Source organism: Astatotilapia calliptera, chromosome 10 (genome assembly GCF_900246225.1).
Source record: "Astatotilapia calliptera chromosome 10, fAstCal1.2, whole genome shotgun sequence".
NCBI classification, from domain to species: Eukaryota; Metazoa; Chordata; class Actinopteri; order Cichliformes; family Cichlidae; genus Astatotilapia; species Astatotilapia calliptera.
The window spans coordinates 23,565,329-23,637,417 of NC_039311.1; the positions used below are offsets into that span (position 1 = coordinate 23,565,329).

General features: G+C 39.7%; 2 protein-coding genes across 3 annotated transcripts; both read right to left on the minus strand.

The window, feature by feature from the left end:
* Positions 1 to 29,828: 29,828 nt before the first annotated feature.
* c10h5orf15 (chromosome 10 C5orf15 homolog) lies at positions 29,829 to 39,572 on the minus strand. Its single transcript, XM_026182609.1, has 3 exons — positions 39,385 to 39,572; positions 33,335 to 34,020; positions 29,829 to 31,627 (listed from the first exon to the last, which is right to left on the minus strand). The coding sequence occupies exons 1-3, from the start codon at positions 39,506 to 39,508 to the stop codon at positions 31,493 to 31,495; spliced, it is 945 nt and encodes a 314-aa protein (XP_026038394.1). The 5' UTR covers positions 39,509 to 39,572; the 3' UTR covers positions 29,829 to 31,492.
* A 1,916-nt stretch (positions 39,573 to 41,488) lies between these two features.
* Positions 41,489 to 51,875, minus strand: vdac1 (voltage-dependent anion channel 1). Of its 2 annotated transcripts, none has more exons than XM_026182346.1 (9): positions 51,803 to 51,875; positions 49,425 to 49,494; positions 47,822 to 47,871; positions 47,325 to 47,477; positions 47,065 to 47,117; positions 44,930 to 45,157; positions 43,950 to 44,100; positions 42,839 to 42,896; positions 41,489 to 42,605 (listed from the first exon to the last, which is right to left on the minus strand). In XM_026182346.1, exons 2-9 carry the CDS (start codon positions 49,489 to 49,491, stop codon positions 42,514 to 42,516), a joined length of 852 nt encoding a protein of 283 aa, XP_026038131.1. In that variant the 5' UTR covers positions 49,492 to 49,494; positions 51,803 to 51,875; the 3' UTR covers positions 41,489 to 42,513. The 2 variants fall into 2 exon arrangements, with proteins under 2 accessions (XP_026038131.1, XP_026038132.1); XM_026182347.1 differs by lacking the exon at positions 51,803 to 51,875 and adding an exon at positions 51,756 to 51,797.
* Positions 51,876 to 72,089: the final 20,214 nt, after the last annotated feature.

The window sequence follows — 72,089 nt, forward strand, 5'->3', positions numbered from 1 at the left end:
TCTCTCTCACTCACACTCACACACACACACACACACACACACACACACACACACACACGCACACACACACACACACACACACACACACACACACACACACACACACACACACACACACACACACACACACACAAACAACAGCAGCAGCAGCAGCAGCAGCAGCAGCATATAGTCACAGCTACAGCTGATATCCCATGCGTCTTTCACTGCAGCCCCAGCAGGGTTTGACAAAAGCAGACTGGAAAACAGAGACAGTTGCCTGGTGTTTCAAATACCACAGAGAGCTCACACACAACAGCACAGACTCACACACTTCATCTTCATCCAATATCTTGTTTTTTGTTTTTGTTTTTTTGCTTTTCTCTGCAGCTTTTTTCTCTCTTTCCCCCCCACTTGTCACACTTGATTATCTTAATCAGTTATTTAAGTTTACATTAACAAAAGTTTATTTTGTTCATCTGTACGTAGCATTTTTTTAGTGGGAGAAATGTTTCGTCACTCATCCAAGTAACTTTTTTAGTCTCAGCTGACTGCAGGTTTCCCCAACCTTATAAACAGTATATTTGCATAATGACTGAAACCAGCACCACTGACTAACAATGGGATTACAATCCTGTGATTGCAGCCATTCCCCAAATCTCAGTGAATGGTACTCATGACCATTGTCACTGAACAGTGGCTGTTAATCAATGGTCATGACAATTTGCATATTAATTTTTGAAAAACTGGCCTCACAGCCCATTGTTCCTTACCTGGATGATTGAGGATGCATCAGGACATCTTACATTAACAAATACTTGTAAAATACTTTGTCCATCTCACTTGGCTACTTCATATATCAAAAGTAGTATGTGGAACTACAGCATACTTTTGTAGGTCACTTTATTTCAAAGCCACAAACAACATACAGCAAAGCTGACGGATTCTGTGCCATAATCACTGCTAAATATAACCAGTTATCCAAATTAATTGGGCTAAACATTGAATCAGTTGGGGAACAGTCTGTGGAAGTACATATTTTCATATATTAAAGCGAAATAATTATTTGGAGAAAGTTCATTTTGGCTCATATAATGAGCAAATTAATGTAGCAAGGTGCCAAAAGCAGATCATTAATGTGTGTATATTTTAGCGTTTGTTGTGATATTATTATTATTGAGTTGTCTACAGTCAAGCAGCTATCAAACATGAAGGCATGCTTGATGTCATTATAACACATTGTTCTGTATGTAGTGAGGATAAAAACTACATTATATACAGAAAGGCAGCAACACATAACAGCAGGAAAAATGAAGGCGTTAGAGGGTGCTGGAAGATGGTCTGCAATTTAGAAAATTACTTCTAAATAGATGCTAAACATGGACATAGTTTTGTCTTTAGTTCTTATTTTACAACATGGTTAAATGCCAACATTTTGCTCTCCTTATTTTCTGGGCTGAGAAAAGAGAGGTGTTTTGCAGTTCAAGCAGCAAGTTTTTGTTCTTTCAACTTACTAAAATGTGTTTACCACACACTCGTGATTATGCAAAATTCATTCGTGTAATGTCATTGTTACCTTCAGACTCTGTGCCATGCTTTTGATGTCACTTTAATCCAGAAGCTTTGCTGTTTCTACAAATGTTATTTTGGGATGTAACAACGCCCATTCTGTTCTTGTGTTTAAATATCTATGAGAAATGCTTTGCGCAGGACATGACATGTATGACGAAGCAGAAGGAATTCAAAAAATAATTTGTAAAAGTACCATCAGGGCAAGTAAGGCAAGCAGTGCTTGTCCAAAACAATCTAGGTGTGCTTGTTAATTAAAACACACCAACGTGCAAGCAGTTTCTTGCATCTCAAAAGCATTCTGTCCCAGCCCTTCCTATTTCCTGTTTCCTTCCAGCCTTTAAATTACTCCCATCTAGGATCAGTTAGGTATTACTTCAAAAAGCAGGCTTTACTCTTCTTAACCCCAATTTCATTGGAATCTGGAATCTGATGATTTCATTGTGTGGGCATCCTGTTACCTGTAGACTGAGCTTGTCAAACTCAGAGGCCAGCAGGTTTTTCTGGTTGCAAATAACTCTGCTCTTTGAGAAGATTAAGTCAACAAACAAGCTGCTGCAGGCTCTGCTTTCAAAGCACTGAGATCATTGACAATCTCTACATTGTGTGAAAACAGAGCTAGAATTAGAACATAAATAAGCCCTACATGATTTATCATATTAACATTTTAGCCAACGTGATGTTAGAGGACTTAGAGTGCAGAGTGAGGAAACTTTTAGTAACTCTTTTAGACAATAAGAAAAGAAAGTCGTGATGCAAAGAGATCTCACATCCTGCCATGTCACATTTAATAAAACAGGCAAGGAACAGGTGCATATTCAGCCAGCAGAGCTCTTAGTTAGCCAAATGTTTAACCACCTGTTTTGTTAATATGCTGCCTTAATTGTCATTATTTTCTAATCTCCCAGTAGATATTGACAGTTAAAAATGTCATGTAGGCTTAAGCATTTTAATTCAGCTATGATTTTTCTTTTTGTCATTGTGTTATTGTATAAACATTTTAATCAGGTTTGTTAAAAGCTCATACATATGATTTTGGGTTTTTTTTTAGAATATAATACATCACTGAAGGTTAAACAGAAAATACAGTATTTAAAATGAGGACAGCAGTAAAATTAATTCACATAACACTGATGAGGACAATAATAACTTTTACTTCTAATACTTTATGTACAGTTTACCAGTAATACAGTTTTATAAGTAGTTAAGTGTTTTGACAGCATGGTATGGTTACTTGTGCTAAAGGAATTGCTCTAAAAACTTTCTTCAGCAATCATCATTGTCAGTTAATGCTAAACATTTCAATGATGACTACAGATGGAAGTACTACAACACTGAGGTGTAAAGGTCATAACATGGTACCAAGAGGAAGTTAAATAATCCTGTGTACATTAATCAATATTAATATTTTTTTTTCTTCAAAAGAAAAATAAAATTTAAGTCCTACTGCAATATCCTCTTCCCATTTCCTGTGTGAACCACCACTGTGCGATACCAAATTCTATGTGCAATAACCCATCTGTATATACATAACACTATTCATTACATATTACTTTTTTAAAACCAGCTTGTATATTTGTACATTTTATATATCTATATTTTCCCCCTCTGTTAATACTGTCCATATGTATATAGTGCTGCAGAACTGTGCGGCACTATATACTATATTTCTCTTACAATTACACTGTTATGATGTAAAAAGCCAACACTTGAAGTTCAATTAATCTAACATTCCATATCTTTATCTGTAATTGATTTAGTCGGCAGGGTTTTTGCTTAATTATTATGTCTGTCTATACAGCATCACTGTATAATCACTACATAAGTATTTTCTAGGCTCAGAGGGCTTAGATAAATCTTGCCATTGAACTGCGCCCACTAAGGTCACCTTTGCATGTAATCTGCCTTTCTAAATCAGCCCCATAATTATGTGCAGAAATGAAATGAAAGCCACAAATTTGCCTTACACTTTCCTGTACACACAAAATGAACAACAGAGTAGGTGGTGATGGTGAAGCTGAATCACAATAGGAGATTATTTTGAAGTTTTAAGTTAATTATCTACTACAATTGTCCTTCCTTTAGCTTTCTTAATCACCCAGGTGGGTGGGTTAACAAACTCTGGATTTTGTTTAACACGTTGTTTCTCGGAAAGCTGCTGATAGGTTTGTAGCTTGAACCTATTCGCTAGAACGTTGAAGACAATATAATTACACAGCAAGCAAGACACGAAGTAGGCAAAGTTCTTCATGTTTCTCGTACACGGGAGAGAACCGGACAAACGCCGTTCCTTCGCTTGACCCCAGTTGCTCTCGTTCGCTCCCCCGTAACACTGCTCTTTTATTGAGGTACATGAATATGCATAGGTTCATTAACATATGAGTCTACATACAAAAAAAGAGTACCTTGCCTGTGTGTGTGTGTGTGTGGTGGGGGGGGGGGGTCAGAGTGAACCCATAAATGACTTCCCTAAACCTGCTGGTCTGGAAGTCCAGCAGTTCATCAAACCAAAAGGCACTTAGACTAAAACAGATATAGCCACGATTATCCTACCATAAAACAATAAGAGAAGGTACGACCTCTCCCAGAGTGCTCTGGAATGCACAAAGTTTGCAGACTATCGAGGATCAAACCTCTACCAATCTACAACTAATTATAAAACTCTAAGCATATATAAGTAGATATTTCTAGGCATAAATGACAATCAACAATACAAAACCTAACAGCTGCTTTGATCAGAAGAAATTCAGAAAGTCATACAAGTTCTTCACAATGCCTACTCCTGACAGCCAGATCAAAATAGCTTGACAGAAAGAGAAATACTCAAAGTACTTCATAGCAAACATGTACAACTCTCCAAGCCCATAAAATACATAGTAATTTTGATTCCGCAGTCAACTAACAGGAATATTTTGGCTCATGAATGAACCCTTATATGAGTGTTACCTCCAGTTACTTTAGATCTCACACATTTATAGTAAAGTAGTTGACAGTGTACACAAAACCACGGGCTGTATATGAGCCCAAGCCCCTGAGGCTCAAACACATGGTGGCTCTAATAAGCAATATCGACTTTAACCCACTGTCTGAATACATTTACAGGCTGCCATTTTAGCTGGCTGCCTCTAATATACCTGTCCGTCCTTATGAAGCTAATGCCTGGCTCTGTTCCAGCTCCAAAAAATGTCAACCCCTCCCTCCAAATGTTTACTTCCCTTATGAGCATCTGTTGGTCACAAGTCAAAAGGGATACTGCAGAAGCACATGATGCCACCACAACAGCTGCCATGTTAAAGTGGAGACCAGAAGAAGTCAAAGTCGCAAAGGGACTGGCGTGCCCTCTACCTGACACTAACTTCTCCAGAGTGGCTTTTCAGAGGTGTCTCAGCTACAGCAGCTGGCACAGTGACGGCATCATCCTGTGAACCAAAGTTCAGTACTGTAGCAGTTAACTTCACAGAGATGCCGAAAAAAACATTGCAGTATAAGGGTGAAAGGTAGATTTCTCCTCCTGCTTTTTCATATGAGCAACAAAGTGGCAAGTTAAGAAGGAATTTGAAGGATGGTACACTTAACACTTTTTCTTTTCAATTTAAATGTGGTTTAAAAAGGGATTTCTTTGTCAAATTTCACTTTTGTTGTTTTTATGTTTAAAAGTTGCAATAAGAGGCAAACACAGCTATGTTTTAAAAGACTATAGAGCCTAATTTATCTGAGAGATCTAAACTCTTAATGCTTTAAAGTTTTCACTGTCGCAGCCATTTAGCTTTCATCACCACAACCACCATTATGAAATACTTTGTGCATGTTTACATTGTCACAATACTTACAAACTCAGTGCTGATACTCAGGAAAATACTAGAAAAAAGACAACAAAATAATTAATCATTTTTTATAAAGTCATAAGGAAACTGAGTATTGAAAGCGGAGGCATCTTGACAGGGTGTAAGGAGCCGGTTTAGCTCACTGGGATGAGCAGGCGACCACATGCCGTATAGCTGAGAGCCGCCAGAATAATAATATATATATGTATTATTATATAATAATAATATCTTACAATGCAGATGATACTTTGTTGGTTCTCAACAAAGCAACTATAAGGTTTCTCTGCCTGCAGCACAGCAATCTCCACGTTTCATCTGACATCTTTCAGACAGTATTAGTCAGTCCGTTGCCTAGCTCAGCCATGCCAGCATGAGTCATGAACGGATGGTCGTGTTTTGCTGCTGAGATTTCTAGATCCACCTGTTCATTAGTTTTTTCAAGTGCACAGGTTTGGTCTCAGCATAGCAAACAGGCTGCAAGCCTAATTAAAACTAGCAGGTTTTAATTAAAATCAACATAAATACTTGCTATTACTAAATAGGCGATAAACTACTTGTAATCTTTGGTTAAGTCACATTCTTGTTTTTCATGTTGTATGTTATAACAACCCTTATTGTATTATAGCACCACTAGGGGGGCTTGCCCTACTATTGTAGTAGTTGTGGGAGTCTCCTAGTGGTGTGTTAGCGGCAGCCATTCCATGCTGTTCATGCTCTGTTCTTAGGAGAAACCTTACCGTTGTAACGGGCTGGCGCCGGCAACTACCGGTCTCTGCGCAGGTATTTACGGACCGAGTAGAGCCGTGGAGACCTGGCCTATATGGTCTTATGGCGCTAACAATGAATAAAGGTCTGTTGTTTGATTTAGCTGACTGGCTTCGAGTTATCAGGCTAACCTCCACACGACTTGCCCGCTGGACCTGCTAGCCGCTTTTTCCTCACTGTTACAATGTCTCTAAAATCACTTTAACTTAACATGCATATGATTTCGCAGATACATCAATGTTATAATTTTGTGATGATATAACTGTGGAACTCAGAAAGAGCTGAACTGAAACTAAAGTGGAATTAAATGCAGCTTGTCCTGTGGTTTAGGGAGTGTAGACCAAGAAAGCCTACGTAATAACAAAACATGACAAAAAAAAAATACCATGGATTGTGACCTGTTTGAAATCTGAAAAAATACATGTAGAAATATTATTTTTAGATATACTGACCATCTCACTTGTTGTCACTCAAAGTTTGGTTAAATTGAGGCACTAAACTGAAATGCTTGGTTATGTTTAAGATCACAGTTTGTGTTAAAACAGACCCTGTTACAACAGCTGCATTAAAAAAGCATTATTGAATAAACAGTCTCATTTTTTTAAAAAAAATGAATAGTTTGCACATGCAATTGCAAGCATATTTTTTTAAATGGTGGTATGAGTTATTGGTATTGATAGAAAACTGGGAGCAGGGCACATGCACACACAGTTCTAGGAAAAGCTTTAGTGAGGCAGGTTAGTTTCTGACAATCATATAACTGTCTCAACTGAATGATGACCGTGAATAAATCACGTGAGACATTGTGACTTTTTTTTTCTCATATTGCCAGTGCAGCTGTGACACAGGTAGTAGAGATGAATGTTCACTAATCGCTGGGTTAGCAGTTCGAGTCCCTGTACCGTGCCAAAGTTATTCTCTATAGTCGGAAAACACCTTGGATGCTCTTGGCATGTATGAGAAATGTATTGCAGAGCACTTTGCTGAACCTAACTAAGGTTAAAAAGCACTATAAGTGGACACCATTCATCTTTCTTTATTCTAACATCTGTAGAGAAACATTCATGTTTATCCAGCTGCTCCTTTTGACTTATCAAGACCATCTAGTCATAAAAACTGAGCAGTGACTTCTGCTAGAAAACAAGTCGGTCTCTTATCTTTAAAGTATCATCAAAATGACTAAGTTTTTAAATTGATGACTCCTAATATGTAAAATGATGACAGGCAAGCCTTTACCCTGTGGGCTGTGGCTAAATTGAGAAAGCCGGACAGAATAATACCAGTGATGTTAGAGCCAGGTCAGGGAGTAAGTAATTACATGGTGAGAGAATAATCTCATTATTTAAAAAATCCTAGTCACTGCAAATCCTCAGTCAGGTCTTTTAAAAAAATAGATAATTACTTGTTAAATGCTGCAAAAGGTTAAAAGGAAAAAGATCAGAATGTAAGATTAGTGACAGTGATATAATGACAATAATAATTCAAAATTACAGTCTCTTTAATGCCTGGAAGGGCTGTCTGAGACTGGGAACAGATTATAGAAACATTAACTTCTTTCCAGAGGCAATTTATCTTGCAGCACAAGTTACGAACACGTTGTGATTAAGTCTGCAGTCGCATATACAATCAGTGCAGTCTGGGATGGCACAGAAGTAAATTGCCTCAACTCCATTCTGATATATATTCTGATATGGGCTAATTAAGGATACAGAGACAGATAGGATGTTCAGAGCCACAATAAATGTGCACCGTGGTAGAAACAAAAAAGATGGCTCTCTTCCTTGCAGCATCATCGTGTGCAGCTCTGTGTCATGACGCTGTGCTGCTTTGCTGAATATGTCGTGTATCTGTCTTTTATCAGCCACAGCGGGTCAGAAAGCGACTCCTCAAGTCTAATTCAGCGTGAACTCTTAGTGATCACGTTTTCTCGAGAGAGATCCTGAATTCCTCCAACCTGCTACCGTCTCAGGACGTCGACACACTGTGTTGACCTTCTCGTTGTGTCACCTTGCTGATGTAAAGAGAATCAGAAATATAGACTTAAAGAAGCAAAACCTTGCTCTAATCCACAGAAGCAAACCTCTTTTGAAGTCTTAGTTAGATTCTGAAGCAGTAGCAGATAAAGTGTTGTAATTAAAGTTACACTTTCTCTGTTCTGTGATTTGTTGCCAGGTTCGGTCACGTGTGCATGTTAATACATGTGAGTCCTTCACCTACAACTGTGGGTCCTTCCCATATTTATATAGAGGCAAGAATGAGAGTGAATGTAAATGAGAGTTAGCAGAGCAAAGTCCGGAGCAAGCCCCAACAAACCAGAGGAAGCATTGAATTTATGTGCGGTTTTATTTAAGCTCAGTGTGAGAGTCTATACTGCTGGGTCATTGCTCTCTTCACTATTCAATGCATGCATCTGTGAGTGTGGGAGACAAAACACAAGGCAAAGCAAAGAGCAGAAAACAGCAGCGGAGACTTTCATCAGTTGGTGTATTTTATATTACAGTCGTTTAGTGTATTTTACCTGTACCTGTTGGTTGTTGCAAGGTTTTGGAGGGGGTGGTTGTAAGTTTTCTGATTTTTAAATTGGACAACATTTCTGACTGTAAGTGGGTCACATGCGGTAGGACACATCTTTTTGATTTTACTTAACAACACCATGAGGAAACATTTAGCTATTTAGCTCTATTTTATGCTTATTCATGACACTTTTTAAAAACCGTTTAAAAAGGTGATGGTGCAAAAGGACACCCACAATCTATCCATCCATTGTGTGCCACTTAGCATACATAACACACATTAGCATATGATGGGCATATTTCAATGTTATACAGCGATCAAGCACAATATCATGACTACTGATAGGTGAAGTGAATAATACTGATTATCTCACCACCATGGCACCTGTTAGGTATATATATCGAGAGAAAAGTGAACATTTTGTCCTCAAAGTTGATGTGTTAGAAGCAGGATAAATGGGCAAGGATTAGGATTTGAGCAGGTTTGACAGGTTTGAGCTTGTGGGGTGTTCTCAGTCTGCAGTGGTAAGTGGCAGAGGCAGTTTGATGCCACCGTCAAGGCACAGGAAGCCGCTGCAGTATTCTCCAGAAGCCAAGACTCGGCACGATTGTACAATCAGCAGATCAAACATCAAAAACAGTACTGAAGCACGTCAAAAGCATTCAAGGAACCATCCCTGGCAATAAAGACTATTAGACCACAAGCCATGTGTCGGTTTAGCTGTGATTGTTCTCAGGCTTGTACCCTGTTTTTTTCAAACCCACCATTTGGGTCAGTTTTGTAACTGAACTTACACATGTTCGCATCTTTTGCAAATATTATACCACAGTAATAACGGTCACAAAAATCCACTATCAGTTGCTAAAGCAGTCCTCAATAGATCCTTCCTCAAGTCCAGCAAAGTACAATATACAAGTAACACTAGCTGATAAGTTGTCTTAATGTTAAACACATTCTGATACAATATTTCCCTCCCAAAAAACACAATGACTGCGATGGAAATGTCTTTGCTTTTTAACCACATTAGTATAATTGCTGTAGGGATTATAATGTCACTTAGGTAAGTCCACCACTTTTGTCCATACTGACATATCTCAACTGTTGGATGGATTGTCAGAAATTGTGGTATAGATATCCAAAGTCCACAGAGCATGAATCCTGATAATTTATGCTTCCTTCTATCATCGCTCCTCAATCTGCAGGCCTAGCAGGGAAACCAATCTTCCTCTGCTATCATCATGGATGTTCCAATTTCTTAAATTTGTCTGGGAACAGGAGAACAATCCCAAAGGAGCTCAGGGCAAAGATTCAGGTGTAGTGTGTAGTTTGCTGAAGATTTTCTTTGGTGGTAACAGCCCTGTGGTTATTCACTTAGTGCTACATTTTTTCCCCCTTTTCTAATTTTACAGTCGGAGTTTATCGGACTGCATTCAAAAAAGGAAATACAGAGCCCCACATCTGCAGCCGGAGTTATTTCCTGGTAATATCAGTGATTTTTACTCATGTCTCGTAATATTTTAAGCTCGTCCTTTTTCATGTGTGCCTGTTCTATGATTGTCCATTTTTGCTACATTCATGTGAAAAAGTCCTCCATCACCCCTCAGTTATTTGTATTTTGGCTCCAGGGAGCCAAATGTCCTTTTTTTAAAGTGATTGTGATCAATAGTTCTTCATTTTTTTCTTTGGACATTGACTACTTTTGTTTTTTACACATTTTCGGTCCAATTCCTGTATCTGACCTTTTTCAAAAGAAAAAGGTTTGTTTATTAAGCCACTTATCACTGATCAATGAATCATTCAAGCATAGAAAATATACCCAACTCAACTGTTGTGTATACACATAACAGACAACTTAACAAAGAACCAATTTTAAACTGTATCTTTGAGCACTTTGTTGTCGCTAAAGCACATTATTTGTTCCCATTTCTTTTGTTGAATCTATGAAAATGGAGGATAACACAGTTTGACAGGCATAAAATAGTATTTTTGCACCAAAAAGTTGATTCCCAAAGAGCTCATTCCTGAGTGTGTCTTTAAAATTTGAGTGAAGTGGGCAAAAACGTTAATTAGATTACCGTTACTTTCCCGTAGGAACACTGCGTTACTAAAACCGTGATTTTTTATTTTTTTTGCAAGAATGTCTCATGACAGTGACGTAAGCGAGTGCGACGTTCGTGACAACAGCTGTGTGCAGATCAACAATGGATAATATAAGGAGTGCGGGAGTATGAGCGTGCAGCATTTAAAGTGTGGAAGTACTGACCTTACTTTGAGTTTGATTCCATAAAAAGTGACAAAAACTTTAGCGTCCGTTGTGCGTGGGAAGAAAACTTCTTTTTACAGCGAAAAAAAACCCTAAACTTCCAAGCAAGCACCGGGAGTGCGCTACCACGTAATGGGAAACTCACAGAGAAACTCGTGGATTCTTCCACTGACCGCCGCGGCACACCTACACCAGGGTAAACCTCCGCCTACCCCACTCCTGCTTTACAGGTGAAAATAGAGCAACAGGACCGCTAGTCTTTGATTTTATTTATTTTCTGCTGTGTTTTACTTGCATCTATTTGAAAGACTGAGTGTAAACACAAAAAATATTTTATTTTATGTGCTGGAATGTGCAGAAAATAGGTTTAAATGTTAAACTAATTTCTTCCAGTCAGAGAATGTTGCATATAATTAAATTTTTTTGCTTGATGCATAAAGTTAAAAGATTAAAATGGATAAAACAAGTTTTAAAAAAAGAGACTTTTCCATTTGATTACATTTTGTATGATGGATTATGCTGAAAAAGTAGAATTGGGCTGAAAGATCTATCGCTTTATCACCTATTCAGGTTGTAAATCGTGTTTTTAAAAAGTAACTAAGTAATTAATTACTTTTGAAAATAAGTAATCAGTAAAGTAACGAGATTACTTTTGGGGGGAAGTAATAAGTAATTAGTTACTGATTACTTTTTCAAGTAACTTGACCAACACTGCTGAAGCCTCATCACAAATCGTCTCAGTGGAAGGACAGCAATCAAGAAAGGGAAATAAGGCGTGCCAAATTATGAACCTAAATTTATAATGTTTGGTACAAATCTTTGTCAACATGTATGGAGAAGGACGGAAGAGAGGCACAGTGGGTCTCTACAGCCACATGTAAAATGGGCTGGAGGCTACATCATGGTTTGAAGCTGCAATTCAGCCAATATTGGGAATCTTAAAATAAATGGAATTACAACTGCAGAAAGCTATTATCAGATTTTGATCCATAATGGAATACCATCTGGAAAGCTTTGATGGCTATTGGACATGGATTGATCTTCCCAGAGCCTGGACTTCAACATTATTTAAACAATGTGGGATCATCTTGACAAAGAGCACAACAGAAGGCAGCAAAACCCAAAAAAGACCTTTGCTTTAGAGACTTCAGGCTGTGTTGGAGAATAAAGGTAGTCATATAGTGCATGTATCTGAATATCCTCTAAGGTTAAGTGTCTTTTGGGGAAGTTTGTTTTGCTGTTGTACCTCCCAGTGAAACAAAGGCCAGGAATAAAAAAAGCAGGAGACAGAGGTTCATTAAGGTACAGACAACCAACTGGCCACACGATCATTTTTCCAATAGAGTTGGCTAACCACTGCTTTGGGTGATTATAGATTTATCTATCTCTGCTTCCTCTTCACACATCACAGACCTTTGCTAAATGTTTCCCTTTGGGAGCAAATTGGAGGAAGTTGATAAATTATGCTCATGCACAGGAGGCTATTAACTGATCTCTATGAACATCAGGCCACTGAGAGTCACTGGACCATGCCCAGTGGATTTCTTTCCATTATATTTACATCAATATTGTTATAGTCAATGCCTACATTTGTATGCACAGTGTAAACTAGCCAAGCCCAAGACATTAAATACCCATGAACCTGAGGTATAGCAGAGTTTAGCACAACCATAAAAGCTGCTGCCAAAAACATAAACACTGAACAAAATGGCAAATAAGCAGTAGCTTAAAGGCAGCTGCTAGGAAAAGAAGAAGAAGATATGTTCAAAGCTACTCTTTATATTAAGAAATGTGTGTTGTGAAATGTTACAAACCCTACGTGAATTTAATGAAGTTATTTTTCTGTCACAAATAGAATTTTGGTATCTTTTAATAATCGTTTTAGTTGTAGTTTATCTCATTTATAACAACAGCATGCAGATGTGTTTTTTTAAATCCCCGATAGACCCAAAGTATGCTGCCTGCCCAGACACAGAAAATTACAGATTGAATGGTGTAGACAGATCAATATGAGCTGAGCAGTGGAAATGTTGCTCCAAAGATTAGAAATAGAGGTAAACAGTAGGTATACTTCCATTAGGTGACTTGAAATATGACTCCAAAATAATACTTAACAACTTATATATTTATATTCTAATGCTGTCTTTATAACTTTCTCCACTATTAAGTTGGCTAAATAATGAGGGACTCAGTCTGCATGTTCATGTCCTCCAGCACACATACACACACACACGGAGAGAGAAAGCATAACCTAACCTTACCTTACAGGGGCGGGCCCTCGTGGATCTCCACCCTCCTGCCACACACCTGGAATAATCACCCACCTCTTGATCATGTGACAATCAGCTGGGTGCTTTAAAAGTTGTGGCTTTTCCTTCAGTTTTTGTCTGAGTGTTGAACTTGTTGTTTTAGTTATGCAACTCTGTAATGTAGATCTGTTTACCTATTTCTGTGTTTGACAACCTCTCACCCGTCATCTCCTCTGTCCAAAACCCCTGACCTGGAGTACTGGATATAAGAGACTGTGGATGAATCCCTTTTGAACGACTTTAGAAATAGCTTTGCTCTTTTTACTGTAAATAAAGTCCCGAGTTTGAGTCAGCCTGCAACCAAGATTATGACAATTCAAGAGTTCTTTGGCAAAATACTGAAGTGCTGTAATAACGTGTGTGTTTGTGTGAATATGCATTGTTTCAATAAACAATGTTCAAATGTAAAAAGGAGACACCAAGTCTGAGTCCTTTTTTGTTATCTTAAACAGCTGCACTTTAAAAATACGTGCTCTTGAAAATCAGAACTGATATAAGCTTATCAAGCCAAAAATAAGTAAATATGTGACTACACTTACTGCCGACTGTGCAATAGGCTTGCTAATACCAGGTTACGCCGTTTTACTTTCAGAGCTGCCTTAATTCTTCATGGCATAGATTTGATAAGATCCTAGAAACATTGCTCAGAGATACTGATCAATACTGACACGATAGCATCACACAGTTGTTGCAGATTTGTCGGCTGCTTGTCCATTATGCAAATTTCCCAATCCAGAACATCCCAAAGGTGCTCCATTGGATTAAGGTCTGGTAACTGTGGGAGGCCATTTGACTACAGTGAACTCATCGTGTTCAAGAAACCAGTTTGAGATAATAACTGCTTTGTGACATGGTATGATCATAAAGGGATGGCCACAGTCAGCAACATTACTGAGACAGGCTGTGGTGTTTAATCTATGCTCACATATCAGTGATTCCAATGTGTGTCAGGAATTCCATTACACCACCAGCAGCAGCATGAAGTATTGATCCGAGGCAGGATGGATCCATGCTTTCATCTTCATTATGCCAAATTCTGACCATACCATTCAAATGTTGCAGCTGAAATTTTCTGTTGTCTAACTTGAAGTTAGTAAGTCTTGATTTGTAGTCTCAGTTTCCTGTTCTTAGCCCGACTGGCACCTGCTTCTGCCGCCCATCTGCTTTAAGGTTCAGTGTGTTGCAAGAAGCTCTTCTGCATACCTTTGTTGTAACAAGTAGTTCTCAGTTTCAGCTCCAGCAAGTCGTCTTGACTTGCGTGCTTACATTCATGAAGATTAGGTATTTGCATTAACGAGCATGTGTAGTTAATATAGTGGTTGGTTAGTAAATGTTTTATATTAAGTCAAAAGTAACTTTAAATTAAATTCCAAATTCAAATCTAGTAAAGACTGTGTAAGGAGGAAGATCAGATTTTTTTATTTTTTTATTTTTTTTACTTGATCTTTCTGAGGCTTTTTTCTCCTTGCATTTTTATTGCACCAAGTAGACTCGACCCTCTTTCTGTGGGTTCACTCCATTATGAAAATTATGCCACCACTACCCCCCTACAACCCCACATTTCTCCCCCACTACTGGCTCCTCGCTCATAATTCCTTTGCTATATGGCGGCCGTCAAGTGATGAAATGGTTTCCTTGACCAGAGCAGGGCCTGGCAGTTGTTTTAGTGTTTGGGTTTTAGCAGAGCAATAAAGCATTGCTGGATAACCCCAGCTGACAGAGAGCTATTTCTAATAGGCCTGCCGCTCCTCTGCCAAATCGCTTGCTGCATTTCAATTAAGGGTTCCTGAGGAGTGAAAGGACAACGTGAAGTTGGTATTAATGCTTGCATGCACGCAGGCACACATCGATGATATGGTTCCCTGTAGAGTAAAGATAATGAAACTGATATCCACAGCAAAGTTTAAGCTGGTTTTGTTGCCTTTCATTGCATCACTGTGATTAATCTGGATTCATTATGACTATCAGCTGGTCCATCACCTTTTTGTGGAGTGAAATATCTCAATAGGCACTGTTATCTCATGAAAAGTGGTGAACTCATTGGCTGTCTTCATATGATGCTTTTGTGATACCCTGACTTCTTATTTAGTTATGACGCACAAATATGCAATGCGCATCAAGATGTTATCGCTATAAATAAACAACCATGACGGCACCTTCTTGGACTGACTGTTAACTGACAGCAAATCCTAAACTCAAAGCACTCGGTGACTGTACCCATGAAAATAATTGAAGGTAAATTATTGGAATTTCAGGAGCAGGACCATGCCTCCAAATACGCTCCTTCCAGTTCTTATCTATAAAGGTTCCCCCAGTTCTACAAGCTGCTCATTCTCGTTTACTTTCCCCTCCCTCCATCCCATTTTCAATTCTTTAACTTCTTCACTTCTAGTTAGTACATGAGGATCTGCTAGGCCTTCCCCAAACCGCAGCTCAATTCACGTCCAAGCCATTTACCTTTATCTACTAAAACACTGTCAAACCTAAAATGAGGATGTGAGCCCAGCTAGTGAAATGCTGGATAGCAAAGAACTTCCTGCAGCTAAATGAAGAATTGGCCCTGATGCACGCAGCCCACTGACTACTACACACCTGAGCTTCTAATACATAAAACTGGGCAGATTTGTAAAAGGAATTTCAGCTGAAATAAGCACGTCAATCCAGTTCAATAAGAATAGATCATTTGGAAGGGCTGAACATGATTTATTGAGATACAGAATTTAATTAAGCTATTGGGCGATTAGGCTCCAATGAGCTGTCATAGCAGAACAGAAGCCAATGGTGACAGGTAATAGGACAGGACACTGGTGGTGGTTAAGATAAAAATGGAGGCTTGGATGGCTACATTGACCAGGGTGAGATGGAGATGGGGAGTAGGTGGGTTGCTAGAATGAGAGTCCGAAAGAGCAAATGACAGAATTGCACTAAGATTTAAAGTAGCGCAGAGAAGGTGGGAAGATGATCGGACTAGAGCAATGATGTCGGCATTGAGTTTGACCACGTGGGAAATGGAAGCCATGCAATGAATAGACTAGCTGCCAAATACCCTGGAAGGCAGCTGGATGAGTGATTACAGCAGCATGAGCAGGCTGTGCCTCCACTTAGATTTGTTTTTGTTGTCCTTCATGATTGTTTATGATTCATCATCTTCTCCTGGCAATCATTTTTAATACATTTTCTTTTTTTTTAAATTTGCTTTAAGTTTACCCTCTTTTTTACTATAACTTATGTTGTTTCACTTTTTATTTTATTTTTAAATGTTTTATTTGTTTTGTAAATTTGTAACTTTGCATTGAAAGGTGCAGTATAAAGAAAGTTATTATTATTAAACTTGTGTTATATAAGGTTACATCATTTGAATGTTCACGCAGAGATGGACAGTAGAAAGCTTGTCTACTTCTGTCTTGGTCTTGGAAAGACCCCTTCCTTGAAATAAACTCTATGCTAGTGTTTCCTTGTATTTTCTCTTCCCTTTTCTCTCTGCTTTGTGCCTTCTTATCTCCCGTGTCCTCCTGTCTGTGACCCGGAAATCAATTTCAGCGCACCATCTTGTCTCAGTGCCTAAAATGCATCAGAAGAAGAGGAACAAGGAGAGAGCAGGCTTGTCTGAGGAGCTATGATTGGGCATACAAAGGTATATCTGCTGCAGAAGTGCTTTTAACTGTGATCTTGAAAAGAAAAGGAGAGATACATGCTCTGAATAATCAGATGGTGCAGCTGTGCCACACATCAGATGTTAATTGGCAATGCTTTAAAATCACAGTTTTAAAGGAATTTTGTGAAATGCCTTTTATCTCAGCTCCTCTTTTCTTTTACGTCTTCCTCATCCCCTCTATTTGCAGCAACATTACACAAGGAGAGGTTGGAAGGAAAATAACAGAAAGGAGAACAGAGGCTTGTTTCCACTGCTAACTTGGGTGTGGTCTCCATTCCTCCAACTTCTGGCGCTGGTAAGCTTGTCCACCTGCTTGTGATCAGCTAATCACCTTTGCCGTCCTGCTCGCCTGCACCTGTGTGCAGTATTATCCAACTTTTCCAGATTGTAGTTTCCACCCTTGGACTGTATAAAAGATGGATGTAGCCACCATGATATCTCTGGTTTTTGCAGGTGCCGTGTTGTGAAGTTGCCATGCTTGGATGAGATGGTGGATTGGTGAGTTAGTTATCAGCAAGCTTTATCACACAAGTACAGATATCAGACAATTATTAGCTAATTATTACTTGACTGTAAACTAATTTTTAAAGCTGTAAAGCTGAGCGTTTTAACGTGGCAATCTAGGGGAACTGGCTCAGTTAAGGAGCCAGCCTCAAGTGGAACCTAGAGGAACTGCGGGTTTGGGAGCATCTGTATTGGCTTCCCTTTTCAGGCCTGTTTGGCTAGGGCGCTGCTTGTTTCTACCATATTGATAAAAAGCTCAAGTTCAACTAGAGCAGGGTTTACATTTGTGCACAAGTCCACAAGGGTCTCGGTGATGAAATATTGTCATCAGGCCGTTAAACAAGAAGATCTACACACATGTATCAGCCTGTTTCTTTTGACCGCATGGACCATGTGGACTCATCCATGGGTCTTTAATATTACAATGCACCAATTGCACGTGCACCCCAGGCGGTAGACTTCAAGGAAATATAACAGGGACGTACAACCGCAACAGAAGATAATCGATGCCTTAAATATTACTTCAAGCCACCTCAGCCTTTTTTCAAGTGAGAGGAAAAAAAATGGAATTTACTGTTATTATGATACAGTTTGCAGTTTATACATAGAGAAGCTTTTAGCAGTGAGAAAGCACCAGTAATAAGATTCTTCATAGTCCTCCACCTGTTTGTTTTTTTTCTTCTTTCTAAATTTAGCTAGAGCAAACTCTAACATCCATCCATCCATCTTTCTGGACAGTTCACTAGTCTATCACACAGCTTACAAAGAGACAGACAACTATTCACACCAACAGCCAATTTGGAATCACGATCTAACTTAACCCCACTATCTGCATGTCTCTGGACTGAAGAGGGAAGCCAAAGTACCCAGAGAGAATCCAGAGACACAGGGAGAACATGGAAACTTCAAAATCCAGCCTATGGATCAATACATTGACCATCTATTATTTTAACACCACAAACATTGCAATACTGCCCCACTTTTCTTTTATTGCTCTCAGCCTAACACTCCAACACCCTTTTAAGTAGACGTCACCACTACTAAGGATCAAAAACAAAGACTGGACTGTACTTTGAACTTCCTTGCAATTTATTTACAAGAAGTAATACAGCCATTTTTTTTTTTTTCGGGTAAACAATTTTAAAGGCAGGGAAAATACTTGCACGGAGAACTTCTTTCTTCTTCTTCTACCCTCACTTTTCCTGTCTTCTCTTGCTCCAGTGAAGCTTTATCCTCTGTACCTTCTGTTGTATTGTGCGGTGACGGTACCCCCATCAAAGTGAAGCAAAAGGGCGTGGAGAAGGTTCAGCCTGCACTACAGAGAACAGACACTGCAACAATGTGTGTGTGTGTGTGTGTGTGTGTGTGTGTGTGTGTGTGTGTGTGTGTGTGTGTGTGTGTGTGTGTGTGTGTGTGTGTGTCTTTGACACCAACGAGGATGCCTGAATGAGACTCCCTTTGTTTTCCTTCATGCAGTTGGCCTCATTTATAATCACAATAAGCTTTGTGCACACAGCGCTGTGCTCGGAAAAGTTAAAAAGTGTTTCACATGGAAGGAAACCCCGCAACACAATCAATAGAAGCGGAGCAAAAACAAATAAAATAAAAACAAAACGACAACATAAAAATATGCAGAACTGGATCAGTGTGCTTCTGGTAATTGCATTGCTAGAATTGATGTGCCAATAATTTACAGACATTAAAATCCATTAAGGCAACTAATAGGTAAGTGAAGGATTAGATGCAAGCGTTATATGTAAGGCGCCATTGTGAGCCACACTCTTTGCAAGTTGTGGAAATTAAAAGACGTTTGTTATTTGCAGTTGTGTTCATTTAAAAATGAAGCGAGTTCCTGATATGTCAGTAGGTCACATTGCTGCAGCTTACAGTTTCAGTTTTAATAAGCTATAACTTTTGTGCCGCCTTCTTCTAATTAATTACCCTCGAACTTATCTCCCCTTTTCACATTCAGTGAAAGGTGTAAATAAACAGCATGGCCAGCCTGAATGACTGCAAGCCTCATAGTGGAAACTTAGCACCTAAGTGACAAGGTAATCTCGCCTTTCAGAAGCAATTAACTTCAGTAAAAGTAAACAGTGGGAATTTAAAAAAGAGAGAAAAAAACTCTCACTATAATAAAGCACCTTCTCCGTGAATGATGAATAGGTATTTTAATGTATCGTCATTGACTGATAAACAGAAAGGTCAGGCTCTCCTGTGTGTGACGGGCTTGGATGGATGGAAAAGGGCCAGTGAGGGGTTTTTTTCAGGTCTTTGCAGGTTTGCTTTATTATCTGGAATAAAAGAGGCCACAGGGCTAAAAGAACGCAGTCATTAATATCTGCTCACTTTTCTTCTTCTCATTTTACTACCTTGAGTCAATCACAGTCTATTTACAGAGAGCCGGCGTTTCCTTTCAGATTTTTCACCCCCACAGAGGGAGGGAGTATGTACATCTGTCTGTTTGTTAGCAGTCCAGTGTCAATATTTTCAGATTTTGTGTGACGGTAAACGCCAATACCAGGTCGTGCTGAATTAATTTTGGCGAAAATACGGTCAACGTGATTATTGTCATTTGTCAGTCAGTTGTATCACAGACTTTAGATTAAAAATTTCCTAAATGTGAATCTGCTATGGAAGCAATATGGAAACCCACTGGCTAATGTGCTGACTTAGCCTCCGAGTATTTTAGGGCATCAGATATGTAGGATATACAGAAAACCAGATGAATGTTATCCTGGTTACTTTCCAACATTCAGGGTTAATTTGTAGAATAGTGTATTTTAATCCAGGACGCCAAGAAACTTTTTTGGTGTCTTGGCTTTACCAGCAAGTAAAACTTGAATGAAAAAGTAGCAAGTCATTGAGCAAAAATCAAATGACATAAAATATAAAGCAGAAGTCTCTCAAAAAGAAGATGAAGCATTGCCTCCTGACTCTTGCAGTTCATTTTTAATTCAGAAGATCTCTGTTGTGATATAAGACAGTCGGCAGCCACTTCATTGGTTACATATTGTATGTTGAAGTGATAGCGTCACTCAGCTGTTACAGATTTGTCATCTCCACATCCATGATATCATTCTCTCGTTCAACCATGTCCCAAAGGTGTTCTATTGGATTGAGATCGGGTGACTGTGGTGGCCATTTGAGTACAGTCAGTGATTTACGCTTTGTGACATCAGAAGATGAATACACTGTGATCATAAAGGGAAGATCAGCAACAATACTCAAGTGGCCTGACTAATGCTCGGGTTGTCCCAGGAAGATATCTCCCACAACTTGCACCACCACCAACAGTCCTATTAGTACAAGGCAGGATGGACCCATCTGAATGTTACAGGGGAATCAAGACTCATTAGACCAGGCAATGTTTTTCCAGTCTTTTACTGTGTAACTTTGGTTAGTCCTGAGATTTGTAGCCTCAGTTTCCTGTTCTTTGCTGACAGGTATTGTGCCTGCTGAGCATCCACAGATGCTCTTCTGCATTCCTTGGTTGCAGTGAGTGGTCATTTCAGGTTCTGTTGCCTTCCGGTCAGCTCAAAACAGGCTGTCCATTGTTCTCTAACCTTTGGCATCAACAAGGCATTCTCACCTAGAGAACTGGCGCTCAGTGGATATTTTATCTTTTTTCGGACCATTCTCTGTAAACACTAGAGATGGAGACTCTTTCACATGGTCAGGAGAGTGCAACTGAACATAAAACATAAAAGCTATCTTCAACTGCAGAGCACCTCCAACCAGTGGCATCTGTAGATCGGTGCCATGCCGATCTACTCTCAGCAAAATACAAAATAAATTCCTGCTTTAATTAACATTTTCACAAACTTAACAGTTGACAATATTGTATGCAGTTAATTACAACAACAAAACTGCAAAACAAAGTCAAACCCTGAACTGAAAGATTTACCATGAACTAAGATCTCTCTTTAATGTCCTCGTCGTGGTTTGTTTACATTCTTGAAATGTCAGCTGATTACTGACAGCTGTGACATTATATTCATGCCACAATTAAGAGAAAAGGTTTGACTGTTGCTTCCAGGGAGCACAGATCAGGGTATTTTACCTGCACGCATTCAGCTAAATGTGTCAAAAAGATCACAAATAACCAGGTTTATTGTGTGTGTGTGGGGGGGGGGGAATCCACCTTAATATCCATCCTAATTAAAGCCTTGTTGGACAAAAACTTGGTTAATGTGCATAAATTACACTGAATTATGGCACCATTCTGCTAATTATCTCATAACAATATGTCAAATTTCCCACAGAACAACTTTATCTTCCCTCAGCTATGACTCAGCCGCCGACTCCTCTTCTGTCTGTCAAAAGACCGGGATCACTGTTATAGATGCCCGCAGGCAGAAATGCATTTGAGTCAGAGGATAACAGGATCAGAATGTCTCCTCCAAAGTCGAAATACTGTAGAGAGAGCAAGCCAAATACAGGAGGGCCAATTAATGCAAAGGAGACGTACCTAAAAATACACACACATGCACTTACAACCACCAAAAAGAGCTGCTTATCAGAGGCTGGGAGAGGAAGATCAAAGTAGCAACGGAAAAGCATTGAGAGGGAGTGTGTAAGATTGAGACAGAGCTGAGGAGTAAGACGCATGATGCAAAGGAGAGAGACAAAAAAAAGGATAAAGTATGGAGGAGAGATAAAATAACAAGATTGATAGAGAAAGGAGGAGGAGGGAGAGGTAAAATATGAGACTAAAACAAATGCTCAGATCCAAACAGTCCTGAGAGGAAGGCAATCGTAGTCAAATATTTAAAAGCAAGAGTTTTGGATCCTGGTTTGATGGATAGAAAAAAATCCCCTGGGTGGAGAAAAAAAGATGAAAAAAAAATACAAATGACAAGGGCTGATAAAATGCTTGGAGTGCAGAGGGAAGAAAATGGGGGTACGCTAGGCAAGCTAGACTGTGACAAGAAGTTTGAAGGGGACTTAAAAGAGCGAGCAAAATGAAGGATTTAATATGGAGGAAAATATTGAGACATCAATGCTTTAAACCTCAGGTTTGAGTTTACTGCTGGAAGGGACAGGCTCACATCAAACATTTGGTTTGAAGATATTTAGAACAATCTGAATGGCAAGTCAGAGATGGTGCTGATGTATTGGCTCATTCACCAGTTGCTCAACAATCAGTCTGCTGGGGAAATCATGACAGGATTCCACCACAAGGGAACGCTTGGAGGAAAATGCACTCAGACCACTTATTTAATAGACTCAGCCCTACTTCGAAGCCAAAGGACACCTTGCATTTAATGGGAGACGCAGACATTATATCATGCCTTTTAGCCAAGGTTGCATCAGGTTGCTGTGACATCCCAGAGCATCTTATCAGTCAAAAATGAGCGTGCCAGCTTTTTAAAGCAATAGCTCATCTGCAGCATGCAGCCTGCTAATGAAACATGCTGACTGCCACTGTCTCTTACAACAACATCTAATAGTAAAAATAGATAACTTTCGTACATTTTAAGAAAAGCAGTTCATCAATGTAACAGTTTGTGCATTTGCAACTTGGAGCTACTAAATTGCAAGATTTACCATTCCAGTTTGAACTGCACGGTGGCCCTGAGAGCTCAAACGCACTGTTTAAGAAAACACCAGCAAATAGAAAAATGCTGCAAAAAAAGACGAGTGTTAAATAAAGAACAATGGAAATGTCCATCCATCTTCCTCCACTTATCCAATTCACGGTTGATGGTTGGCTGGGCCCAGCTTCAATAGGGCAGGAGGCAGAGTACACCCTGGACAGGTCCCCAGTCTGTCGCTAGGCTAGCAACCAGTCACCTTCACATTCACACCTGTCTTTTGACTACCTGGAGAGAAGCCCCACAGAAAGGGGGAGAACATGCAAACTCCACACAGAAAGGTTGGATGGTGGGTTTCATCCAAGGACCTTCTTACTGTGAGGTAACGGTGGTAACCATCACACCACAGTACTGCCTCAACAGCAAACATGTATCTACAGTATTATATAAACAATGCCATTACAACAATCATTACCTTGCATCTTTTGCCCCCTCAAACACAGATGTAACCTCCTCTTCTTTTAAACGTGCCTCAGTACAATCCTTCACCTGTTTTTGTTTCTGTCACTTCCTCAGTTGTCTCCCCAGAAACACTTTCATTGTGTTGTGTGTGCTTTTACAGCATTTTCTCTACTTTCTTAGCTTGCAGTACATTTGACCTCTCAGGGCCACCATACAAACCCCTCCTAAGCAGAAAATATTGAAAAAGAATGACACGCTCATGCATATTGTGTGATAAATGCTGCACGCTGTCAGGCTTTTTTCTCACTCTCCTCCCAGCCAAAAGAGCGAGAGTCCCTGTGCACCTTGAGAAATTTATTTAAAGCAATTGTAATTTGTAAAACAAAACCGCATGCCAGACAACAATAGAACGGTGAAGTCAGCAGCATCAGGCAGTGCATAGCTGGGTGGGTATGGTGGTGTGCTGTTGACGTATTAAGGTGCAAAAGCAAAAGAAGATTGATAACAGGGTTGATGGATGGGAGAGGCAGAGTGAGCCGGCGAGCTTTTACAGCCTGGAGGCCCATGTGAACTACATCAGCTGGTGACCCTCATATGTCAGCCAATTACCTGCTAAGGTTAGTCAGGACAGTCTCTGAGACGGTGGGAGGGTGTTGCATATGTGCAGCACACTGTGTGTGTGTGTGTGTGTGTGTACGTGCGTGTGTTTTATTCTAATTAGTACCTCTGATAGAGCTTTCACGACCATCTCCATCCTCTCTGCCCTTCTTCGCCCCCTCACATGCCGCGAAGCCTCCCACTTTCTTAAAACATAAAGACGATGGCTTCTGTGTTTTTCTTATGAGCAGCGAGGGGAAAAAAAAAATCAAGAGGCTCCACTCTTAAAGCCAGCGAAGCAGAAGATAAAGAACAAGGATGGTTAAGCTTTGTCAACACGGAGACACAAGTCACTGGGAGATAAAATGGAATGGAGCAAACGTAAAGCCCGGACATAAACCTTAGAGGAGAAAGAAAGGAATTAAAAAAACGTAGCTGGGAAAGTGAGCCAACCTTTTCTTAGGTTCACAAAGGTAAACAACGAAGGGCTACAACTGCAAAAACATCTGAAAACGTGGATGAAGTCAGAACCCGTCTGAGCTATCCTGGATTTATAAACCTGTCATTTGGAGTACTCTTTGTCCTGAAGGGTTAATGGTGTTTTTTTGTGTGAGTGATGTGTGATTATTTCAGTCAGTGTCAACAATAAATGAGGCTTGACAATGAGTGCGGAGGTGTGCTGATTCTACACCCTCTGTCGAGCTGGAAGCTTCCACTTTGTTCTGAGAGAATTCAGGCTCGCCCACAAAAACACCTGTTAGCCCTGGGCTCATACCACACGTCGCACCGGGTGTTCTAACACAGGATATTACAGGATTTAAAACTCCAACAACACTTTCAGTAGTAGAGAAGAACTTACTAAACAGGTGGGGCTGAAAGAGTCGGTGTTAATTACAAAAAGCCAAGTTTCAAAATCGCTTCCACTTTTCAGGCAGCTTGCAAGTAGGTGAGGAAGAGCTCAGTCGCCATGCACATATTTTAGCAACATAATAGTAAGAGTGGTAAGGGGATTACAGGTTTTCCTTAAGTTTTTAAAATGTCAACTAATAAGAAGGATAAGACATATGAGTACTACCTGACAAAATCTAATTCATCTGAATGTAAGATTTAGGCCCCAACAGCATGAGCCCCACACCTGGACCACACACAAACAAACACACACTCACACCTGGCAGCTGTGCACTGAAACCTGTCTATTACTGGGTAAATGAGATCAGCGGGGGGTCAAGGGCATCTCAGTGTGAGCTGATGAGGGGAGTTACTAATTTACTTCCATGTCCTAAATATAATTTCCCAGAGTCCCTATAAAAATAAAAAAAATCTTCCTGTTGTATCCTGAACGTTCATCCAAAAATAACATTAGGCGCTCCAATATCTCATACAAGACCAGACACAATAAACCCTTTCATGGGTGTCCAGTTATTAAACTGACTTCTGCTCTTTGGCGGATACCTTTTCAGTTTTCCCTCTATTAAATCCCATCCCAGACAACACATGGAGTATAATCTGAGCACGGTGCTGACGCTGAAATGCAAAGGTATGGAAATCCTTTCCCAGGTGTTTCCTCTTCCAGTGTTTCCCTTGACCTTCCCCACTGAGGAAGCAGCTAATAGGCCGGACCACATGATCTGATGGCAGCAGCGTGTGCTTTGATAAGTTCTGGCCTTAACCCAACATTTTATCTGCTACACCTCCAGGTCTCCTGCCGCTCAATATTAGAGATGGACCGATCCGATATTACGTATCGGTATCGGTCCGATACTGACCTAAATTACTGGATCGGATATCGGAGAAAAATAAAAAATGTAATCCGATCCATTAAATATCACGAAAGCACCTCGCAAAACTTGCAACACGCCGTAACTCACCTCAGAACGTTAGCAGTCGGAGCAGTATGCATCACGTGATAGAGCAGCTGTGGCATGCCGGACCTGTCGGTGGTCTGGATAGCATGTGGAGCTTCGCTAGCAACCTGGCATTTCATCTCCGACAAAGTTATCCCCGAGAGAAGTAAAGCAAGTGTGTAAGTCCATCTCTGAATGTTTGTAAAGCATTCCCACGTTAAGCTTAACAAGCGACTGCCTCTCGCTCTCCGGCTGCTACTTCAATCGTGAAACTGCTTAAATGATCAGCTGATCGGCTTTTCTGTCGCGAGTCCGTGTCTCTTGTTTGTTTTTGGCCCACTTTGCACCAGAAAGAGGAAACCAGCGGCTGAACAACAGCAGAACGTTTAAGCTTGATCAGCTGTTGTTAGAATTTATTTAATATTACTTTCTACACCAGGATCTTTTTCTACGTAGCTGACGCTGGTAACTGTGCAGGGGCGGATCTAGCAAAGTTTAGCCAGGGGGGCCGATAGGGCATGAACAGGGAAAAGGGGGCACAAAGACATACTTTTCTTTCTTATTCTCATTTAAAATGTCGAGCTTTTAATAAATAATTATCTGACACCCAAAGTTTTAATTTGATGTAAAATGAATAGAAGTCAATTACTGTATATAGTGACTATTAAGTCTAATATATACCCTAGTAAGCTATAGTACTTTTTACTTTGGGAAGGTACCATCTGTGCAGTCTGCAATTTTGTTGAAGAAAGATGTTGAATCTATTTAATATTTCTTGAAAAATAATTGATTTCTGTGCATTTTTTTTCACACTGCATCAAATTAAGGTTGATTACGTCGATTAAGCATCATGAGGTGGCGCGTGAGGGGTGGTTCCTTATTTTTTATTTATTTCTTTTTGTTGTTGCTGGGAGTTGGAACCCTATTAGTTAGGTTGCTTAATATTTACGCTAAGTACTCTTTAAAATACCAGAATAGGGAGGATGGTGTAGGTCTAAGTTTATTAGATTGATCAGTATTGCTGAACTATGAAATATTTTTTTTGTATACAGGTATAACAGAATAGCTTTAGTGTAGTTGTTGTTTTAAACTTGAGTATGAACTTGCAGACTTGCAAAATGCAGCAAGATATTTTAAAAAACAGTTTTGTTGATTAAAAAACACTATATCGGATTCATATCGGTATCGGCAGATATCCAAATTTATGATATCGGTATCGGTATCGGACATAAAAAAGTGGTATCGTGCCATCTCTACTCAATATATTGACGTCTCTGTGAAAAACGGATACCTTCTAGAACGAAGTTATTAAAAGCAGGACCGACCTAATCCAACCAATGCTGAAAATACAGAAATTATTACAGAGAAGCCCGATCAGTCAATATCTGTCAGAACTGTCCTTGATGGATAGCTTCACACAGGCAATCCAATTTGGGCAAAGATGTATTCTAGCTGTGTGAATTATTGCCATAAAGCTAGCGACATGCTGGTTTGCTTTGATTGCTTTAACAGGTTTCTTTTTTGAAGAAAAAACATGGAAAGAAGCTAGCGAGCACTTTTAGACAACAAATATGCTTTTCCCTATCTCGTAAGAACATTACTTTCAAATGCTCTTTATCTGATGAGGACAGTTTGTAGGTCTGCCACTTCTTCTGTCCTGGTCTTGTGTAGTTTACTCACATTTCTTAAGGACGCACTGCACACCATGACAAGCCTTCAGCAACCAGCTCTTTGGAATCATCTTGTCGGTTTAAAAATGTTATGTTTGTGCTGTCTTTGGCATTTTTCATAGATTCAGACAAAGGAAATGGAAAAAAATGACATGTTTATGTGACATACTGCTGGTAAAAAAAACTGCCTACAGATACAAGTTAAAATAGTTTCTTTGCTAAGTTACATGTAGATAAAACACTGCTTCATCGCTGGAATTATGTACCTATGCTTGAATGAGTCACGGTCAGTGATAAGTGACAAAATAAAACAAAAAACGGTCTTGTGAAAGTGGTGAGGTACAAGGACTGGACTGAAATGAGCCAATAAGCAGTTGATGTCCAGAGAAAAGCCTTGGCCTTGGAAGCAAAATACAAAGAAATCGGGGTGGTTCAATACTTTGCACAATACTGTATCTTTAGACACTGGAACCAATCAAGGAAGCCACTCAATGTTTAATTTAAAAAAAAATCAGATTGAGTAATGTCACTTAAAAGCTTAAGGAACTCTTTTTTTATTATTATTATTATTTCTTATAACATTTCTGAAAAACTTTTTTAAAAGCCACTGCATAACCTTTGTCAAGATGTTCACTCTTCAGTGATCAAAAGTAGTTTTAGATTTTCTGGCTGGTGAATTTCATTTGCTGCTGTCTCTCAGATAAATACACCCAGCATAACATCAAACAAATATCCACAAAGCCTGGTTATCTTATCTGCTGATGACATGCAACCAGCAACCATCACTTCCTGCTTTTCTTTTTTTCCATCTTCAGGTTTTACATTTCAGGCACCTGAATGATGCTTTTATGCAGCAAAGGTTGCTATGATGCACGCATGAGTTCAGTGTCTTTAAAAAGGGAACAAAGGGCTCAAACATTAACTAATTAACTAACAGTATGATGTAACTATTCAACCCTATCATCATGCTAATTTAGAGATTAACCAAATTTTTCTTCACTTTTAATCCTGGATGATTCAGTTAAGAACAGCTGATTTATTCTACTGGCTTCTATCTCTCTGATATACATCTTCAAGCAGCTGACCAAGACTGGACTGGACACGCATCTCAGTGATCACAACTGCTTCTTCCGGATGCTGGAACACTGAAGCTACTAGTTGTTTTGCAGTTTGTCTTGATGTTGGTTGTCGAAGATTCCATAGGTCCCATCTATCTATCTATCTATCTATCTATCTATCTATCTATCTATCTATCTATCTATCTATCTATCTATCTATCTGACAGACAGATGGATAGGTAACTAAATAGGTTAACTGATGATTCCAGGCTGGAGGTTTAAGTCGTGTCTTTAAGGTGCAAACAAACCACAAAGGTACCTTAGACAGTACCACCCTAGTGACAAGACTTTTGCTCATTGTACTTTATTTTCTTAAGAGTGTTGTTTCCTTTGTGTAGTTCTGCCTTACAAACTACAGCTGGATGTTAAATTTGTTGTTTCTGACCAAGAAATATGTTTCAGTGCATGTCTGTAACACTTGAGGAGCATTACGACTGTGGGAACAGACTGTGGCAGACATTAATCAAATACATTCACTCAAAGACATGGACATCTAACTTTGCTCTCCATCTGTCCTGTCACTGTGCACCGTTTACAGACTTTAAAAAATAGACATGCCACAATAAATTCTTAATTTTTCCCCCTCTTAGTGGTATTTTCTGCACATTAGTGATGCAGATGCTCACTTTATCTCCTTTCTGCAAGAATCTGGGAACTTTTCTGCTCATGTTCTCTTTAGTGATATGAATAGGTTACCTGTGTCACAATGACAGGGAAATCAAATTATGAAATTGCACTTTTATTTGCTCAGGCACCAAAATTTAACTTGGTGAGGGAAAGAGCAGAAAATCTGACAAGTGAAGAACACATTTCCAGCATTGGTCTTCTTCAATTATTTGTGTGCATACTGCCTCCTTGTGGTCAAATTAGCAGCTGAGCTACAGAGTCTGCTTTTGTACACCAGTGCAGTGGTTTTTACGGTGTTTTCTTTTTGGTTATTTCTTTTATTAACACTTCCCTGTTTAGCAAAATAACTTTTTAACTGCAACAATATCAGCTCAGTCTATGACTTTTAATTATCAAAAGATACAACACGTAAGCCTATTAGGATCAAAAGAGATCAAAGTATCCTCTCCTCTTAGTGATCCCATCATAGTTAAAAAGGGCATTTGCCACATAAAAAGGCAGATCACCCAAGAATACTAAATTAAAACTTTTCCTTATCAAAAATATGTCAGAGTATGAACAGAGGATTAAATGAAACATGAGTCAGAAAAATTACAAAGATTTACGCAATTTGTGCTTTATTGACCAAAAAAAGCGAGAAAGATTGTACAGTTTCTACTGTTGATTGCGAGATCAGTGTTGATCCTTCGTCCCTTCATATTTTAACTAGCATACCTGAACGGCACAGTGCAAATCTATATATATCCACTGTCTCGCTTGTATATTCACAAAACCAGCTGAAAACAACTGACAGAAGGCGTTGCGAGACTGATACATTTGCAGACTCAAGTGGCAGTCGTGGCATTTCATTTGAAGGCATGAGACAACGACAGACAGAAAAATGTGGCTGCGACGCATAGGAAAGAGAAAAAATAAAAAGTTGTGTTTTTGCTTTTGTGAACAGGTCATAGAGAGGGTGCAGAATTTCTGATTAACTTAATTCCACCAAAATACCCTGACAGGAGGCAAGGAAAAGTGAAAAGTTCTGCATGGACATGAGGAAACATTGTTTTTACAACTGGCCACAGTGAAGATGGTTTTTTTGACAGAGACTTCACCGAAGTCATAAAACAAAGAGGGCCAGCACCAAGATTTCCACATAGCAAAATCTGGGCAGTAGGAGTAAATCAGGCATGTTATTAAGACAAGTTAAATATAAAGTGATCAAGAAAAAAGAAGATTTCTGGCAATAGACATTTCTTTCTTATACATTAGTACCTTATCATCTGCACGATACACACATCCATCCTCATTTAAATGGCTTAAACACATGGCATTATCTTTCACCTGAAGAGAAGCCCCGCCCACCGCTCCTTAACTTAATGCTTAATGTGTAGCCAAGATGGCCAAAAATGAATGAAAAGTAATAAAACTGCCACTACTTTTCATCTATAGTGTAAGCAGAAACATTGGCAATAAAGTGATTGTAAAAAGCTCATTTTCAGGGTCCAATGAAAATTGTATTTCTCTATCTATATGCGAGAAAATAACTAAACATGTTATGTGATTATTTCTATATCAAACAATACATATATTGGAATGGATATCTTTAATTCAGCAGTCCCATTATGTCAAACCGAGACAATTTAAGAGTAGAAGGGCTTTTCTGTTTTTGTTTTGTTTTTTAGGGAATAACTTAATATATAGGAACATTTGATTAACAGTTTCTGCTTCATTGCACTTTTTTGCATATTTTTGAAATATGAAAGGTAGTCATGCTTTCCACAGCAATTACTTAGGTGTTCATTCCTAATTTCAGAGTACATACTCAACTCTTCTATTAGTTCACGATCACATTACAGCCTAAAAGTTCAATTAACATGTAATTTTTGCAACTCTTAAGCAAAGTGTTAGAAATATTAAGACAATATGCAACAGAGAAAACAAAAAATAGGTATAAAGGAACTGTAAGGCTGAAACAATACTAAAAAAAAATTTAAAAATAAAATAAAGCCCCTAAGAAACCCAAAATTATTAACTTAATGGCAATGACAATTAAAAATATAACAAATAAGAATATATTAATAGGATTATCTCTTCAGACAACCAAAAAGGGCCATTAAAAAAAAATTCCCCCAACTACCATATCCCCTGATTTCTTATTGGCCTATAAAGCAAGACAAAGCATCAATCAAGCTCCATAACAACGCACAGCATCTTATCTATAAATGACCAGGAACTGGCTCTGCGTAAGCCTACTATATTGTTCCACTAGATTAAAAAATGTAGTCTCGGGTCATCTTGAGGGATGGCATGGCCTCATTGACATTCTGGTCCAAGCGGCGATACTCCACAGTGTTGCGGGAACACAGACCCTCCTTCCAGCGCCGGCTCTGTACCAGGAGGTAGATCTGAAAAGAGCAGGAGAAAAAGCAAATCAATTCAACTGTATTTATTTAGTGCCACGTGGCAACAGTAGTTGCCTCAGGGCACCTCAGTCACCATAAAAGTTTGCATAAAGACTGGATTGAAGCCTTTCAGAAATAAAATCTGACTTTATATGGGAGAAGATAAATCTGCTACTTATACCAGTCAGGCATAACATCATGACCACTGGCAAGTGACGTAAATAACACTGATTATCTCTTCACCATGGCTTCTGTTAGTGGGTGGGATCTATCAGGGAGTGAGCGAACATTTTGTCCTAATAGATGATGTGCTATATGCAGCGGGAAAAAATGGGCAAGCATAAAGATTTAAAGAGTTTGACAAGTGGCAAATTGTGATGGAAGAAAGCACCACCAAAGTGAGCGTCAGAACCAGGGAGCAATGGACGAAGGTGACCTGGTCTACGGATGGGAATCGAGAACCAGTTCCCAGTTCATTTCCTTTGAGTTGTTAGTCTGCTTGCCTATCAGTCCTGCTTATCGTGCTACAATCAGCTGATTTCAGTTTGAAGTTCAGTTCATATGCCAGAGGAGGAAAATAGTGACACAGTCTGCAATGTGAATACGAACATTACTTTTATTTTTGTTTGACAAAGGGCGAGAGTGCGATGGTTAAGCGCAAACTGGGTCTGGAAAAGAAACAACTATGTTATGCTGCTACTATATCTTTGGCTCTTTGCAAACGTGCCAACGCTAACCTAGCTAAGAACCCAGAGTGATATTAAAGCTCAGTGAATCCATTCAGGGATCTAGCAGAGATGGATCAGGGCTCTTTGGGCGGGAAAGGAGGGACCAACACAATATTAGGCAGGTGATCATACCGTTACGCCTGATCAGTGTATGATCATGGTATATTCTACAATACGAATAGCGAAATTAAGCTGATGTTGTTTTATTATCTCAAAGTAGTTTTACTTGGTTCATTTTAATTTATTTAACACTTTGCCACTTCTAATTATTGAGTCTAATTAACTGACAATGCAAATTAGTAGAAGTTAACAATCTCAGGTATTCATGCTTCCTTGGTTAACACAATAAGGCCTTCAAGCCACAGATCGTGTTAAATTTTACCTTTTAATTTCTATGGCTATGTTTCATTATTCCACTGATTCTCAATTATTCCACCTATAATAGTGTGGTGGGGCGTGGTCTGCGGTGCCGTGCAGGGAGGGCGGACGCACCTGCACGGCATCCTTAATCACGCCCGCCTAGTTAAAAACACGGGGACTCAGGGGTTTGGGGGTGTTGTGGTGTGGTGAGATGTAAATAAAGATGACTCTGAACGTTGCTCCGTGGTCCCGCCGTGTCTTATTCACGCCACAAATAGGTTAAAACATTAAAAACAGCTGGAGACGTCAAGTTTTTGGGTGACAAAATACATCAATTCAACTTGAGCAAGACCTAAGATGTTAACATAATTATTCAGTAAAAGCTAACTTCCTTATAGAAATACAAATTTTACTACATAAATAAGAAAAAAAATAACTACAAATTACACACAGACGTTTCTGCATCAAGTTAAATGTCTGCAGAACACATTTGGCTTTTCCTCAGCTATTTGATCTGGATGAAGAAGTGATTCCTGTGCTGTGCAGCCTGTATCAGAGACTCCTACGTCTGTTTGACCTCTACACCCTGCTGTCGGATAGCTTTTGTCGGGCCGACACTCACCTTCCTCTTGTTGTGGTATGTGATGTAGACAATGGCCACCAGGAAAGCCAGTATGACCAGATGAAAGAAGAAGTGGGAGTCTTCATCCTCTGTGTTGTAGCTGTCTTGTTCCTTATATTGAGTCACCCTGGTCTTATCTTGCTTTTCATTAAATTCAGTGTTTTCACCATATCTGTAGTCATCATCATCCTCATCTTCATCAATGTCATTAACATCAGTGTCCATGTGCAGGTCTTGATCACTGTCCTCGTCTGTAGTTGGGGTTGGTTTGTCTTGAGGTTTGAACTCATCCGGCTCGTCCGTTGCAGATTTTGTTGGTTCATTAGTTTCGATCGTGGCTTTGGCATTTTCTGGATCAGACTTAATGTCTGCTTCAGGAGCTGCTGCTGTTGCTTCAGCAGTAGCAGGTGTGTTCTTGGTGCCGTCATTTTGCTTATCAGAGCTATCGAACACAACAGTCTCACCTGTTTTTGGTTTTGGAACAGTCTGAGTTTTGATGTCGCTTTCTTCACGAACTTTTGGCTTTGCTGTGGTGGAGCTGTTGCCATCACTTTTTACAGGATCCTTGGAAACATCTGCAGCTGTTGGATTCTGATCAGTTGGTGCAGACTGTATCACCGTTGCTTCTTTTTTCACAGTGGTCAAAGTAAGATTTTGAGGTTGAGTTTCTGTGCTGTTTGTGGGCACTGTTGGATCAAAGGAAATAACAACGCAACACATTACATACATTACAATTGCATTACAACATATTTCTGACAAAGTGTTCTTTGAAACACTTAAACATAAAACATTTTCATTAACCAAAATATTTATTGCCCATCAAAAACCTAGAAAACTAGAACGTTGTTTTCTTAGCATTTGCCAACCAGTTTCACAACTACACTTTTTATCTCTTATTATGAAGACATATAAATGTCTCAATCACAAAATATTTAAAAAGGAAAAAAAATATTGAAAATGAACATTAAATTGTGACAGCTGGTGCTCCTACATGAATTTCAATCATGTCACACAACTAGAGCTGGGCGATAGAACGATAACGATATGTATCGCGATATAACTTTTACTCGATAGAGAAATTAAGCTATCGCGATAGACCTCGCCGCTCTTGTCCTCTTAAAAAAAAAAAAAAAAAAAAAAAAAAGGTCAGCCAATCCAAACTAAGTAGCGCAGAGCCGAACCAATCACAGCCGCAGCGTCACGTCGCGTGACTTGTTACGTACAGCACAAGTGCCAAACCGCACGTGTGTTTGTTTGGGAAGCAGCCAGCGGGTAATGGAGCCAGCGCGTAATGGAGGAAATGAGTGTGCCGACTAGAAAAATCAACCGAGCGTGACCGAAGAGAAAACAGATGATGGTTCCAATGCCGGAGAGATTGTCGAACGGAAGAGCCATAGAAGTTCCGTAGTTTGAAGGTATTTCGGCTATTTCAAGTCTGACAAAAAACAGAGTAGCGTGCACTGTAAATTGTGCCGAAAGCAAGTCTGGAAATACAATAAACTGGTGCATGCGTCACACTGTGCGCCACTTATTGTTTCGGTGAAATGAATTTCTACAATACTGTTAATTCTACTCTCTGCAGTGTTTAAATGCTTACATATACACACAGTTACTGTCCCTCCACACATACGACTCGGTTCTGCTTCTATGCCGCAGCTTTGTTTACTTTTTCCCACCGAGGCTTCTAGACTTCTGATTGGCCAACATTTCTGCACGGTTAGGAATCTAGCGCCACCTGCTGCTTTGGCATGTTCATAGCAGCGTTTTCCTTCATTTCTGCCTTTATGTGTGGACGGGATTATTTTTTAAAACGAAAACGGAAAATCTCCGTTTTCAAAAATACCCGTGTACGCGTGGACGTAGCCTCAGTCTCTGACTGGAAGCGCTAATTCGTCATTCGGCTTTTGTCAGACTAAAGTAACTGTTAAAACTGTTTGAAAAGCTAAGCTATACAACAAGGAGAGATTGAGAATTTCCTTTTAGTTCTCAGTTTATTTGATATTGACAAAAGTTAGTCAGTTTTGTCTGTTCTTCTGTAAAACAAACTAAGATTTATTTTTAGAATTAATATTTTGTTTCTAAGTGGAATTGACAATTTAGTCTGTTTCGTTTGTTCTATTTTGAAACTTAAACGCTTTAGCGGCTGCCTTTTGTGTAGTTTGCAATATTTGCCTTTATTTATCTGAAAAAGTCTCATGTTCCTTAAGTACATCTACCCTGTTGAACTTATTATGGGAAATAAATATTTAAAAACAAGCTGCTGATTATTTCACATTTTACTTGTGAGCAACGGCACATTTAAATCTTACAAATATACTTATTTGGCTTATATTGTGATAGATATCGTTATCGCCTGAAATGAAAAAAACATATCGTGATATGAAAAAATCTCATATCGCCCAGCTCTACACACAACTACACCTCAAGTGAAACTGCCACGTATGGAAGCCCTTCAGCAAGCCAGTTAACCCTTGAGCTGCCACAGAGAAGCTCATAAGGGGACATTTGTACTGAGCAGCAGCTTGTTTGTGTGGAAACGTACAACCTTCACTGCAAACTAGCTTTATCAATGAAAGGTTTCATTTTGAGACAGCTTTTTTCCTTGAACTGAAAACTATAAAAACTTTAGTTTTAGTTATCTGTGTTCCAAACTGGACATTAAAACTAGTTGTGAAAAAAAAAATGTTTTAGTCAGCGAAAAATAAAAACTTCAGATAATAAAGGAAAAAAAATTCTAAAGATTTTGTGAACTTTTTTATACTATCTCCCACCCCTCACCCACAACCGGTCATGGCAGATGGCTGGATGTGGGTGTTTGTATCTCCTGAATGACATAGTTGGTGTGTGCTCATGTGTATGTGTTTTTATGTGTCTGCATGTCTAAGTATGCTAGTCAGTGAGTCAGTTTGTGCGTCCATAAGTCATTAAAGAAGAATGTGCTAGCTGCAATGAAGAGAAGCGAGCTTATCGGCATTCTTCACCTGTGCACTGCAAAATTTTGTGCTACTGAACAGACCAGATCAGCAGCTCAGAATTTTAGTGGCCCATGTACATTTTTATTGGCCTGCAAAAACAAAGCTTTTATTTTCATATTTGTAAATATTCATCGAATATCATGAATAGAAATATTGCATATTATTTCACTTTAAATCTGTCAAAATAATGCCAAAGTTCTCTTTTCTTCACATTGGAATCTGTTGATCAGGTGGTTTGATGAAGGACTCCCACCAGCTTTTTCCCAATTAAGGGAAGGTGGTGCTGTTTTGAAGGCTAGAAAAACATTTTCCTTCACTCCACCTGAGCTCACCGTCTGGTTAACAGCTCAGTCTCTTTGCTGTGTTTGTAGACTCTGACTCAACATTACACTATGATGATCTCATAGTTTAACTGATGCTGTTGTCTTTTTTTGTTTTAAAACTAGAGGCTGTGTGGGTTAACATTGGAATACTTTTTATCGACACACATGCTCTAAATGCATTTCTTTTGCAGGTCTATTTAAAGTTACAAATGTGAGTGAATGCTCACATTTACGTGCTGCCAACTAAGTGACAAAAGCCATGCATTAAATGAACCGTTGAAGCAAAATCATTGAGCTATTCGTGTTACTCGATGAATCGTTGCAGCCTTAGTTTTAATACCTATTAGTTTGGTAAAAATTTTATTACAACTTGCCTGATGAGGCACTGATGAATGTGTGAGATTTGTGATGTTAACAAGACTTTGAATCAGCTTATTTCAAAAAGTTATTGTAACACCTGTACTGATTTTTCTGGCATTTCTCTGAAACAAATGGCTCCAGTTCAAAAATGACACATCTCTGGGCTTCGAGTAAGGGCTCGTGTGAAAAAAGGCAAGCGTGGCTACAGTTTGAGGGTAAAATGATGGCTGTAGGGTGAAAATTGTGGTTACAGCTGAAGATTAAAGAGATATTTTTCAGTCTAGGTTTTCTACCTGTCTTCCTCTAGTTCTCTAATACACATGAATGGGGAGGGGTTTGAGAGATTTTTTGTGACATTTTTGAAAATAACTGCAAAACCATTGAAGGTGCAGCGACAGAAATATGTTAGTTTTGTAGGCACAGTTGTCCTGGTCAATTTGGTGTGACAACGGTGTTTGTAGGACAAACATTTTGGGAGAAAATTGGCCCAAAGGAAGGAGAGTCACAGCAAAAAAAAGTAAGAAAGGCTGGTCTCTCCATTCAAAGTTAATGTGACTCTACCAACAGAAAAGGTGGAATATTTCTGAAGCAAGCTGCTCGTGCCACAGAGGGCGGCAGCCACACTATGATGAATAATAATAATAATAACAATAATGGCTGACCACAATAACATATACTGGGATCGTTGCCATCCAACTAATAAAAATGAAAACTGATTAGATTAACATGTATAACAGTATAATCAGTATAAAAACATCATCACTCTTAAACTGAAAGACCTTTGTTTATTTAGCATTGCAGAAAAAGGGACATGTTTTGAACTGAGCTTTTTTTTTTTCCTTTTTCTTTTTTTTTTTAAAGTATTTAAATTGTCAAGAATCTGTTGCAATCAGCCAGCCTTCCTCTTTCAGTGACACCATTCACCCAACAAGTGTCGACTTTATTTCATCCTCTGGGACTGGGAGGCGTTGCTTAGCAAGTGACAGGAGGAGACCACTGGGGACTTGAGGCACTGAGTAAGCCATCCCCAAGTGAAGAAAGGGTCTATTCATATACAAGGGCCTTGACCCATATAATCTCTGAACAGGAAAGCTTTGTTGCATTAACACTGTGATATAACGTTAGCTTTTAAGCAGTTGACAAATGACTTAATATTTATAATTAAGCATTTTTATAATTAAAAAAAGATAATGTGGCATCCTGTTCCAGATGAATTTGCATTAAAACCATGTGACAGACGTACAGTGTTTCAATTTAAAGCAAGTAAATATTTAGCAGGTTAATCAAACAGAAGTCATCCTCCCTCTCTACAATTTTTTTTCTTTAACATCCTGTTTTCCAGTGACATAGCACAAATCCTAAAACCCACAGAGTTGTTTTAGATTATTTCGGCTAAATATGCAACTTCATTTAAAACAGGATGAAATGTTAAACAATTCAAATTGACAACAACACCTCTGTTGAATTAGGACACCTTTATCTCAGCAGCACATCTTGAAATAAGCTGTCTGTTGCACACCATCATAGTATGAGGAAGGGAAGGGCAAGAGTAGAGAACAACCTATATCCTGACAGCTCCAAAGTCCAATCACATGGTTTTTTTTAACAAACTGAGAACACAGCGAACCAAAAGAATGCTGTAGCACTGCTCAAAGACTATCAAGGCAAAACAATACCTGCCACTGACTGAAATATTACACCCTTTACTTACGTCAGGAGGTTTTGACTCACTGACAGAGGGTTAATAATCAGTGTAGATATATGGTGGTACATCTGGAACATGTCAGTTTATCTGACCGCCATAACTCATTAACCCTCAGAAGAGCATCTATTGATAGAGGCTTTAAAAACAATACAATCTTGTCTTATATTATGAGGTAAACAGATATTTAACTAGGTAAAACTGAACAATACAGATCCATTATAAACATACAGAAGTTGAAATGTGGTAGAGGTTGGAGATAAAGGAAAATATGACTTCCTGTTGATGGTTTCAATAACTTTGTTATGACCGCAAAACTGTCAAAAGACTCTGACGCACTGTGAGTGAAACTTAAGCAAAGCTAATGTTATGAATTTATGTTTGCAGCTTAACGTTGAAACGCTTAATTTTATTTGAAAGAAATATTAGCACTGTCTTCAACGTATAACATATTTTAACTAGAAATCATTTTTGCCGAATCGCATTTCAGTGCCAGGGTAAAGGCGAGAGTTTTAAAATACGACTAAGTCATTTTTCCGAAACAGAGAAAGCCTGTTACCTGCCTTATTTTTCCCCTGACAAGGCGGATACTAGCATGACGAGCTAGCCAACTAGCTAGAGCAGGGGTAAACCCTGTGGCTAAGTTTAAAGGAAACTTCGTCTCAGATACTTCAAACAAGTACGACATACCTTGTGTTTTATTTCCACCCAAAGGAGCCGACAGGCAGCTGCTCACCAAGAGCTGGAGAACAATAGTCAGAAAAAGATCAAAAATTATTCTTCTGCTTCGCCACATATTTCCGCATGTCGCCATGTTGGTGCGTGAGTGAAGGGGCGTGGCTGAGTGCGGACGTACACAGTTTGTGGGCGGTGTGAGTGTACGAATCAGTTGTGAGCGGTGAAGTTTGAAGTGAAGTGAGCTTAGTCTATGAATATTAGTCCGTCTAATGTTATGTCACCTTGTAACTTATAACAAACATATATAATTTGCCGCTAATAGTAGAGTTCACATATTTTCTCCATTCACTGATAAAGGGTAATTTACCTCGATAAATATAGGTCAGAATGTAGTAATTGCGTCGTACGTTAGACTGAGTCTACTCATCTTATGTGACACTTGTTATAATTATGCTTAAAAAGACAAAAAATACCGTTGGGCCTATTTATTAGGTATGCCTTACTAGTACAGGGCTTGGATCCCCTTTTGTCTCCAGAACCTCTTTATTTATTTCTTCGGAACTTACTGACATGGTGCAATATCCTACTTGACATGGTCATCAGAACATGGGCAGACTTTGGTCATGTGTTTAAATGATGCCCAGATGATACTAAGGGGTCAAAGTTTATACAAGGCATGCTAGAGCCATGCTGTCCTGCTGCTTACACAAAATTCCAATCATACCATTCAAAGGTTGCAACAGGAATCAACTCATTCTTCATCACTCGTTTTCCCCTCTTCCTTTGTGTGCAAAGGGATTCTGTGTGCAATGTAGCCTCGGGTTCCTGTTCTTAGCCAACAGGAGTGGCATCTGAGGTGGTCTTCCGCTGCTGCTGTTGCCCATCTCCATCAGCATGTTGTGAGTTTAAAGATGGTCTTCTGCATAACCTGGTTGGCAGTATCTCAGTTGTCATTTGAGATACTGTTGCTTTGCTATCAGCTCGATGCAGTCTGGACATTCTCTTCTAACAGCAACAGAACATTTTCACCCAGAGAACCGTCGTAACTGGATATTTTAAGGGAAAATCCCAGATCAGCAGTTTCTGAAATAGTCAAACCAACCCACTGCTACAACCAACCATAACACATTCAAACTTGAATCACTTGAATCACCTTAACATTTCTGATGCATGATGGGAACTTCAACAGGTCATCTTGATTAAGGATCAGGCTGTAACTGCTGCGGAGATTCAGATCTTTTGGAGTGAAGGGCCCACTCCTGAAGACCCTCTATGACTCTGTGCCTCAGCCATCTGTTACGGTGTGTTCTGCTAGGGCGGCAGCATCTCTGCTGGGGACAGGAAGAGACTGAACAGGCTGGTCTGGAGGGCCAGCTCTGTTCTAGGATGCTCTCTGACCCTGTGGAGGTGGTGAGTGACAGGAGAATGGTGGCTAAGCTGTCATCCCTATTGAAAAACATTGCCCACCACATCCAGGAGACCCTGAAAGCACTGAACAGCTCCTTCAATGGCAGGCTGCGGCACCCACGATGTGGGATGGAAAGATTCCACAGGTCTTTCCTTCCTACTGCTGTGAGACTCCACAACAAGGACTTTTCAGCTGACCAAACACACACATCCACACATGCAATAACATTAAGTGCAATTCTCTTTTTCTGACAATGTTGCATTTTATTCTATTGTATACAGTATCTTGTTCTTATGATCTTATCCTATTGCAGTGTTTTTCATTTTTGCTACGCAACTTTGCACTGCCCACTTTCTGCTGTACACAGGAAATCTCCCACGTGTGGGACTAATAAAGGTCAGATTGCTGCCGTATTTTTGGCTAGACTTAACCAATGGAATAGGTTTATCTAATGAAGAGCTGTGAGCTTATGTTCAAATAATTTCACGTGAGAGTGGTCAGAAGGTTTATGTGGAAGATATTAGATCTTTGTAACTCTCCACTTCATAAACCGAACATTTATCAGTAACAATGAGTCATGTGCTCCCATCCAAATCATTTTCAGCTGTAAAAATAAATTACCCACCTGTCTGTTCAAGAGTGTTTTCATGTGGGCAGACATTATGATCACACAAGTTATGGTCATGCGACAAAAGACAGGAGAACAAATACGCTCAGAAACCGGTTCAAGATGTTCTTTATTTAGTTCAGGGAATGACAATACTGCCAAGTACACTAAGCATGATTCCCATAATCATTTGTGGAAGACTACAATTTCCTGGCCATCATTCTTCTTCAAAAGAAGCACTCTAGCTCTCACCCAGAGAAGTTCGGCTGTGTGCGTGATGGGTTGCATCCTGTTTGCTCGACCAGGAAGAATTGACAAGTCTTTTCCCTTCCTAAGACTTCAGGTGCATTAAACTATGTAAGACCATCAATAAAATAACATTATTTCTGCTATTTGTAACAAAAGACATGATTCACACCAAATGCACAGACACAAAAAGACAAGTGAGACAAAAACACAGAATGTACACGTCGGGTTGTAGTGTCTCTTTGAGCTACTCACAGCTGCTTACGCCAGGGACAACTAACCCTTCCCATTGTACAATATATCAAGACAGATACTAGGGCTCTCCAGTGCCAACGTGCTTAAATAAAAATGAATTCATCACTACGCCTTTTGAGTGAGGAGCGTTTGCTGGTGCCATTCAACAGCACCATTGGTGGCCACTACTAAACTGCAGAGACTAACTGTGCTGAGCCCTTTTTGCATTTCGGGCTGATCTATTTTGATTCCCTTTTCACTGCATTGGAAAGCAAAGACACAAATTAAAGCATTATGCACGAATGTTGTGAAATGAACGAAAAAAAGTGAGGCCAACTTGAATGTACTCAAGGCTATTTTTCCCTTGCAAGCTACACAATTCAAGATAAAACCTTCTGTTCAACAGTTCTAATTTTGTTCTAAAGTGGGCTCTTTCATTTCAAAATATAATGTTCCCAGAAATGGTCCATAAAAAGTGGTAAATTGGCGCAAGAACAATTTGACCTTTATGCTGTCTTGCTTCCAGCTATACAACATCTTTAGGGGACACAGGGATTTGTGAAGGAGAGCTAATCAATAAAGGATCTTTTTGGTGGGGGATGCATGTGTGTTTTGAGGACTGGAAGGATTTTTTCCCCCCATCCTTCTATGCCTGGAATTCAAGACCAAGACCAAGCTTGTGACCGCCAGCGTTGATGTTTTTGCCATCAAGGAGAGCAGAAAGTGTCAGCTTGATACCTAGGAAAACACATAAGCCACAAATACATTAACACTTTAAACATTACAAGGGTTGCTGAGTGAACTCATTCATTCACAGCTCGTGGATACACACTTCAGATGTTTTCCATCCAATATTCGTGCAAGTGAATGTGCACTTCCCCTGATGAAACCTAATATAATAACTGAACTGTCTTTGTGAACAGAGTCAGGTCTATTTAAGCACACCTAACGTCTGCAGAGACTTCACTCACCTGGCTTCAGAGTCTGAGTGTAGCCCAGGCCCACAAGGCTGGAGTTATTCACCTTAGCCTGTGAGGGAACCACAGATCAATATTATACATAGAAGATGAACACAGAACTTCACATTACAATGTGGGTTTTTTTTTTCTCACTAAACAAAGAAGTTAATAGCCCTAAAAAAAAGCAACAGTACAGTAAAAACAGCTTCTCTTCAGCAGGTTTTTGTGTCTATAATGCACAGGGGCGTTCATGAAAATGAAAACTGTAAATTGTATTTACGCATTATGTCTGTAAAATACCAACTAGCCACATGGGTTGGAAATGAGCAGTAGTTATAAACTCTCTTAGAAACGCAACATTTACCCAGTTAAAAGATTAAAATGTTTATGAGTGGCACTGTCATTAAAATAGAAGCTGAAATAATGCAGATAAGTACACTAACAAACAGTCAGATTAAGTATCTCTGCTTCGAGTGGGAATTCCAGCTTTTATAAGGAAATAAACATCTGTTACAGTCAAGCTGTTGCCCAAAAGAAGTCAGACAAAACTGATTAAGATGATCAGCGCCAGGTACATTAGTTTGAAATATGGTGTCTGTGGCACCGTTCCCATGCCAGTGCACTTTGCATTGATGATGCATTTCAGGTCAGGTAGGAATGGTTGGTTTGTCTTAATGGAAGAGAAAGGGTGAGCAACAGTGAATGGGAATAGTGTTGGGGGAAAAAACATAAAAAATAAAAAAAAACAAGGAAGCATTCAAAAAGAGTATCTGATGCTCAGAGTAAAAGAAAGTCGGTGACTACAGAACACAATCGATAGCAAAGACATACAGTGATTGTGTAATTTTCACTGCCAGAAGGGGGAGACATAAGACCTGAATTGTGGCATTAACGATTAAATTAGTCCAAACCTTCACTTGCAGACACTCCTCCTCTTTAGCATGAGTGCATTTCTTTAAGACCATGCACCTGCACTGCATGACACAGTGCATTTTCTAATATATATATACCTGCATTACCAGATCCCTATCAAACGGTCGACAATACACCTGTCTAACAGTGCAGCAATAAAGTAACCCTGGCACAGAAGGATCTAAGTCACTTCAGTTTACACACTACTCACAGAGAAGGATGCGTCGGGATCAATCTGATACTTGGCAGCGATGCCAAAGCGGGTATTGCTGTTTCCAGCAGTCCAGGCCAGGTTGACGGCCGTCTCCAGCTTGTCATTCACCTTCTGGTAGATGGAACCACCAAATTCGGTACCATCGTTTCTAAGGAAAAAGATATTTGCAATATATTTAATGCTGCTACACAGAGGTGACATTAAATTATGAGTTTGTGTTTCATAAACTTCTTGCATGTCAAAGACATCCACAGTTGAGTGAACTGTGACTGGTGTAAAGCCTATACTATACTTTGTCTGACTTCATATTAACCACTTTACAAGCAGACTCAGACAGGCTCGGTCAGAGGCACAGCAGGAACCATGACTAACACCGTGCCCTGTCCCTCCCTCTTGCTCACCGTCTGACACCACTTCGTGCTACATTTTCACTGAAGCCTGCCAAACACTCACTCCATCTCACTTGCAAGGTAGTAAATCCCATCACCTGTGTATAAAAATAACCGCAAGGCACCTGGGTGTCAGGCAAAGTGCCAAACAGGCAACAAGTCAATCATCCAGACAAGGACAAAAAAAGAGGGCTTTGGAAGTTCTTGTCTAGCCATGCACTGGTCTGGAGTCACTAATAACTTAAACGTTTAGCCTTTGACTTACAATGTCCATTACAACAGGACAGAAGCATTCACCTAACGTCCGAGTGTTTTATCCACGAAGACTCAAATAAAATCCCACACATACACACAGCATGCCTGCACAGTAAGCTTGTATACTGCTTGATGCCAATTCAGGAATGTTTCAGTGTGGCTTGTTCATCAGACACATCATTATTCCAGTAATATTTTACTCCTTATATTTTAAATGTGAATTTCTATTAAATAAATCAAATCAACAGCAACGTAGCTGCAATAACACAAGCTTCATAAGATTACTAAAACTGCACACAGATGAGGCGAGGAGGCCATATCAGCATCTCTTACACATTCGTGTGGAGCTGGAACTCATTAGTCTTGTATCCAACTGCGAAGTTGCTCTGGGTAATCCTGTTCCTGCCAGCCTCAAAGGTCATCTGGTAGCCAGCCAACCAGCCCTCGTAGCCCACCACTGCTGCGCCGTGGATGGCTGTGCCGTTGATGTCGTAGTTAACGTCACAGCCAACATTGATGTGTTCGCACTTGTAGCCCGTCTTGAGCTTTCCGCCCTTTTTGCTGCCAGGAGATTGCAGGGGAAAAAAATACAGGTTGACATTGTTGTCTCACAGCATGAAACATAAAACTGGTTTATCACAAACCAGGTGAACTAGTGCTTTTTACAACATGTCCCTTAGAGCAGGGCGATATGGCCAAAAATATTTATCACGATATATATTTGAAAATTTGCGATAACGATATAACCGACGATATAATTGATGCGAGACAAAATACAACTCCACAACATTACTAGCGCAAAAAGACAACCTTCCATTTATTTTCACTTAAACAAGAAGCTGGTTTTTATGTACATTAAAGCTTTATAAAAATGTAACAGTGCAAATGCAAATTCCTTGCTGAAAGTTTAACCAAAAGGCATTTCCAGTAGAAATGGGCTGACATATCCTGAGCATAACCATATATAATATCCACTGAAGTTAAAAAGAGGTGCTTTGCAACATTAAACTGCAGTGTGCAGTACGTATTTTTCGGACCATAAGGTGCACGGGATTATAAGGCACATTAAGCGAAACAAAGCAGTCAGATAAATCAAACTTGATTTTTAAACTCATTCTTCTTGCTTCCTCCACTTCTGTACCATTGATTCATTAATGTTGAATTCTCTGGCAGCTGCTCTATTCCCATGTTGCAGTATATTAATGACTAACCTCGTATTGTGGATGGATTATCTCAGTTGTTCTCCTGACTGAAGTTTGGTCCGTTTACAGCATCCTGCCATGCGATTGCATTTGTCTCTAACCATGAAGAACCTTAACGTTAACTTTTATAAGTGGAAAAGTGTTAGTGTTGGTCCTCCAGCTTCACTGTTTATGTTATGCTAACATAGCTGTGTCGCTAGCGATCACGTAGCACATCATTATATACCAGCTAGCCCAACTTCAGTAACCCTACAAACGTCACTGCTGTTTAGTTTCCTGTCTTCATTTATGTTGGAAGTGATAGCAGAGCTGTACGTTTGATTTTTTTCAGAAATCTCTCAGTCAGAACATGCTATATCATGCTTAGGTAACTAGCAAAACTAGCGAGCTAACTTCCGCTAGCTTCCTGCTAACTTCTAACTCCGTTAAATGTAATAACTTTTGTTTTCATGGATGCCTGGAAGTTAAACTTTATAGTTACACCTGGTAAAGCAGCAATGCTGATCGTTTTATTAAAGATGAAAGAATTTAGACAGTTTTTAACGCTCAGTGATGCTGCAGTGTTGTTTGACCTGAAGCATACGGAGTTTAGGACCCAGATTACTCCCAGATTTAAGAGCATCTTAGTCCGACAAATACGACAATAACGACGGCCGCTTGTATGTTCTGCAAAAAAATGTGCTTTGTCGTGTATCTGACGGACAAACACCCAATCAGTTCCACATCACTGAAGTTGCACCATTTTTACAAACCAATTCTGGTTCATCTGTTTCACTCAACAATCGGCCATGTGCGTATGAAAACAAAGGCACTGCGCATGCGCGTTTTACTCCCATTCTATCGCGATATTTCATTTTCCTATCGTTGCCTAACATTATACCGGTATTACCGTGAACGGTATAATATGGCCCAGCCCTAATGTCCCTTATTAAATTATTGTAGCTGAGTAGACTGCACCATCACAGGCACTCCTGCAGAAATTCAACATGCCAGTTGCAGTTTACTTATGCAGTGCCCCATGATACTGACATTTCTTTTTGCCCTTTTACTTCCCAGCAACCTCTTTTATTGTTGCAAATTAAAATGCATCAATCAGCTGGGCACCCATACATGAGGCTGTGGATGTTTGTTTTCACATGATAGACATTACATATATTAATTCACTGATTGTACAGTTGGCATTCCTGCAATGTAGTTTTTGCATCCATTTGCTTTAAGCTTTACTACAGCAAAAAAGCCAACAAACAAAAATGCAGCTGCTCTTACCCGGTGTTTGGCGAGAAGGAGGAATCCAATGTAAGTTTCAGGCCCTTAGCCAACTGTGAAAAAGGCAAGAATGACATTTAAAAGAATGACAGGAAGAAAAATAAACAAAAAGCGCTATGGTGTAAAAGCATCTTAAATTGCACATCTTGAAATTTTGGTCTATAAGCTTTTAGCCTCAATTTTAATGATTGATTATAAATCACAGATTCTTTTGCCAGCAGAAATCTATATCTCATTCTTGTGCCATCACAGCACATCACCTGATCCTCGATGGTGATCTCAGTCCCCAGAGTGTTGTCCGTGTTCCACTTCTCTGTGAAGGTCAGTCCGTGCTCTGCCCACTTGTATTTGGTTTCCAAAGATCCAGCTACCTTGCTGGTCTCGGTGTTGGCAGAGCCAGTGCTGGTGAACTCCTGCAGATGATAGATGACACCCACAACTCTGTTAATGTGGAACACCAAAACTAATACTAGTAAAATCTATCAATAAAATGCTTTTCTATGGTCCAGGTCCAAACTATATTTGCAGTGATAGCACTCTGGATAAGAAACTAGATCCAAAAATGCTGAAGGTGCATGAACAAGGTCAAAAAATCCATTTACCTTAACTCTGAGGTAAGATGTCAATGAATCCTAGCAACATTTTAAAGATCAGATAATGAGCTACTTAACAGCCAGGATGGTCTTAAGCTATGATAGTACTGCTGCGGCATCAACTGGCAGCCCTGCTAATCTGATAATGACCAATGACGACTTACCAGTCCATTCTCAGACTTTGTTTTCAAGTCCAGCTTGATGAGCCCGAAGCCTGAAACAGAAAATGGTTCAAAAGATCAACAGTATGTACAACAATGTAACTATACCACCATATGGAGAAAAAAAACAACACTCTGAAACAGTCTTGCTTATGGAACAACTTTCTTAAAGATTTACAAGCATCTCAGGATAAGAACTGCTTTAATTACTATACTATTAGTGGTACTCAAGCAAAATTTTGACTAATAATTATTTAAAGAGTGTTTTCTGAAAATTCAGTACACATTAAATCAAGATATTGATTCTGGTCTGTGAAATACCCATTCATTAGCCACCAGAGTACTTTTTAAGTGATTTATATGCCACTGACTTAACGTGCATTGATTTGATGTCAATCTTCTAAAAGCATTAGTTGCTGTTAGTTATGAATAATAGCCAGAAGGTGGGCCGCACTGACCCAATTCATGGCACTGTTTGGCATTACAGCTGTCAGTTGATTCACCAGCCATACTCAACATAACGTAACTTAAATTCTCGACTGATTTTGCAGTCCACCTTCACTGAAACGGCAACATATACAGGGGTTAAAGTCCTCGAGACTATCCTTTTTTTTAAGTTTATGGGACCGGTAAAAACTTACGACACACTTAAAAGCAACACATAAAATATTATAACACTCAAAATAACTAAGATAGGTTTTATTTACACAGACAGCCGGTTTTAAAAAAAAATCATTGACCAGTCAGTCTCACTTGCCAGGAAAAAAAGGGAGACTTTTTTCTTAAACCAAACACTTGAGCCTGCTTTTTTTTTTATTATCCATTTACAATCAATGTTATATTTGCATTAATTCAGTATTGATGCCACATACAAATCAGTAGCTTCAAGAACTGTGAATTCCCCAGATTCTCAACGGACATCGTTTGGCAATGATCCGAGAATAGCAGCATATTTACACAAATGCAATCCAAGGACATCCAGTTTAACTGTAGGCCCAGTGTGCAACATGTGTTCCTCTACTGGTAAGCTATACACAGGACTGTGACTGGTTTGAATCAATCACTTTTATTTGATATTGCATTGTGTGCAGTGGCTGGATTTTGCGCAATCTCTGAGGGGAAGTGTTTTATCATAGCTTCCAAGAAATCTTCTCATTTATTCAGAGAACAAAATTAATTGTTCAGTGCAAAAAACCATCAAAATATTCTTCCAGTGACAGAAGATTTACACAATAACAGTTTAATAAATGATTATTAAGTAAAAGTGAAAATAAAATGAACTCCAAATCACCTTTTTAATACAAAACACAGAAAAAAAACCTCAAAATCAGAAGGTAACATGCATTAAAAATCCTCAACTTCAATTTTTTAAAACATGGTTTTCCAGGCTTCTTCACCTCCACCAAAGTACCAGTACTTAATATTTGTTGTACCTATATGCAACCACTTCAGTTTATGCAGTATCATGATGACCCAAAGGAGGTTTCCAGATGTCTTTTGAGGCACAGCATTCACTTGTCAGAGATTTATTGAGATTCAAACCCTTTTCCTTCCAAGTAGACTACACTAAAAGCTTATGAATAAAGTGATGCTCAGTGGTGCTTACCGTATCCTTTGGTAAAAACATCCCTGGCAGACTTTCCAAGGTCAGCATAGGTGGGAGGTACAGCCATTATCTGAAATGAGAAAACAGGATTGTCAACAAAGGCAGAAAAAAGTGCAACTATCTCTTTAAATATCTTTTTTAATTTAAACTCTCTTTCCGCCCCCAACCCCTTGAGTACTGCAGCTTTAAAACAGGTAGAGCTCGAAATGGCAACACTGCAGCAGAAGAACAATCATATAGATGTGATGCATTGTTGTCTTACATGCACTACATTCCTTTAAACATGCACACTTCAGAGCAAACTGGTCAGCTAGGATACAACTGCCACATTAACAATAATAATCTTTTCATTTCCTCTAATGGACATATTTAAAGTTTATATTGTATGAATGCTTCTGTGGATTCTTTCAGTCACTCTGCTTGAAACTACTTCAAATTTAAGGTCAAATTTGGGATATTCTGACACTTAAGCTAGCAGATTTTCTAAATTAAATTTTAAGTTTTTAAAATGGAATAAGGCAACTTAAAAAGCGAGAGCGAGAACAAAGAGGGCTCAGACTGAAATGCAAAGTGACCCCTTTGATAACCGTCTAGACTGCCTACTCTCATGCATGTGAGTGACTGACTGTCCTTCATTTTCATGAAGTGCCTGTTGTGCAAAGCATGGGGTCTATTTCGTCATTAGAACAGATTCACGTACAATCATAAATAGCTGCACGGGTACTTGATAACACACATGTTAATATTGATAGTAGATAGAAATGTTGGCCAGGTGAAAAGCAACTCTAGCTCACGCAATTTCTTAGTTAAAATTTAATATTAATAACAATAACAATAATAATAAAGGAGCAGTGAGTACCAGTGCAATAAAGCTGGTCTGTATTATATAAGAATATAAACTCTGAACTGTAACACTACATCACTCCTTCGTTTCAACCTTTCTGATCCGTTGTTTCCCTCAGGCTTGGTACTTAATGAGCGGCCTCACCCTTCATCAACAACTGCACCTTCATACCAGTTATAACACATGTTAGAAAAACACTATATGAACATGCTTTTTCTATCTGTTTAGCCCAAACATGTTCCCCTCCATCTCAAAGGCTCAGATTTCCCTAATAAAGACTGGTACATCAGCCCATATACATGTATCCCTAGCATGTTCTCACTATTAAATCATCTCTAAAGCCAGCCACCCGGGTGTTCAGTGGAAGCACCTGGAGCAGGAATATCATATTAATGTCAATTGGACATTTACGAATAGTTAAGTTATTTACTGGCCCCAAGCTTGGATTACCAACTGAACGAGAGCCCAGCCCATGGATCTATTTCTCTACTTACAGAAAACCATACTAAAGCAGAGAATCAATGACTCAGACTGCTATTAACTACTAAAGTGATTAACTTGGATTTCCAGCACTAGTATACCCAGTAGTTTCTGTGTGTAGTGTGGAAATTATGACACTGACAAGTACAGTCCCAGACACACTTTTTTTTTTTTTGCCCAGGGTCCCTCATGGAGTTGATTCTGCCAATGATTACAGCACAAACACAGCTTGTGAGTAGTTATGTAGTTATGGCTTCCACGCGTGTCTACGAGCAACAATGGCAGAGGCCGTAGAGGACATGGAGGTAGGACAAACCCGCACGTAGGAGAGCTTACCGAGCTCTCTTATAAATACGTCAAGTGGGAAACTAAATCATTTTAGGCTAATATATAAGACAAACAGTTCAAGAATAAAAACGCGCAGATTTCATAATATTAGCATGAGGAGGATCATTCATTAAATGTCACACTTCCTTTATGAGTGCCCTTCAGGACCTCCTAAGTCACTGTCTACGTTAGAAAAGAAGACATCAGTAAAGACATGAATTAAATCAATTTGAAATCTCAAGTCTTCTACTAGAGTCACCACCAGCAGTGGCCTCCTGGACTATAAAAAAAGAGGTTGTAAAGGAAAAGCAGAGAGGAGAGCATCTCCCTGCCCTCGCCTGCTAATCGATTAGCATTAGCTTGCTAACAAGGTGGGCAGCGGGCAAGGTGAGCTATATTAAAGCAGGGTTATCAGTCAGGAAGCTCACAGCCTGCCAAATTGGCTTAATTACCTAAATGAAAAATACTTCATTAACTCTGCTGACTGTGAGTCTCCTGCGAAATGCCAAATGACCGCACCGCGAGACATTAGCAAGTAAGCTAAAAGGAGCAGGCCTAGCATCTCTCCTGAACTTCGACCTGCATCCAGCTCCGGTTAAAAGGATGGATGAGGCGGACAGTCCCCTGGTCTCTGGTATAAGAATCCACAGACAGACAGCATCATCGCTTCTGTGAAATACCTCAAAGGAAGGTTGTCCTCGGGTTCAGAAGAAGAAACATAACGTACCTCAGTGTGTTGCAGTACTAGCCGAGAAGGAGCCTGTCCACCGCACGAAGGGAGGAGAGAGAGAAGGGAGGTGGTGCGGCGTCACGTACGTAGGAGACACGTAAGCAGCAGCAGCAACAGCCCGTCAGAGCCAAAGATACAACACAGTCACACAGCAAGATGGTGCTCACTAGAGTTGTGCAGTAGTGGGGAAAGTGTAGCTGGAGACTCCCTCAAAGTTCACGCATAGCCTTATTTTTCATTAGGTACATTTATTCAAGTAGGGGACAATAAATTATTATTCTAAGCCGCTTTATTTCCGATGGAAACATTGCACTTTTCACTCGCTATATTAATGGTCATGCAAAAGAAATATTCTTTAGACTGCTAACATTTCACCCTATCCCCAGCATCCTCTATCACGCCAACCCTCTCACTACATCAATGAACCTCCTCTGTTTTTTTTCTTCCCTGCAGGATCCTGCCTGACAGCTCCGTTTTCAACATCTTTTGTTACCCTTTTATCCACTATCTCTCCTCTGCACACGTCCTAACCTCCTTAACTTTATATCTAAACTGCTCAACCTGAGCTGTCCCTCTGAAATACTCGTTTCTAATCCTGTCCATCCTGCTCACTCCCAATGAAAATCTGAACATCTTAGGCGAAGCCTCTCATTTTATCAGTGCCATACATCATAGCAAGTCTCACTATCTTCTCTTAAACCCTCCCTTTCACTTTTGTGGTATCCACATCACCCCTGAGACTCATCTCATCAAGCCACCCTTGCTGCACTCTCTTCTTCACCTCCCCTTGCTTGGGGTAGTGCAGCTTCATCGTTACACCTGCCTCCTTTTATTCACACACGTATTCTGTCTTGCTTCTATTGTCTTTCATTTCTCGTGCTTTTAGATTTGATTCTTTAAATGACACTAAAGAGGGAAAAAATCACGAAACGGAAATGGCAAAGAATGAACATCTAGCCCTGCTGAATTCTCTCTGGGAACATTACCTCCACGCATGCGCAGTTTGCTCCTCGCGGCACGCAATTTATCATCATCGTCATCATCATCATGGCAGCATCACCTAAAATAAGCTCCCCGTTTTTCGGGTTGACTTATCAGCCTCTGGAATGTTACCTCATGCTTGTCCTCTTCATAGCAGGACCAATGAGCTCTCAGGGCTCATACAGTAGTCACCTTTACCATGGTGCGTTGAAACTGAGCACCTGTGACCACAGCAAAGGCTTTTCTGTGCAGGATTCACTCTGCAGGATAGTCTCATCCCTCACTATAACGCCTATAACCAGACATTACATTATTTTAGTGGTAGGTGCATTTCTTCAGGTATGCAGGGGCAATCAAGTACAATTTTTTAAATGCTTTTCTTAGCTTTTAAACATGTATTTAATTCGAGTTTTGTGTTTTATGCAATAATAATGTATTTCGAGTATAAGATAAATCCAAATAATTCAAACAAAAGGAGGTTATTCTGCTACACAGTGAGTATAATTTTCTATTGTTTTGTTTTGTTTTGTTTTGTTTTTGTTACCTCTTTACCTGTGTCTTTTTAATAACATTTTTTTATAATGACGCCAGTTTTTCAGTGTGGCATGCATAACAATACCATAAAATCTACATGGATGTCATTATAACTGGATTTTAGTGATGTGGTTTAGCTATTTTTATGTTGATTACGCATTCTTTTTCACATTCAAAAAAGAGTCAGACATTCTTGTTAAAGATTTGTCTGCATTTTAGGTGGAAATTACGTTACAGTTATGATGCATACGATAAAGAATTTCTTGAGAAACTCTGCATTGCTTTTATCCACTTGGTTCTGAATGCAAAGCGGTGCTGTGCGCGTTTCTGTAGTTTTGTTTAAGTGCGTATGATTTCGCAGAAACGTAGCCGTGTGGTTTAGTGATCGTTGCCCAAACTTTAAGGTGCTTCCTTTGCACCGGGTACAGCTGCCAAAAAAAAAAAAAAAAAAACCCTAACAAGTAGACATCTTATCTTGTATCCACCTTACCTACGTTTTTTTCTTCTTACACTACATATAACAACGCGTTTCTCTTTATTATTTATTATTTATAATTACTGAGATTTTAAAGAAATAAATAAGAACGGAAGTAATAACTGAAATTCCCTGATAGCAAAACAAGTTTAGGACCAGATTCCACCAGCTCCTGAGCGCATGTCTGCATTTAAACATTTGGCCAGTAGATGTCAGTGTTGGTAACAATCTGCAAAACGTCAAATTACTGTGTTCAGTAAGTTGTGAGTATTTTAGAGACATGCACAGAGGCTTTCAGCAACTACATCTGCTCATCTCTGTCTGCTTTAAGAGTCACTTTCATTTTTTTTTCCTTCTGTGCAGTCCATCAGCAGTGTTGAAATGCAGTTTAATTGCTGAACCTTCATCAGCCAGTTGATTGGGATTAATTTGCAAAGCAAGGATTTCATTCTTTTCTTTATAATTACAATAAACGTGATAACAGATTCAACAGATTTGGTTCCTTTGGGTTTTTTTTCTTGTAATAATATAAAATCATTTTGGTTTTTTTCTCCTTAAAAAAAACCCAGAAAAACAAACTGTATTGCTTGTCTAAATTTTTTTGTGTGTGTTATCTTCTTCCTCTAGATATAGTATACAGTACACGACACACACACTGTTTTAAACATTGTTAGCCTCAGTTAAATAATTACACCTTAAGAATTTATTTGATTAAAGCAGGGGCGCCACTAAGGGGGGGCACTGGTCACCCCCCGAAATTTGCTCCCAGTGACTCCCCACCCCATTCTGGGGGAGTGAATCTTAAGCCGCTTCTGCTCAGCTCTGCTGAGAATCATTGAAACGATGGCTGGGACTTATTTGCTTTTCATATGTATCTATTTTCAGTGATATCAACTTTAATACAAGGGAATTGACTAGGCATATAATTATTTTCTTTCTCTCTTTTTTGCCATATTTTTCAAGTAACCTATATTTGACAACAGCATAATAAAATTCTGTTTTTTGGTGCGCCACCCCAACATTTTAGTGGCCCCTATATGGCCACCCCTATGAAAAAATTCTGAAGGTGCAACTGTGACTAGAATATTCTGTCAAATAGCCTGCATTTATGTGATTTTTTTTTATGGGCAAGGATTAGCATGCAGAACATTAAGTTTATTAACTTAGAGAGAAAATTCAAAGCCAAACACACTTTATCGCTTGCCAGAAGGATTTATATTTGAGATGAGTTTTTTTAGGGAATATTGTGTGGATTAGTGTTTTTCTCCTGTCAACTATTGACTTAAGAAACTTATCTGTGATGAGCTGCAGCAGACAGGCAGACAGACATATCTCTTTTTTAAAAGCTTTAAAAAAACTTTTTAGATCGCTCTTCAAATGATGTCTGCTTGTCTTTCTGCAAACTTTAAAGGTTTTTTGGGGGTTTTTTTGTTTTTGTTTTTTTAATAGGACTGCGGTTTTTAACACATTTAGATGTAGTGATTCAAGAGATACATTTGTGATCGTGCTGGGAAACAGTGATTAATATCGTTAATTACAGCCACAATTGCAAACAGCATTACTCATAAATAAAAGAAGCTGTCTCAGAGAAGAGATAGGCCATTCTTTGCTCGGTCACCAACATCCGCAGCTTGTTGTCATTAAACAAACATATTTAACTTATTTCCTGATGTGTATTAAGGAGTTTCCATTTCTGTTTTATGTCCTTGCATCACTGAATCTCAAATAACATTTAATCAACAACTAGAAACATGTTTGTCGCCTGTCGGTCGCCTTCAGAGGCAGCCAAAATTCATTTCTAGATTATCCGCTAGTCATATCTGGATGCTCTGCTTTCATCCCCCAAGCTTCAAAGCCGAGGCTGTGTTCACTTCAAACAGCCATCACCGAGTGCCAGTCAAACCCTGCTCCAGAAGACAACAAACACTGCAGAAAATGTTAATCAACCCGGGCCAAGCATCACCAAAGTAAATAAAATAAATTGTAAACAGATGCCATAATATGCAACATATGGATAAATAAGGCAGCATGTCATCTTTCTTCTTATTTTTTAATTCAGTGGTTGACGCAGGAGCCAAACTCCTCTGTCTCTTTCAATTCCCTCTATCCCATCCATGCCAAACTTTCAGCCAGTGACTTCACTGCACGCTGCTTCTTATTCCAGCCCGGGGTGGAAGTCCACAACCCAGGGTCTGTTAATACAGAAGCATAAATCTCTCTGCCTGTGTTCCTGCGTTCAGTTTACAGTCCAAGAGCAGTAACCTTTTTACCTTTGTCTCTGCAGGATCAAGCACATCGTTGGGCACACTTAAAAGCATCTTGTAAAAGATTTAATGGTTCGAATTTCCACTCCTTCGATTCTGGACGGATTTCTGTCATCACACGGGGCAGTGAAAGTGATGACAGCTCAGAACGGATGAATAAAATTCAAAAGTATCAACATTAAAACTAGCGATGCAAAGCAAGTGAGGTCTTTCATTGTGAGAAAATATTTGTGTAGGTCAAAAATACTCCGCAGTCCCATCAGCGGCTGAGACACCCGATGAAAGAAAAGTTAAATAACTGATATTCTTAATGTTCTTTTTTAAAGCTAGATGAATAACACATTTCCACTCAGTGGATTTAAAGTTTAAACTTCCATTTTTTCAGCATCCTTGATTATACATTGTTTTTTAATCTGTTAAATTAATTAAACTAGCCAATCAGCTGTTAGGAATGTACTTTTTTGCTCAATTGGTTGCAGCTTGTCCCGGAATAATCCCTCTGACGTAACGTCTAGAAACGAGAACAATGTGAGCGTATTTCTCGAAACAATAAAAGTTTTTCTTCCTCTTCTCATTGTTGAGTGTGGTATCAGCGAGACATTGTGCTCTCGTGAAAAATCTGTTTGTTTCGGATACTTCATTCCTCTGAAAACCCATCAGAAGTTCTCTTTACAACGCGGACATGAAGGGAAACAAAAGTGGCGGCTCAAAGGCGGGAAAAGGGAAGAAAAAAACAAGCTGGAATTGAGTGGTTTGTCACCGTGAAAAAAAAAAAAAGACAATACGCTTCTTCTTTTTTTTTTGCCTTGTTGTTGTTTAATTTTTTTGTTTTGATCAGCATCTTTGTTTACAAGTGGGTTACATGATAGGAAAAGTGAGAGACGTGTCCTTCCTGTCTGAACTTTGGTAAATACATTGGAGGCATGAGAAAATGTCAAGGCTCAACTGTGGTCAGAGTGCTGCAAGTGGAGCGGTGACTCATTTTCAGCATGAGTGTGTCTATGCACGTTTGTGTATGCGTGAGGGGAGAGAGTGAGAGAGATGTAGTGTTTGTATGTGGCACTATGTGTGCAGCAGATGCAGCGATCTTTATCTCTCATTCATGGCGTCCAAGGAAATGTAGCGTAAGCTGGTTAACAGTCATTTTCTCGGTATCTGCCTGCCTCCCAGAGATGTGCTGATAATCACTGCTTTGTCGCTCAGGCAGCCACCTGCCGTCTTGTTTTGTGGAAACTGAGGTAATGCTATAGCATTGCCCAATAGTTGTAGTGGTGCCCTCTGCTCCTTCATTGGTTGACTTTTACATGTTACATAGCTGCTCTGTGCAAAGACAGACGCCCAGTAGGAAATCAGCAGAGGGTCAGCAAAACTCACTTAATATATACGCAAGCAATTTATGCCACTCTGTCATCTCCTGCAACTGGATTTTGTTTTAAAAGTTTGTGCACCTGTTCTGGCTTTGTTCAAAACCAAATGCGGTATGTGTAATATTGGGGGGGGGGGGGAACTGATATACTGCTAATTGTGAGGCTCATGGTGTTAACTGAACACTGGTATTTTGGTGTTTGGAGCCAAGCCTTAAAGGCTCTGCACCATCTATGCTTATTTAAGGTACCATGGATAAAGGCATTCAGCAACTGACATACAATACTCAAAAAAAAAAGCCCAGATAAAGCCCATATTTTTGACCAAAGTGAGAAAGAACAGCCTATATAGCTTATACTCTGATTCACATCTGCAGCTGATAATCACAATATGAAACCACAGACTTGGCAGGATGAGGAGAGCTGTGCCCCTGCCAGCACTTTCACCACAAACTATCAAACTGCTACGCCGAGCCTCCTGCTATATACTGTGCGCAGCATCGGTGTGTGTACTGAATACTTGAATCTGTAATCAACACATTCTCCATATTCTCCCCCTCAGGTGCCCCGCCAACATCAAAGGAGGTAAAGGATGGTTTGGTATCTCTGTGTGCCTGTGCCTTCCAATGTATAAAACAGCCCGGCTTTCAGCCCCAAGACACAGGCGGGGAGCTGCCGAGGAAATTTAATTTCACGACTACCACATTGCTACCTGGCAGGTAGGGCTGTGGTTCGTGTATTTTGTAGCTTTTGCCTGCACCTGGTTATGAGCTGATCACACCAAATGCCTCTTTAAACCACAGGATCAGATATGGAAATCCTTGTGCCAAAGATCCAGGTTTTTGTGATTCTTTGCACGGCAGCAGAGGGAAAAGCATCAAACTGTCACTCAATTAGACAGTGAGAGAAAAATAATAATAATTTAGGAATTTAACTACAGAAGGAAGTAAAACAGGTAAACTGTAGTAGAAGTAGTTACTGCTGAGTGACCCTTTAATTAAGAAATTGGATTTTTAACTTTAATTTAAGCTGTTTTGAGGACCAAACTTACAAAACAAATGGAATAATTTAGTTTGAGATTACATTTCTAATGGAATATGCATTTTTGAAGGTCTTATGAAAAGATGCATTGAACTGCATAAAGTTCCCTCCGGTCAGACATGGTTGAATGAAATTTTAGAGGGGAAAAAGTACAAATTTTCACTCGTTGCACATCATAAGAGAGCTTAGACGCTCTTAAATTTATAACTCATTAATTGCAACGCAGTATTTCTTCTGAAGGTTGTTTTGCAACTTTATGTTATTTGGTTTTCTCACTGAAGTATGTAATCTTTACAAGTGACAATAAAAAAAAGAACGCGGTTCAGCCCTTGTTTCATTCACTCACGCGAAAAGTATGTGACATCATTCAGCTGCTGAATTAGATCAAGATGTAGCTCTAATGACTCGAAAATACACTTTATCAGTTTGATATGAACATGAAATAATCCAGTTTAGGATGTACTTTTTGGTTTGGGGTGATTTACATTGTTTTCTCATCAGTGTCGTTTGGTCTTGGTTGCTCTTTGGCAGTTTGCTCAAACATTAAAGTTACTGTGGTTAATTACTGGAGCAAAGGCCCAGAGAGAGAAACTGTGCACCAACTGAAGCTCCTTGGCACTGAACATCAAGCCCCGAGCTAGTAACCTTGGTGCGCTTTTTGATCCTGTCTTGAGTTTCACATCATAAAAATCAACAAAATTGGCTTTTATCTTCTCAGGAGTGCGGCCAGATATTGAAAGGCAGATGAATGCTTTTATCACCAACAGAGTTGACTACTGTAATGATTTTTTTTTTCTTTTCAGGAAAGCTTTGCAAAAGCTGCAAAGAGCAAAAGCAGATGTTTCTTGGGTTGCCCCTCAGTTTTAGATTTTAATGTTCTGTAATTGGCAATTCGCTCAGGAGATGCCAGACTTACCCTACTATTAATGCTACTTTTATCCCCAGTTTTACATTATCTTTTAATTATTTTATGATTAACAACAGACTTGATTTGACTTATTATTAAACATTTTGTAAACCCACAGTCGCAGAATCTAATTTTCAGGAGTTGCAATCTTTTCGATATTATGTCTACAAACCTTCGGCTGGAGTGACCAAAGCGAACCCCAAGTTTCTCTTTCTTAAGGCCCATTTGACATTTTGAAATGTAGTTCTGTGCACTTTTACTTTTGTGTCATGCAAGAGTTGCCGAAAGTTTGAAGTCAGTTGATTGCACTTTACCAGTTTGTAGCCTTAACAGATTATGCTTAGGCAATAACTTACATTACAGTAAATCACTTGTGTAATTCTGCATTTTAAAACGTTGCTTTGAACCTCAAAGTTAATTCCATTCACAGAGCACAGCTATCTAAGAGCAGGTTAGAGGTTGTTATATTGGAGGAGGAGTACAAAGAACTTTCCACAGGGGTGTCTGATCAGCGCTGAAATCTTTCGATGGTTGTGTAATACTCTACGTCTCTACGAAACACGCCCTGTAGTGCCTTGACAACCCATCTACTGTAGATGTGAAGAGCTCTTTCAACAACAAGAGGTGTGAAGAAATCAGACAAACTGTTGTCTGCGTGTAAATACGCTGTTTGTTAAGATGCTGACGGTTAAATCTAAATGCCAGGCACACCTCAAGCTAACGTACAGACAACCACACAGAAATACAATCACTCGCCCACTCTTGAACAGCCCACACAGACGCACACACACACACACACACACACACACACACACAGGTGAAGGCACGTATACACTCTCCAACTGTAGTCTGCCTCTCTCAATATCTCTCCAGAAAGATAATTTAAGCATACACTTTTCAGAAAGTAACTTCTTCAGTTATGTGTGGAAAATAATGAAACGTGTGGAGCAAAGTATTGTTTCATCGTCAGAAACCTGTGTGGGTGACACATGTATAGTGTAATTTGTTACGTTATGGCGTCAGAATCAGAATACTTTATTAATCCCTGAGTAAGTAACTAAACTAGACAAGATAACACAATGAATTACAAATTTACAAGATACAACAAAATAGCTCTAATTATAAATATCCCAGTACATTACACAACGTTAATATATGCAGTTGGGTAAAGGTGTACTTGTAACCTTGTTTCCTAAAAGTTGTGTTTTTTCAGAAGCCTTTTATTTTTTTTATATTTTTTTCTAAGAAACAGCCCACCAGGAACAAATACAGTATCATCTGCAGGAACATCCTGTTCACACTCGCATTACAATTACACACATTTGCACTTGGAAGCGGCCCAGAAGAACCACAGTGTAATCTGCAATCCACTAAGTATCATTTCAGAAAGTCAGTTTTTTGGTATGAAATGTCATTTATGCAGTTAATATAAAAATAAAAGGAAAATTAAAAAGCAAAAGATCTCAGATTTAACGTAGAATCTGTCTGATTTTATTTATTCATCACCTTCCCAACAATTTGGTGCAAGTCAAAGTGATTCGGAAGTAACTGCAAAACTGTTAATAACAGTATACAGAAGCAGTGAAGGTGATATAACTGAGAAAAGAAAACAATAAAAGTCATCAATACTTAACAATAAAAAAAAAAGGATGACATTCAAAGCCAGTTAAGGAGGTCGGTCTTATGAATTTCTTTGAAAATGTCAACACTATCAGCTTCACTGTTAGCCTGCACTCTGGAGCAGCTAAAGACCCCTACACATTCTCATATCCTCCCTTCTTCTGATCCTGGAGACTTTTTAATCAGTTCTTAAGTACATGCATACTCAACTAAAAGACATTTTCATTTATTGCATATTTTGAGATTTTTTAGAAAGACAGCCAGTATTCCTGCATCTTTCAGTTAGCGCCTGGTCTCTTTCCAAAGTTTCTGAGAATTACTTGATCAAATCAACTGTTTCTTACACCTTTAGCTGTTTTGAGAGTGCGCTAGACACAGAACATACTGTAAGCACTATATAAACAATATACATACATATAAACTGACACACACACACACACACACACACACACACATATATATATATATATATATATATATATATATATATATATATATATATAAATAAAACACCCAGCACGCATGGGCGTTTTTATCCTTCAAGCGCGGTTTATCCTTCAAGCTCGGGTCCTCTATCAGAGGCCTGGGAGCTTGAGGGTCCTGCGCAGTATCTTAGCTGTTCCCAGGACTGTGCTCTTCTGGACAGAGATCTCCGATGTTGTTCCCGGGATCTGCTGGAGCCACTCGCCTAGCTTGGGAGTCACCGCACCTAGTGCTCCGATTACCACGGGGACCACCGTTACCTTCACCCTCCACATCCTCTCGAGCTCTTCTCTGAGCCCTTGGTATTTCTCCAGCTTCTCGTGTTCCTTCTTCCTGATATTGCTGTCATTCGGAACCGCTACATCGATCACTACGGCCGTCTTCTTCTGTTTGTCTACCACCACTATGTCCGGTTGGTTAGCCACCACCATTTTGTCCGTCTGTATCTGGAAGTCCCACAGGATCTTAGCTCGGTCATTCTCCACCACCCTTGGGGGCATCTCCCATTTTGACCTCGGGACTTCCAGATTATACTCGGCACAGATGTTCCTGTACACTATGCCGGCCACTTGGTTATGGCGTTCCATGTATGCCTTGCCTGCTAGCATCTTGCACCCTGCTGTTATGTGCTGGATTGTCTCTGGGGCATCTTTACACAGCCTGCACCTGGGGTCTTGCCTGGTGTGATAGACCCCAGCCTCTATGGATCTTGTGCTCAGAGCTTGTTCTTGTGCTGCCATGATTAGTACCTCTGTGCTGTCTTTCAGTCCAGCTTTGTCCAGCCACTGGTAGGATTTCTGGATATCAGCCACCTCCTCTATCTGCCGGTGGTACATACCGTGCAGGGGCCTGTCCTTCCATGATGGTTCCTCGTCTCCCTCCTCTTTCTTGGGTTTCTGCTGCCTGAGGTATTCACTGAGCACTCGGTCAGTTGGGGCCATCTTCCCAATGTATTCTTGGATGTTCGTTGTCTCATCCTGGACTGTGGTGCTGACACTCACCAGTCCCCGGCCCCCTTCCTTCCGCTTAGCGTACAGCCTCAGGGTGCTGGACTTGGGGTGAAACCCTCCATGCATGGTCAGGAGCTTTCTTGTCTTTATGTCAGTGGCTTCTATCTCCTCCTTTGGCCAGCCTATTACCCCAGCAGGGTACCTGATCACGGGCAGGGCGTAGGTGTTGATGGCCCGGATCTTGTTCTTACCATTCAGCTGACTCCTCAGGACTTGCCTGACCCTCTGCAGGTACTTGGTGGTTGCAGCTTTTCTAGCGGCCTCTTCATGGTTCCCATTCGCCTGTGGGATCCCCAAGTACTTGTAACTGTCCTCTATGTCTGCAATGTTGCCTTCTGGTAGTTCAATCCCCTCAGTTCTGACTACCTTCCCTCTCTTTGTTACCATCCGACTACACTTCTCCAGTCCGAACGACATTCCAATGTCATTGCTGTATAGCCTGGCAGTGTGGATCAGTAAATCGATGTCTCGTTCACTCTTGGCATACAGCTTGATGTCATCCATGTACAGGAGGTGGCTGACAACTGCTCCGTTCCGTAGTCGGTATCCGTAGCCAGTCTTGTTAATGATCTCACTGAGGGGGTTCAGGCCTATGCAGAACAGCAGTGGGGACAGAGCATCTCCTTGGTAGATCCCGCACTTGATGGTGACTTGTGCTATTGGCTTGGAGTTGGCCTCTAGTGTTGTACGCCACATCCCCATTGAGTTCCTGATGAAGGCTCTTAGGGTCCCATTGATCTTGTACAATTCTAGGCATTCCAGTATCCAGCTGTGGGGCATTGAGTCATAGGCCTTCTTGTAATCAATCCAGGCAGTGCACAGGTTGGTCAGTCTGGTCTTGCAGTCTCGGCTGATTGTTCTGTCTACCAGTAGCTGGTGTTTTGCGCCTCTGGTATTCTTGCCAATTCCTTTCTGTGTCCCGCTCATGTATTGACCCATGTGCCTGTTCATCTTAGCCGATATGATGCCTGACAGGAGCTTCCATGTAGTACTGAGGCAGGTTATTGGTCAGTAGTTGGAGGGGACCGGTCCCTTCTTGGGGTCCTTGGGGATCAGGACCGTCCGGCCTTCGGTTAGCCATTCCGGGTGTCTCTCATTAACTAGCAGCTGGTTCATTTGTGCTGCCAGACGCTCGTGGACTGCAGTCAGCTTCTTCAGCCAGTAGGCGTGAACCATGTCGGGCCCTGGTGCTGTCCAACTCTTCATACTGGAGACCCTTTCTTGGATATCTGCCACTGTGATGGTTACTGGACCCTGTTCAGGGAGGTCGCTGTGGTCTGCCCTCAGATCCTCTAGCCACTGAGCATTGCCGTTATGGGTTGCATCCTTCTCCCATATGCTCTTCCAGTATTGCTCCGTCTCCAGCCTTGGTGGTGCTGTTCTCTTATTATTATTGTTCCCTTGCCACTGAGAGTACACCTTTGCTGGTTCTGTGGAGAACAGCTGGTTTATTCTCCTGCCTTCTGTCTCTCTGGTGTACCTCCTCAAGCGGCTGGCCAAGGCTGTGAGCCTTTGCTTGGCAGTTTCCAAGGCCTCAGGTATGGACAGCTTGCTGTATTTCTTAGGCACCTTATTTGTCGCACCTTTCTGCAACTCCGTTAGTTGGCTAACCTCCCTCCGTGCTACTTTGATCTTGCCCTCTAGCCTCCTTCTCCATGGAGGGTACTGCCCCTTGTCGCTGTTCAACTTGTAGCCAAGCATCTCACTGATCACTGCTGCCGTATTGTAGATCAGCTTGTTAGTGTCGGTAATCGTGGTTGTAGGTATTGCCCGTAGTGCTGCATTAACATCATCTAGCAGACCTTCTGAGGGTACTTCACGTGTTTTGTTATTTAACAGGTAATCTGACCTGCATACCACAGGAGTCAGAGGTTTTGTGTCTCTTTAAACTTTTCCGTTTTGTTTATTTTTACTCTCAAGCATCCTAACTGCATCCAGATACAGACCTCCTCAAGGCAAATTTTAATAAAACTAACAAACAAAAGTCTATAATATGTTGTTCATAGTAGCTCTCTAAAAAACTTAAAACAATAAAACTTCAAAAAGTAAGCAATTTAAAAAAATGATGCTAAAAAAACAAGTTTAGAAAATGCAAACAAAGTTGTCGACAAGTACATTATTCTTTTTGATGTCTTCCCAGAGCAAAAAAAACAGTTTCTGTTTTTATCTTTTTTTGAAGATTGCTTCATATATCACAGTGTAATGCTATTTTAATTGCGTGTTATGACAAATGTAATTCATACAGTCAAAGTCACATCTCCGTTCAGTCAGCCTTCGTTAGCCGAGATGTACTACGTTATTATCTTGCAGTTCGGTGGATAAGAAAAGACCGGCTCTTCGCTTCCACGATCCATCTGACTTTATTTCTGATGATGCAACCTCAAACCTCAGTTACTCTTCCCAGACAAATAAATTTTGTCAATCACAAAACAAGCAGCAAACCCCACATAAAGGTTTGTTTGACTCCAAAATGTTCGCAGTATCACCGCAGCGTTCAAATTAGTGCCGTATCAGATGAATCTCTCCATCTCACCAGAAAAGTCATGCACCGAGAAATGTTTCTGATTGTTTTCTCCGTGTGTTTATAACAACCAGGAGACAGAGCCAGTGCGCAGATATGTGTGGTGACACATTTGTCGCCATCCCAATGAAGGCCCTATAATCTTCCCAATCAGGAAAACCAGAACAAATTAGGTTATGCAGCGCTTCCAGTGAGCCATCACAATAAATCATCGTCATGGCCCAGAGCATGTATAAGTAAGCCATAAAACAACAGGGCCTGGGAGAATAATGTTTGTTCCCAAGATTGGTCCACAAGTATTGGGTGATATACTGTGAGAAGAGTCCCATTCACATATATTTCTCACACGCTTATTGTACGGTGCAGTGAAAGTATTTCCCAACGATAGGTTACAGGGTCGGCAGGGTTTGGGTTTGGCTCTCATTCTTTTTCATTACGGGCTTTGCTGGCTGTGAACAAGCACCAGGCAATAAAGTATGATTGTTTACTGTCACTGTGAGAATGAATGGAAAGACAGTGCATTAAAAAAAACATCAAAACAAAGGCCTTACAATCAAAGTCACGTAAACAACAAACACTACTGGGTGTTTCTGTACATGAAGTTGACAGAAGAAAAACAAGTGGTTTGCACTGAAGCCTCACAGAGAGGAGGTTTGAGGTTTGAACCTGATCGTTGGTTTGGGAGTTTTCATGCGCTCAGTACGTGTGGGTGCTCTGATTTCTTTACACTATCCAAAGACATGGATGTGAGGCAATGGGGTTCTAAACTGGCTGTAAATATGGCTGTAAATGTGGATGTGAATGGGCATCTGTCTGTCTGTTTTAGCCCTGGGTGTGCCTCACCTCACCTCACCTGGGTCCAGCCTACTCAAATAGTTAGATAGACAGTTAATGAATAACTGCCACTAGTTTTGTAAACGTTTAACTGGGAAACACCATATGTTCTCATTACAGTTCTAACACAAATTAACTGTTGATGGGGCGATCGTGGCTCAAGAGTTGCCAGTTCGTCTTGTAATTGGAAGGTTGCTGGTTCGAGCCCCAGCTCTGACAGTTTCAGTCGTTGTGTCCTTGGGCAAGATACTTCACCCATTGCCTACTGGTGGTGGTCAGAGGGCCCGGTGGCGCCAGTGTCCGGCAGCCTCGCTTCTGTCAGTGCGCCCCAGGGCAGCTGTGGCTACAATGTAGCTTGCCATCACCTGTGTGTGAATGGGTGGATGACTGAATGTAATGTAAAGCGCTTTGGGGTCCATAGGGACTAAGTAAAGCACTATACGAATACAGGCCATTTTAGCATTTACCATCAGTCTGTGTGCTTCACTCCCAAGTCCCAAATATCAACCTGATGGTGACACTGGAGGAAAAATGAGTCATTACAAGAATTCACCATGAATTTCTGTACAGGACCGTTTTTGGGACCAGCGGAAAAGGTGATGATTAGGATTCATAGTCTGTGGACCATGAACCTATTCACATTTTTTGTTTAACACTGTAGGTGACTTTATGTAGGCTTGGATACGTGGTAATCCACCCGACAGACATTTCAGTCAGAGTAGAGGACCAATGAACAAAACCCAACTTGACAGAAATAGATTCGGTTGATGCTACAGCGTGGTCAAATATGAAGCAGATCTGTGGCACTTAAGGCAAATTACCAATAAAAAAATAGAAGAACATTTTTCGAGTAGTTTTGAACAAAGCTGCATATGTGAGTCACTCTTCAAGGGAGAAAAAATGACTAATATCATAAGCTTCTGATTTTAATAATGGCAATGCTAAGTACATTTTATTAAGCCTCCTAACCAAAACAAAAGGAAGTTTTATTTTTGTTTAATTGGTGCTGTTTTCAATCATTTGTTCCTTTCAAATATTTTGAAAAAATAAAAATGATAACTTTGATATAAAGATTAATACCAGAGAGCAGGAGATAAAAAAGAAGAGGAAGAAGAGGAAAGGAGAAAGCGAGCGAGAGGGTGAGGAAGAAAGGGAAGACAAATGGTGAGAGGAAAGAGAGAAGCAGTGAGGACCAGTCATACAGTCTATGGTTCAGCTCCAGTTGGATATCAAATCTGTGTTCTCAGTCTGTGAGTCAAGTAAAAACCATCAAAGCTTGAGGTTTGGGGACTGGAGGCTCGGTTCAATCTCCAACCATTTCCCACAACCTTTCAAGGACTGCCAAACATTTATTTGTTTTGGATTAATGTAATTACCCCCCCCCCCCCCTTTCCTGGTGTCACACAGAAGAAGCGAGTCACAGTGAAAAGATTACAAGTCCTCTGCTTCTCATACAAGCAGCCCGGCCGTCCCAGCACAGTGGCTCGGAGATTTCATATCAGCAGGATTATATTTTTGCTTTAGCTTGACATGTAAATCGCCCACTGACAGTTCTCACGAACACATCAGCAAACACTTTACAGCCGTGCAGTAAAAAAAGACATACTGCAGGGAAGAATACATGTGTGATGTGTCTGTGTGTCCTTTCAGCCAACCTAGAGTCTCTTTGTGCACGGCCACACAAACTGTTGCTTTGTCTCTGATAGATACGTGAATTTTTTTTTTTTTTTTTTATTGTTATATTTGGAAACTTTACAGCTCACAGGGGTCTAAAACATTTCAGCTGCTTTCCCAAATGTCTCAAAATGCCAACTTTAACATTAGGTAGTTATTTATTGCCACATTTAAATTCAAAAAGCTGTGATATTATATGAGAGGTCAACTTATCTCTTTCAGGATTTCATGTGAAGACAGGCAAGCATGTATTGCATCAGTCCGACATGCAGCGTGGAGTCATGTAAAAATAGCACATCTAAAAACGGAAGAAACCCCTGCTAAGGTTTCTCATTGTTTCTAATGCAAAGTCTGAACTCATTCAGTCTGATTTAAAGGTCTTCAGTTTGTATATAAAACTTACTCAGTCAATAAAACTTCATTCAGAGTAAAAACCAGGTTTTAGCAAACCAAGAATCGTGACTCTTTTGGCGTCAATAATTTTTCATGTGACAGTCGCTGTTAAAATTATGTGTAAGAGTATGTAGTGTATTAGTGTTTGAGCCATAGTAAAATGTCCCATAAATCCAGAGGCTTTTCTGTTTCATACACTGAATCTCCCTTCGTGGGCAGATGACGCATAAAAATGAAAAAAATCTGAAACCATTGTGAAAATTCGGGGATCAAACCCAGATGGGACCAAATCATTTTTCAAAGTCTGGCACGGTGAATAATACGCTTTCTGATTTTGAATGTTAGAATAATGGGAGGCTTTTCTTCAGGCTGAGGGATGCATGTTGTAGTTTTGCCATTTCAACAACTGCTCAAACAAGAAAACAAAATGCAGTCTTGTTAGAAATTATGATGTAAACACCTGAAAAGAATCTTTGGGGGAATAAATATTTTTTGATCTCTCCAGTTCCAATGTTTTCCTTCAATGTTAAATACTTTTGAGGACCCTGAAAAGAAATGATTCATTTTATCAGCTGTATACAGTTATATACTGAAAATATAAAACCATAACTCCTGTTTAAGATGCAAAGATGTGCCTTTGCTCTGTACTATAATGCTGTGATCGATCTCTCGTACCTTGCCAGGATCTTCATTCACATTAATTTCCATTATGTTCCTCAAGAGGTCAGCCTAACTCCCTGCACCAGCAGCAGCAGCAGCTGGCAGCGTGACCAGCACTGAATATCAGCACAGAGGTAATTTTTTAAAAGCTGGAGAAACCTGAAAGTCACACAGATCAAAATCTCAGTGTACATGTTGAAGTGAGGTGAGAGAAAGAAAGATATTTAGGATTAATGTACCAGTTCTTACTTTATAATATATTAACTGGTCCATTCATTTAACTGCAGAGGCAGATGAACTGTAATCCATATATGAGTTTATCTTGAAAGAGAACAGACTAAAATAAATAAATGTAGAAGAAACCAGCTTTCACAGGCTGTGCTCAGCTCGTATCCTGATGATAAACTTACAATGCATAAACTCACAGTTGGGTATTTCCCCTATTAGAGATTGGAGTTTCTCTTTATTATTCTTTTAATCGCACAATTCTTCATTTCTTGGAGCTGGTTTGTTGAGCTGGCTAGTATTTGTTTGTTAGTAAATTGTTACATTTCCTGATACTTTTAATACCACAGTTTGGTCCTGAGCAACAGGAAATACTAAAAGTTAACAGGCTGTCCACACAAACTACACGTGTGTCTGGATGCATTTACAGGCAGGTGAGCAGAAGGAGCACACAATCCACCACGAGTGAAACGAAGAAACATGCACTTATACGTACTCGCGCTGATCTTGGTCCAGCATCTCCTTTGATCTAACTTGACTTCTCAGAATGATTGTTCTCAGCAGCAACACTGATGTCCTGCTTTGTCTTTGAGAACATTGGTCACTGCAGGTCATTTATAAATGTATTCTCTATATATGGTGCTGATTTTAGTTTCCACTGACTTGCCACACCATTTTCACGTGGGTTATATATATATATATATATATATATATATATATATATATATATATATATATATATATATATATATATATATATATATATATAGATACATCTATATAGATATAGATACACACACACACACACACACACACATGGTATATATATATGTGTGTGTGTGTGTGTGTGTGTGTGTGTGTGTGTGTGTGTGTGTGTGTGTGTGTGTGTTTGTACACTTATACTGTAATGTGCATAGCAAAAGTCGTTTTTAAAGAAAGTTTAAACACATGTGCAACCTGTCAGTCAGGCCTGAAAATAGGGTCCTCCAGGAACCATTCTTGAATTACAGGTTCTTCCAGTAACCTTTTACTCTACATTGAGCTCTCAGAGGTTCTTGAGGAATCCCAAGTGAGTAAGGGTCCTTAAATAACTCCAAGGAATAATAACACTTTTTGATTCTGTGATTCATTCACTGAAATATTTAAACTTTCTATATAACGTATTTTCATCCAGAACTTTACTCCTTTGTTGCATTTTCAGAGTTTTCATAGCTGAAGTTAAGAAAATATTAACACATACATATTCTGGGTAATCTGATCCTAAGAAAGCATTTTTCAGTATTCTAAAATATAAATTGTGAAAAACGATTTTAGAATCAACTCAACAAAATTAAGAAGTAAAGGAAAAGGGTTTTTTTTTCCATCTTTAGCATTTCCAAGTATCAAACTCCTTCAAGGTCTCCTCAGGTATTCTGGGAATTTTAAAACTTCTTTTTTTTTAAAATAAAATCAATACGATTCTCTCTTTCCCTCACAGACACAAGTCGTTACTCAGCTTTTGTCTTCTCTTAAAGAAGTTGTTCACAAGTTAAAGTAAGTTTCCTCTGAGATAGAAATGGATAAAGGCACAAAAAGTGATTTACAAAATGAGCCTTGAGTTAAAAGAAGCTCAGACGACTCTACAAGCTGCTCGTCTTTAAGTCGAACAAGTTGGCAGAAGTCTTGAGTGTTTCCTTTTTGTTTCCATGGCAGCTGCCAGTTTGCTGAAGGGGGAAAACATGCCAGGATGTTTTTCTTTGTCTTGTACGACACTCCCTTCATTTGACCTTGGCTTTGGATGAGGCTGTTAGGGCACACTGTAGCACTTCGGAAATGTAGGAACATTGCAGAGTCTAAAGTCTAAAGTCTGGGATGGACTTTAAAAAGAAAAGTAATGAAACTAACAGTAAAAATACTGTTTGTAAAAAAACAAAAAAGAAGGAGAAGAAGAAGAAGAAAGATGTCTATAGGAAAGAAAATGTGTCTGCATATTTATCCTCTTTATGCCTACATTTAAAATCAAAGAATTATTATTGTTATTTTATCTTCTCTTTTTAAAGTCTCTAAACCACCGTACAAACACAAGACACTTCACCTCGCAGCCATGGAGCATGACATCAATCCTTTGACGGGTTTCAACTCTGGCTTCTTTAAGTTGTAAGTCTTGTGATCCCAGTCCTGCAGAATCCTTCACATCTCCAAATATAAGTTTTTTCAGAGGGATGTAAAATGCCTTTTTTTGTCAAGCATTCTTGTGCAGCAATGTTTTAATGAAAGGCAAATGCAACTTTTACTAAGCCTGACCCACATTTTCATCCTTTTATGTAACTTCCCCAGGGATGTCAACCCGTTATTTGGATATCGGGAAATAATGCACCTCGCCCATTGAAAGAAGAGGACATGAGACCTTCATCCTCTCACAGTCATCAGTCGTGCTCACCCTGAACATCCAGGATAGCTGTAGATTTTCTGGAATCATTCAAAGGGTGTATGTGGTCGTCTGTCACTTTATATATAAATGAATAGATAAATAGCAGTAGCCGAGGCTATGCCACTCATGCTAACATCTCCAACTTTAATAGTAACTCCCAACATATTATTACTCCCACCAGACAAAAACATAGACACCAATGTATAAACCTATTAAAAATAAGTAATACAGATGTTTCCGTTCTTTATTTTGGTACTTGCTACATAAAGGAACATTAATATGAAGATATTAACTCCTTTTTATATGGTAACATAAATATCAATAATTAATGGGGCAGCGTGGTTTTAATTGGTCAGCACATACACATTAATGCCAAGTGAGAAAATGACAGTTATATCAGGTGATTTTTGCACAAGAGATCTTAAAATTGTGCTTTTTCTGCTTCCTTTTGTGTGTGTGTGTGTGCAGATGTGTAGTGCCTATGTTTACTGCTTCCATTGTGGATGTTTGTTAGTGAACATGCATGCATGAACTGCAGGTCCTTGATCTCCTGCATGGAGTGGCACGGAAACGCTCACACAAATACACGCACGCAGACACACAAAAGCTCACACACACACACCCACTCCCCAAACCTAAACAATGATCCATCATAGGAATCCACATCCTCCTCTGGGCCACATCAGTCCCTTTGCTGCGGAAAAACTGATCCCAGAATCGGCTGCTAACTGTCAACTGCAGGACTCTGAGCCGCCCACTCACCACTAGAAAGAGACCACTGTGGACGCACGCATTTAATAGGCCTGCCATCAGAGTAAATGGAGGCTTAGTTTGAGAGCGCTCTGATCTCTCTCTGGATTTGTGACGCTCCCCTTTTTTGGAAAAAAA

Bases quoted from the DNA above. Each gene is read 5' to 3' on its own strand.
- c10h5orf15 (XM_026182609.1), bottom strand. From the start codon at position 39,508: ATGGCGACATGCGGAAATATGTGGCGAAGCAGAAGAATAATTTTTGAT. The intron at 34,021-39,384 runs GTATGTCGTACT...TTGATCCAACAG, and splicing joins GGGTGGAAATAAAACACAAG to TGCCCACAAACAGCACAGAA. The intron at 31,628-33,334 runs GTGAGTGTCGGC...TGCTCTTTTCAG, and splicing joins CATACCACAACAAGAGGAAG to ATCTACCTCCTGGTACAGAG.
- vdac1 (XM_026182346.1), bottom strand. From the start codon at position 49,491: ATGGCTGTACCTCCCACCTATGCTGACCTTGGAAAGTCTGCCAGGGAT. The intron at 47,872-49,424 runs GTAAGCACCACT...TTTCTGTTTCAG, and splicing joins TGTTTTTACCAAAGGATACG to GCTTCGGGCTCATCAAGCTG. The intron at 42,606-42,838 runs GTGAGTGAAGTC...GTGTTTTCCTAG, and splicing joins CACTCAGACTCTGAAGCCAG to GTATCAAGCTGACACTTTCT.